The sequence below is a fragment of the Adiantum capillus-veneris genome, unplaced genomic scaffold (assembly GCF_014529385.1).
Source record: "Adiantum capillus-veneris isolate H3 unplaced genomic scaffold, ASM1452938v2 Hic_scaffold_364, whole genome shotgun sequence".
Classification (NCBI taxonomy): Eukaryota; Viridiplantae; Streptophyta; class Polypodiopsida; order Polypodiales; family Pteridaceae; genus Adiantum; species Adiantum capillus-veneris.
This window is the reverse complement of record NW_028221467.1, coordinates 53,194-121,617: the sequence shown is the minus strand read 5'-3', so window position 1 is coordinate 121,617 and position 68,424 is coordinate 53,194. Positions and strand designations below refer to the sequence as shown.

Sequence of the window (68,424 nt, the reverse complement as noted above, 5' to 3'; positions counted from 1 at the left end):
CGATGAACTCTCTGATTTTGTTCTTGGAAATTGTGTTTGTCCGCCTCAGCCCTGTTGATACGGATAATGATAACGTGCTTATCATTGAAGGACCTATATTTGAAGATAGAAAATGTTGCCTATATGGATTGGCAACGACGTGATAAAGCACTCGTCGATATATTCTTTCTGCTCTTACTGATTCCCTTTGCTTGATATGTATGAACTGCCTACTTCCTTCCCACGACGTATGGAAGTACCCTTATTGCAAACTTTCAGAAGAAATCTGTTACAGAAATACTTTATTTGAGAGGTTTGCTTAACAAGTTACAATATGAAGTTGGTAATTGCCATGACGGGACATATTGAATCTTTCAAATCTATTATTAATCAACTTGCTTCTGCCGGTGATCCTGATCCACAAAAGAAACAAACTACAGCTCTCTTGCTACGGTGACGGTGAAGGACTCTTCTTATGATAACTTTGTTACTATTCTCTCTAATAAAGATGGTCTTGATTTCGACCAAGCCTGCATGTCTTTAATTGAATACTCTCAATGTCAAGAACGGCGTAATGCTGGTCACGATACAGCTATGATTTCACAAGAGGAGACTGAGTCACAACAGATGGAACGTGCTTTTTATGCTCAAAGGCGTCCATTTCAACGAGGAAATCGCAGAGGTGGCTGTCACGGTAATATTTTCTCTCGTCTCAAATTTCCTAATAAGCAATGTTCTTACTGCAACAGAAATGTCCATACTGAAGATGATTGTTGGGCACGTCAATATGATGAAGAACACAATATTACCACAAAACAACCACGTTTATCTAGAGACTCTTCTTCTTCTTCTTGTGAAATTGTGGACGACCTGATCATCCCACTCATATGTGCTATAAGCGTTGATTAGACACAGATCGTAATAGAGCATATGCTACTGAACATTGAAACAACATTGTACCAAAAACAAGTTGCGTCCTATGTTCAGTTGCTCCAGACAGAATACTTCATGTACGTGATGGATCACTTTTTATTGTCGATTCTGGTGCTACACAAAAATATGACATATCAGTCTAAGTGGCTCCATAACTATCATCCACTACGAGTTCAACGTGTTGTTTATCTTGCTGATGATACTACTTGTCATGTAAAGGGTATTGGAGACTTATATCTTGGTACCTTATCTTCTTCCACTCGAATTTTGCGAAAAGTATTACATGTACCAGATCTTCAACGTAATCTTCTTTGAGTTGCTAGACTTGTTGATCTTGGTCTGTTTGTTGGATTTGATAATACCAAATGCCGAATTGAGAAAGATGGACAGACTATAGCCACTGCTCCTCAAAACGGTAATTTGTTTGAACTCTCTCTCAACGATGCTATAGCAAATGTTGTCACTGCTCCAGGTGATCATGATTGCAAAGTATGGCATCACCGTTTTGTTCATGCTGATTTCTCAAAACTCCTTGATCTTCAACGTCGTGATCTTGTTCATGGCATGGATCTTAAAGCCCATCCACATATGGGAATTTGTGAATTTTGTGCTCTTGGGAAACACAATCGTAAACCCTTTCCTCTTTCAAATACAACTCATTCTCATGACATATTGGATCTTGTTCATACTGATATATGTGGACCTCTACCTTCTTCAAGATCACAATATCGCTACTTCATTACTTTCATTGATGATTTCTCAAGGTATACGACTCTATTTCTACTTAGACAAAAATCTGAAGCCTTATCTGTTTTCAAACAATTCCACAAGGCTTCGGAACTTCAAACTGGTCGTCGCCTTAAGAAGCTTCGTAGTGACAATGGAGACAAATATGTTTCTCGAGAGTTTGTGAGTTACTGTGTTGACAGTGGAATTCATCATGAACACACTATTCCATATTCGCCTCAACAGAACGGCGTTGCTGAACGAAAGAATCGCACTATTCTCAATGTGTAAGATGTATGCTGATTCATTCTGGCTTATCTCGTGTTTTGGGCTGAAGCTACTTTGACAGCAGTATTTATTCAGAATCATCTTCCTACTACTGCACCCTCTCGTAAGATACCCATCACAGCATGGACAGGTGACATTCCTTCTGTATCTCATTTTCGAACCTTTGGATGTATTGCTTATATTCATGTTCCCACTGAGAAACACGAACAAAGCTTGATGCTCCTAGTCTTAAAGTTATTTTTATTGGATATTTTGACACTTCCAAAGGCTACAAATTCTATGACCCTTCCTCCAAGAAAGTAATTGTGAATCGTGATGCTACCTTTAACGAACAGCTTATGGGAGGCTCATGGTCCATGGATGATTCTGATGATACTAAATCATTGCTTCAGTCTTTTCCATTTCTTTCAGATGATGAAACTCTTCCTATAGAGAAACTTTCATCTTCACAACCATCCATTCCGAATGTTGCCAATGATGATCTTGATATTTTTGTTGATCTGCCTATTGATTTTGAACATGGCTCATCTCATGTTTATGATGACGATATTGCTGATAATGCTTGTTCTACTTCTAAAGATCCCGTTACTTATGATGAAGCTATCTCTTCACCACAAAAGGATCAATGGCAAGAGTCTATGGAAGCAGAGTATGATTCTCTTATCTCTAAAGGTACATGGATACTAACTGAATTACCTCCTGGTCGTACAGCTATTAAATGTAAGTGGGTGTATAAGACAAAAGTAAAAGCAAATGGATCTTTTGACAAGTTCAAGGTGCGTTTAGTTGCAAAAGGTTACTCCCAAGTAGCTGGTGTTGATTATCAAGAGACTTTTTCACCAGTTGTTCGCATTACAAGTGTTCGAGTTTTATTGGCATTTGCTGTTCAATTTGATTTATAAGCTCATCAAATGGATGTGCGAACTGCTTTTCTTAATGGTGACTTGGAAGAGGAAATTTATATGGAACAACCAGAAGGGTTTGTTATTCCAGGTAAAGAAGACCTTGTTGCTCAACTCCATAAGGCACTATATGGTCTCAAACAAGCTTCGCGCGCCTGGTATACAAAATTTGATCTTTTTCTCATCTCTAAAAGATTCATCTCTTGCTCTTCAGACCCCAACTTATACATAAAACGCCAAGGTAGCAGTTTTGTGATTCTTGCTCTTTATGTGGATGATACCATCCTTGTTTCCAATGATTTGGGATTTCTTCAGCAAGTGAAAAAGTTATTGTCTTCTGCATTTGATATGGTGGATCTTAGAGAGATTCACTCGTGTCTTGGCATTCAAATCCAACAAAACCGTACAAAAGGTATATTATTCCTTCGACAGTCAAATTTATTGCAGATACTATTCAAAAATTTGGTATGGAATCTGCATATTCAGCCAACACACCTTGTCTTGCGAGCTCTACGAAGAACACTTCTGACAATGGCGGTCAACTTGTCACAAATCAACCTTATTCTAACTTGATTGGATGTCTTCAGTTTGTTGGCATGAACACTCGTCCTGATATTCTGTTTGCTGCTAATTATCTTGGACAACATCTTGCACGTCCTTCTCTTAAGCATTGGTCTGTTGCAAAGTGTGTATTGAAATACTTGAAAGGCACTACAGATTTTGGTTTAGTCTATCGACGACAACTCACATCGGATTCTATGCAATCTCTTTCTCTTTTGGGTTACACAGATGCAGACTGGGCAAGCTCACATTTATCTATGCAATCTACTAGTGGAAATTGCTTCTTTATAAATGGTTGTCTTGTTTCTTGGACCAGCAAGAAACAATGTTGTGTTGCAGTTTCTACGAGTGAGTCAGAATATGTTGCGGCATCACTTGCAGCTCGTGAGTTGATTTGGCTTCGACAAATGCTGGTTGATATTGGTCACTCTCCTCTTTCTAGCACACCCTTGCGGTGTGAAAACCAAAGTGCTATTAGTCTTGCAAAAGACTATGTTCAACATAATAAGTCAAAGCACATTGCTGTCCATTATCATTATGTCAGGTATGAAGTACGCAAAGGAACCATTATGGTTGAACATTGTCCAAGTGACCAGATGATTGCAGACATTTTGACTAAAGGCCTCAACGAGTCACGTTTCATCCTCTTGCGCTCGGAGCTTGGAGTTGCTTCGGCCTCACTCTTTCTAGATTAGCTTCTTTGCTATTGTAATAGCTTTGTACATATGACATTGTAATCTTTTAGGTATCATGCATTATGCACACTCCACATTTGCACATTGTGATTTCTGAGTCACTTGAATATTTGTACATAGATGCACAATTCACTTTCACATCATCATCGCTGGTTCATATTTTCACATTGTATAAGGGCTTCGATTTTTCCCTTGAACTCCCCAAGGGTTTTTTCATCCAAAGCTAGAGACCTTTGTTTGAGTGGGGTTGTTGGAGCTATATATGGCTTACTCTACTCAACTTGCTCTCACCTATATATTAGTATCTTGTCGTCAATATGAATAAGTCTTTGGGAGTGTATATGGTATGTCTCTTGTCTCGTCTCTCTCTCTCTCTCTTTCTCTCTACATCTCAACAAGGCAAATCTTCGAAATATAGAGTGGTGTGTGTGTGGTCGTGCCAAGCCAATGCTGCATAGGAGGGACTGCATTGCGGCTCCGTGTGCACTATGTGCGTGAGTCAAGCCAAGGCTTAAGCATGTGGGCACTCATGTGTGTATGTGAGGATGCGCCAAAATCGGCGTGGGGTGTGGACTGTAGGGATAAAGTGTGCAGCTACTCAATCCAGTGGGCCAACTGTTAACGCATAAATAGGTCCATGCTTCTTATGGCATATCCGCCATGACAGGCAGGCCGCAACACCCATTAAGGCTCGGGTGTGTGTGTGCAAGGATGTAAGGTGATTTTGAAGTTATGCAAGGCAAAGCATGGGTGGCTCCAGTGATTGCAAGGGAGTGTGTGTGTGTGTTCTTTTAGCTTGAAAACAACAAGTCTTGGTTGGTAGTGAAGGTGAGGTCGAGAGCCAATTATTAGGAAAAGTAAATGACAATTCTCTCAATCCCTCTCAACACATTGATGCCCCATGCTCATGATCCTTTGAGGAATAACACATTCCCCTATTCTCGAATTTTAACTCTCAATGTCACTCGAAAATCAATTCGGGTAAAAAAATCATCCCATCCATGCCATTCTTGATTTTTTTCAATCAATTAAGTCCCAATGCATTAACTTACATCAATTGAACTCAAAACTCTAAACTTATCGCCCAATCCCTCAATTAATCATGCAAAATCACCTATATTTTGGTCTCAATTTCATTCCAATGCACAATGCCCAAACGAATCATTTACGAACCTTAATTATGTTGCCAATTATACATGATTCCACCAATGATGCAAGCTAAAAATTAATTCAATGGTGATTCTGGACCAAGCTTTACACAATGTAGCTCCAATTTTCAATCATTGCAATTTGGTTGCTCATATCGGATATCCTCACTCAAACCAAATTGGCACACAACATGGTCGATTGAAACCGGATTCTTTTTTCTCTTTTTTTAAAATCGCAAAATTAATTGCTCATATCTCATTTCTCTAATCATCCAACCCGAATTTGTCTTTTGGAATTACGAATCTTCATGCTTGTGCTTATGGAAACTCATGAATGCACAACTTAATGACCATATCAAATTGGCATACACATCAATGGTAATAAAATCACCCTCAATTGTATACAATTGAGGCATACCAAGTCATTTGATCATACACACCAATCTTTTAGGTCTTTCAATCATCATGATTAGTGGTGGCACCAATCATTCACTTTCTCACTGGATAGATCATGCTATTGCATAGGTACACACATTAGTGCATATTTTCCATGTTCATCAAATTGATTCATCATTAGCATGAAAATACACTAAAAATCTACACAATTAACTACCAATTGAGTGATTTATCTCAATTAACCAAGCCAATTGCGACACACATATCAACTATTTGGCCAAATTAATCATCATAATTGGTAAAATAAATACCAATGATTCATTCAAGGACCGGATTGCACATGCCATTGAGTAGGCACACACACCCAAATTTAGGCCAAAAATTTATGAAAAAATTACATCAATTCCACAATGCAATGCTCAAATTTCAAACTCAATCAAGCATAAGTAAATTCATGCATGCTTAATTTCTAAAAATTAGCACTATTTTATCCCAATCAAGCAATGCACACACTAAAAAATTAAGCACAAATGATCAAATTTGGCTCAATTGGCAATGCATTTAGGCTTACACCTAATGATTGCACACACTTTTTATGAACATTTCACAATTAAAAATTATTTAGGTGCCCTCTTGGATAGGCACACACACTCAATTTTTGCCCAATTTTTTGGCAATTACGCTTATCCAATGATTGAATTAACCTAGCATACACATCAATTACATGGTCGCATACTCATAAATCATCAATTCCATCAAATTTTATGTATGGACACATCAAAGATTAGGTGCACACACACTTGAAATTTTTGACATTTTATTTCCCTCTTTGGTGCATGCACACACACAATGATTCTTATGCACACACATGAATTGTTGATGAGAGTTAAGTATTATTTTGATACACACAAAGTTCATTAGTCAAAATTTGACTATCAATCTCATTCCAAGTGCATCAAATTAGGTGCAAAGTGTAGGTCAATTTGTGTTACACACCTAATTTTAGCAAATAATTAGCACATTTAACCTCATTAATCAATCAAGAATTGACATAACAAGCGAGTGCCCTTACATTTTAATTACAATCCAAGATATTCCTTTGCTCCATGCAAAGACGCATTATTGCACACACAAGTGTGTGCACCATCAAATCGGCTCCAAAATTGACCATTTGTAGGTCAAAATTCAAACACTCAAATCATCAAATTAGGCATAAATTAGCACAATTAACTTGATTAGAGTGATGATTCCACCTCTTACAAGGGGATTTAACATACTTTACACTTCAAATGTTAGTGGTTAGGTTAGGAAGGTTAGTCAAAATTAGTAAAAATTAGCATGAAAGTAGTACAATTACTCTATTCTAAACATCATAAAGCCCGGCAACGGCGCCAAATGTAGGGAGGTGTTGTAGCACGACCTAACGCAACCCTGCTAGGGTGTGGAAGCACGAGCATCGGATGAATAGAAATAGGGGATTCAAGAGATCACCTCTCCATTGCAAGTAGAGATTAGCCATGGCAAGACTAACTCTAAATCTACTCTAATCACTAATCTATCAATCTCCTACACACATCAAGTCCACCGAGTCCGACTTACCATAGACTAGAAACCGCAAGCACACTAATGATAAGCACATGCTAATTAAGCCTCCTTGCATAAAGGCTTCCTTTTAAGGGCTTTCCCCACAATCCCTTCTACTATGGGTTTAAACTTGAGCCTCTATGCTAGCATATACAACTTTGGAACTTCAAAAGAGCCCAACACGTATACAAAGTGAGTGGGAAGTATTGAGTCACATCCATAGCATATCTCTTGTTTGATGCATATTTGGTGTAGCTTGTGTTAGCCAGTGCTAACACCCCTTTATGTAGCCCTTGGTTCATAACCCCTAGCTTCTCTACGACATTCTTCCCAATTAATTGGTCATGCAGAGGTGTAATGGTCATGTCTGTAATGGTCATGTCTGTTGCTCAATCATGGATCTATCCCTTTTTGTAGCCCTTGGTGCACAACCCCTATGTTCCCTACGACATTCTTTCCAATAAGTCGGTCATGCAATTAACTTATGAATGAGGAGTAATTAACAAAGAGGAGAGGTGTTGTTGTAGCTTGTGTTGCCTACTGCTAGCCATGGCAGCCTCCTTTGCCCCATCCACATATACCACATTTTGCCCTTGTCCTTCCTCTTTCTTGCATTGGTGCTTTTCATTGTGGGTCTTGAATCACATGTAGACTTCCTCTCTCGAGATGTCCATGCCCTCTTAGCATTTATCCAGGTAATGCAGAACCCCACTTGAATCAGCTTCCAAGCAGTTCTTGAGAAAATTCATTTTTCCAAACATACAAAATTTCTTCCCAAGAGAAAATTTTAGAAAATTAGGTTTATATTTTGGGTATTTACACTATTTTAAGGAAACATTTCTCCTTTTCCCCTTGCCCTGAACCAGCATTTTTGAACGACACGATATGAAGTTGAGATTTATTTTTTCTGAACACTACTTCCAAGGGTTCCCTTTCATGACACACCATATGCCCATTATGACCTTTTCCAAATGCTAGCAAGGTAAGGACCACCACGCATACTATCACAATCAATGCAATATACCCTACACTCAACCCAATGTTGCTACTACTTTCACTATCACTATTGTCTGGGTCAAATTTTGCATACAGGTAAAATCATGACATCAAAAACTCATTGAGGTGAGGAAGTCACACACACACACACACACACACACACACACACACACATATATATATATATATATATATATATATATATATATATATATATATATAGAGAGAGAGAGAGAGAGATAGAGAGCCTTGCCTCTTGTCACATACACTGTACACGTCGCCAATCCATACCCTATGGGTAATACATACACGTTTATTGTTGTTGTGTAACCCGGCTTGTTGATCTCCAGCAACGGACTAAACGACCCGATGTCCACCCACGTGTTGTTCATGCTCACGTCAGAGCCTGCAGATTCCTCTTGTTGGCCATTTCTCCATGAGTTCTGTAGAAAGAACCACAAAGAGCATTGAGTTTTTCGACTGCGAGTTACTTGATTCAGAGGCACTTCGACGTAGACGAAAACCTTCGAGTAAGAGTTGTTGAGGGAGACTTCCTCTCTCCAGATGGCCATGCCCTCTTAGCATTTATCCACATAATGGAGAACCCCCACCTGAATCAGCTTCCAAGCACTGCTTGAGAAAAATTATTTTTCCAAACATACGAAATTTCTTCCCAAGAGAAAATTTTAGAGAATCAAGTTTAGTTTTTTTATTTTTACACTCTCTTTTGGAGCGGAATTTCTCCTTTTCCCCTTGCCCTTAACCGACATTTTTGAAATTGAAAACGACACAATATTAAGTTGAGACATATTTTTCATGAACAATACTTCCAAGGGTTCCCTTTCATGACACACCATGTGCCCATTATGACCTTTCACAGATGCTAGCAAGGCAAGGACCTGTTGAGAGAGAAAGAGAGAGCACAGAAATAGAACCCCAAAGTGTGTAGAATACACACATGAGATGATGTATATATAAAGGGGACCTGAGTGCCATATATACAGAAGCCATATATTGAGTAGCTTCACATATATGATCTATATACACCCACCGTTATATTATAAAAATCATTGAATATACAAATGTTCACGATGAGCTACATCCCTCCTTTTACAATGAATATTTTATGAGGAGCTACATCACTCCTTTTACAATGAATGTTTTATGAGGAGTTACATTACTCCTATCCTATCAAATACAATAATGAATACAAAGGTTCAGTAAAGAGGTGTAAAGGCTATCGATTAGCTCGTAATCAGAAGTGTCTCCATGAATCTGCTATGTAGCTTGTCATCACTATCGCATCACCAAACATATCTTCATGTTGTCATCAATATGGCATCACTAAACATGTCTTCATAAATCTTTTATTGTCACCAAGTTTGTCTTCATGAAATCAATTCTTTGATCAATCCTACATAGATCATAGACTCAAAAAACATAGTCATCAAAATTATTAGCATCGCTAGTGAAATAATTACGTTCACAATGCCATAAGAGATGGTTTGCAATGCCACTCTTTTGACGACATATATACGCACGATAACATATGTGGACATAAAGTATGAACATAAAAAGTACAAGATGCATGATACGTGATGCAAATGACATGTGTATATACTACATAAAACGACATTTATCAACGTAGTGGTATCAATGAGTATCATCAAAGTATTTATAAAATATCATCATCGTATCAATAAAAATGAATAAATCATCATCATATCAATGAAAAGCATCATAGAATAATCATTGTATCAACGAAACAACATCATGGTATCACCGAGAATAACCATGATATCAACGAAACAATATCATGATATCACCAAGAATAATCATTGTGTCAACGAAACAACACCATGGCATCACCTAGAATAACCATGGTATCAACGAAACAACATCATGGTATGACCGAGAATAACCATGGTATCAACGAAACATCATCATGGTATCAACGAAAATCACCATGGAATCAACGAAATATCATCATGGCATCACCGAGAATAACCATGGTATCAACGAAATATCATCATGGCATCACCAAGAATAACCATGGTATCAACGAAAATCACCATGACCAAAGAACTAACAAAACATCATCATGGTACCATCAAAATCACTATGGTATCAACTAGAAATTATCAATAAAACGACGTAAACTATATCTCTAGAAGAATAATTATACGAGAATCAATGAACGAGTATATCATATAACAAAAGATCATGTACCAACAATAGCTCGATAGAATTTGGACGATCATCAACGGCTCGATTGAATCGAAACGATATGTAACTGGCTTCTTCAGCAAAGTTACGTCAGTAACAAATGTATAATTGACGAAGAGAAAATATAATTGAGAAGTTTTCTAGTATGACAAAAAATCAAAAGCAAAAACTAAAGTTTGCTTTTCAAACATATTCGCAGTACGAGAACGATAACCCAAAATCGGTGCAGAATTTAGAGAAAGTTTCTTTTGCAAAGTTGTACATCGCATCAATTCCGATGGCTCAAGCAAATAGTTTCTGCAACATTGTTTTCAATTAGGAGAAAAAACAAAAAACAAAAAAAAACGAAAGTTGCTTTCCAGGTATGTACGCAGTCTGCCAACGATAACTCAAAATCACTGCAGAATTTGAAAAAAAAAACTTTCTTCTTTAAAGTTATAGACCACATCAATTCCAATGCCTCGTGCGGGTAGTTTCTACAAAATCATTTTTAATCAGGAAAAATCAAAATAAAAAAGCGAAGTTGCTTTTTAGGCATGTACGCACTCCGAGAACAATAACTCCAAATCGGTGCAGAATTTGAAAAAACTTTCTTCTGCAAAGTTGTAGAGTACATCGATTCCAATGCCTTTGGTGGGTAGTTTCTACAAAATCATTTTTAATCAGGAAAAAAAAAAAGCAAAATTGCTTTTTAGACATGTACGCAGTCCGCGAATGATAACTCAAAATCAGTGCTGAATTTCAAAAAACTTTCTCCTGCATAGTTGTAGCCCGCATTAAGAGAGAGAGAGAGAGAGAGAGAGAGAGAGAGAGAGAGAGAGAGAGAGAGAGAGAGAGAGAGAGAGAGAGAGAAAGAGTGATATCCTTGCCTCTTTTCATATATATTGTATACGTCGCCAATCCATACCCTATGGCCAATACATACACCTTTTTAGTCCTTGTGTACACTAGCTTGTTGAGCTCCAGCAATGGACTAAACAACCGATGTGCATACACGTGCGGTTCATGCTCACATCAGAACCTGCAGATTCCTGCTATTCTGTCATTTTTATAGAAAGGACCACAAAGACCATTGAGTTTTCTGACTAGGAGTTACCTGATCCGGTGGCACTTGGACAAAGACAAAAACCTCCGAGTAGGAGTTGTTGAGGGAGACTCCCTCTCTCCAGATGGCCATGCCCTCTTAGCATTTCTCCACATAATGCAGAACCCCCACGTGAATCAGCTTCCAAGCAGTGCTTGAGAAAAATCATTTTTCCAAACATACAAAATTTCTTCCCAAGAGGAAATTTTAGAAAATTAGGTTTAGTTTTTGGGTTTTTACACTCTGTTTTGGGGCAGAATTTCTCCTTTTACCCTTGCCCTTAACCAACATTTTTGAAATTGAAAACGACACGATATTAAGCTGAGACATATTTTTCCCGAACAATAGTTCCAACGGTTCCCTTTCATGACACACCATGTGCCCATTATGACCTTTTGCAAATGCTAGCAAGGTGAGGACCACCATGCACAGTATCACAATCAACGCAATATACCTTGCACCCATCGATGCTACTACTTTCACTATCACCGTTGTCTGTGTCAAATTCTACACACTCCAAGTACAATCATGACATCAGAAATTCCTTAGGGTGAGAAAGACACACACACGCAGATATATATATATATATATATATATGTATATATATATATATATATATATATATATATATGTATATATATATATGTATATATATATATGTATATATATATATATATATATATATATATATATATATATGTATATATATATATAGAGAGAGAGAGAGAGAGAAAGAGAGATCCTTGCCTCTTTTCACATACACTGTATATGTCCCCAATCCATACCCTATGGCCAATACATACACCTTTACTGTCGTTGTGTACCCTAGCTTGTTGAGCTCCAACAATGGACTAAACGACCCGATGTCCACCCACATGCGGTGCATGCTCATGTCATAACCTGCAGATTCCTACTATTGGCCAGTTCTCTGTCAGTTCTATACAAAGAACCACAAAGAGCATTGAGTTTTCCGACTGCGAGTTACCTGATCTACTGGGACTTGGATGTAGACAAAAATTTCCGAGTAGGAGTTGTTGAGGGAGACTCCCTCGCTCCAGATGGCCATGCCCTCTTATCATTTCTCCACATAATGCAGAACCCCCACCTGAATCATCTTCCAAGCAGTGCTTGTGAAAAATCATTTTTCCAAACATACAAAATTTCTTTCCAAGAGGAAATTTTAGAAAATTAGGTTTAGTTTTTGGGTTTTTTCACTCTATTTTGGGGAGGAATTTCTCCTTTTACCCTTGCCCTCAACGGGCATTTTTGAAATTGAAAACGACAGGATATGCCGAGACATATTTTTCCCAAACACTACTACTAAGGGTTCCCTTTCATGGCACACCATGTGCCCATTATGACCTTTTTCAGATGCTAGCAGGGCGAGGACCACCATGCACAATATCACAATCAATGCAATATACCCTGCACTCAACCCAATGCCACTACTACTTTCACTATCACCGTCGTCTCTGTCAAATATTGCACACATGTACAATCATGACATAAGAAATTCTTGGGTTGAGTGCAAGGTATATTGTAGTGATTGTGATAGTGTGCATGGTGGTCCTCGCCCTGCTAGCATCTATAAAAGGTCAGTTATGTAGAAAGAACCACAAAGAGCATTGAGTTTTCCAACTGCGAGTTTCCTGATCCGGTTGCACTTCGACGTAGACGAAAAGCTCAAGTAGGAGTTGTTGAGGGAGATAGTAGAAGACAATGGGGTCGAAAGCGGGAATGAGGGTTCCAGCAGATAGGGACAGATCCGACAAAACAGCCGTTGTGGCAGACACCCACTACAAGAGGCTATTCATATTAGCGACGCTCAAAAAAAATTTCCCGGCGTCGCTATGAGCGTCGCAAATTTACAAGTAAATTTGCGACGCTCATAGCGACGCCGGCTGGGTAAAAAAAATAACAGAGAGCGCCCAAAAACTCAGATCTCAGATCTGAGTTTTTCGGGGCCCTCAAGCAAGGAGCAGGTAACGCTCTCCCTCTCTCTCTATCTCTCTCTCTTTCTTCTCCACACACACACACACACACACACGAGGAGAGGAAGGAGAGCCAGGTATGCTCCTTCCCTCTCCTCACTCTCATGTTCCCTTCCCCTCTTTCTCTCTCCCTCTCTCTCTCTTTCTCTCTCTCTCTCACACACACACACATAGTGTTTTTGAGAGAGAGAGAGAGAGAGAGAAAGAGTACAAACATAAACAAAAACGCACACACACATACATAAACAAAGAATGCACACACACATTGAGAGAGGAAAAGAGAGAGAGAGCATGCATAAACAAAAAACGCACACATTGAGAGAGGAAAAGAGAGAGAGAACATGCATAAACAAAAAACGCACACATTGAGAGAAAAAAAGAGAGAGAAAACATGCATAAACAAAAAAAACGCACACACATTGAGAGAGAAAGAGAGAGAAACTAATTTAACGTCGTAGGAAACTAATTCAAATTAAAAGACCTAAATATCTAGCCGTCGAGGAGTTGAACTCAAGACCTATTATTCAAGAGGGAAATGGCATAACCCATCTATCATACTTGGCATGGGTGATAGAAAGGTTATACCATTTATCTCTTTTTCTTGGCACACACATCCACACACGTGCACACACACAAGAAGAAGAGAGTTATAACGTCGTAGGAAACTATCCTAAAAGACGTTAAAGATTAGGTTAGATGTAGACTTACGTTAAATTAGATTTAGGTTTATTTAAGTTAAATTAGATTAGATTTACGTTTATTTACGCTAGATTTAGATTTACGTTATATTAGATTAGATTTAGGTCTCCATAGACTGCGATGCCTGCATGAAGCGGGTGAAGAAAGCCCTTAATGGAATATAGGGTATTGCTGCCTTCACTCATGGTGGGCTCCGTCGATCCAAAAGTACTGGTGAAATGTCCTCAGAAGATATGGAAGAAGGTGGATCTTCAAGGCGGCAAGAGTCACTACATCCCCGAAAATGACCATCTAGACAACCTCTAGTCATTCAACAGCAACTTCACAGTTAGTAACAAGAGCAAGAACGGTCCAAAGGGCCAATTGCTGTTGTCAGATGTGGATGGAGATGAGGCAGCGTCACCGCCGAAAGTTAACTCTCACATCTTTAGTGATGAGAATGCCAACTCTTGCCGAGTTATGTGAAAAATTATGTGTTAAATCAGTTTTAAGGTTCTTATAATCCCTGTTAGTTTAGAGAGAGAGAGAGAGAGATAAGACGAAGAATGCCAATAGAATATTAAATTTGTTGTCCAGGTTATAAGATTTTTATCCTCATTATGAGTAGTGACGAGGATGTGGGATCGTCCAACCGAAACACCTATCTCTCAACGAGGGTCTTATGTCCTTATAATCAATGCAAGCATGCTGTGCGACGGACAAGACGTGTTTCTTTGCAGCACGTTCGCGAATTTGGCGAGTTCGATCCATCTATTATAGATCGAGTTGTTGCCAATTATAACTCGTCGGACTCTGACGCTGGCCAACAAGCAGCGATCTTGCAACCCAATAGACGTGTTCGCAGGCCCTTTGGTCAAGCAGCATATGTGAGTCCACAAGATGTAGCCTCTGACAGCTCGGGGGATGATCATGTAGAGCACATTCCCAACGAGGCAATGTTTGAGCCCGAGATTGATGAAATGATCGAGACGATCATGGATTCAGAAAGGCTTATCTATGATGATATGAAAAGTGAAGCCGATACGCCATTATATAATGGAGCACGTATGTCTAGATTGAAAGCACTCCTGGTTTTTCTCAACATGCAGGCAAAGTTTGGATGGAGTGACACTAGCGTCACAGTGATTTTCAGGTGATCTATTACAATTAGTTTACTTTAATAAAAATCTAAATGTATAATGATCTGATAGATTTTTACACGACTGTATCGTATCTTTATGTTGTGTAGATTGCTTAAAGAGCACATACTACCAGCTGACAATGTGATGCCAGATTCCCGAGATGAAGCAAGAAAGATTTTGCGAAACTTGGGGATGGATTACAATTCTATCCACGCTTTTCCTAATGACTGCATTCTTTTCAGAGGGGAATACATAGACATGGAGAAGTGTCCGAAATGTGATTCCGAAAGATATCGAGTAGATCTCCACGGGACAAAAATTCCACAAAAGGTTTTGCGACATTTTCCTCAGCTTCCTCGTATCAAGCATTTCTTCGAATGTAAGTCCATGGCCGCCCTAGCATCATGGCATGAGGATAATAAATCTTCGGATGGTGTGCTACGAATTCCTGCAAATTGCGCAGCCTGGAAACATATAGATGGAACATGGTCGGATTTTGCCAGGGAAGCTCGAAATTTGCGCTTAGGCCTGGCTATGGATGGCGTAAATCCATTTGGTCAAATATCAACATCTTACAGTGTATGGCCCGTTGTCATCGTCAACTACAACATTCCCCCGTGGTTGACTACGAAGAAGGGGCACCTATGGCTAAGCTTGATTGTGCCAGGGCGATATAAAGTGGAGAATATGGATGTGTATCTTCGTCCACTATTGGAAGAGCTACAACAATTGTGGATTGGCATAGAGGTGGTGGATATGAGCCGACACACAGGACGACGGAATGCTTTGATCAGAGGCATTCTAATGTGGACCATGCATGACTATCCCTGGCTAACAGAATGCTCAAGTGATCTATTGACACTCCTCACTCATACATTGTAAATCTTGTTTTTTCCCATAGTTGATCTATTATCATGTGTATACATGCACGGCTTCAAACAAGCGGATATAGAGCATGTGTCACATGTGGACCTAGACTGAATGCACGTAGGGCGCCCTCACTGAAGAAGCAAATCTACGAAGGTCATCAAGCGTATCTTCCAGAGAATCATGTGTTACGCAACGGCTTTTTGGGAAGAGAGCCACCAAGGATGTCTGCACAAGCATGGTTTGAGCAGAAGGAGATGTGCGATGACGGATTGCCTCCAGGGATGAAGAGACTATCTCTATGGTACGAGTTACCATACTGGCCCCGACTCATGATCAATCACTTGCTCGATCCAATGCACATATTCAAGAATGTGGGTAATCTACTATGGGACCATCTGACCGGCAAGAAAGATACTTTGGGAGCCAGAGTTGACCTTAGAAATGTGGATCGTATGGAGCAATATTGGCCGCAAACAGCGTCTGATGGATTGATAAAACTCCCTAAAGCACCATGGATTTTCACAGGAGCCCAAGAACGCAAAGTAAAAGAGACCATTTGATCTTTGCGGACCCCCACTGGCGTAATGCACTCGCTCCGAACGTGTTTTACTAAAGAAGGAAAGCTTACCAGTTTGAAGTCACACGATTGGCATTAAATGTGTCAGGTAAGTTCATAGTGGACTTTAATATCATTGCATAAAATGTGGACTTTAATATCATTGCTGCACATACTTTACAGTTTATTTTATCGGTTGCCATTGAGGGATGTTCGTCTCTCGACATCCGTAACACAATCTACAAACTTGCAAAGCTGGTGCAATGGATCTCACAAAAGGAGATCAACGTAGACTCCATACCATTCGCCAAACTAAATGCTGTGGAGCTTGTGTGCATGTTTGAGAAACATTTTCCTACTACCATGCTAACCATTCAGGTGCATCTTCTTGTTCACATAGTTGATGACGTGGAAATAGCTGGCACAGTTCATTCCAGATGAATGTTCTTCTTAGAACGTTTCATGAAAACTCTTAAGGAATATGTGCGTCAAAAGGCACGTCCGGAGGGTAGCATGGCAGAAGGTTGGTTGGTATCAAAGTCCCTAGTGTACATTGTAGAGTGGCTAGACGGATTTGATAAAGCCCGGGACACGCGATGGCGAACCATAGATGATGAGCGCATATCTGGGATTGTCATGTGCAATCTCGGTGTTGAGAAGAAGATGACGGAAGATCTAGAGGCTAAAATCAACCGATTTTGCATGCTTCACAATCCAGTGATGCAAAAGTGGATTTCACAATATGAGGATGCAAAGCAAGAGCGACAAAGTGCACGAATCGAGTGGAGACGGGGAAGACGACCACCGATGCACTATCCGACGGTTCTGGAGAGCCTACCAACATTCATGAGCTTAAGATGGTTGCATAGCCAATTGAAAAGCGCACAACAATGCGGTGACGAAGTGACTGAGGAAGAGTGGGAGTACTCTCCGGGTTGCGCGACCAAGGTAAGTTTGCAATGTACGACTAGCTAGTGACTTTATTTCTAAACGTTTGAACGGCTACTCATAATCTTTGTTCGTTGTAGTATAAGTCATACACAGCAGCATGGTGTAAAGGTCAACATTTTAGGGTGGAACGGATCGACAAAAAGCGTTTTACTCAAGATTGTGGAATCATGGCAAAATTTGAACAGTCTAGTCGACGACGTTCCTCTGATGCATATCCTGTGGTGGCGGAACTCACTTACTTCGGCACGCTACAAGAGATTTTGAGGATCGATTACAGAGGATTTTTTGTCGACTTGTTCGACATGCAATGGTTCAAGATAATCATGGAGGGTCTCAACGCTACTGTGCGTAGAGGAGAGTCTGGTTTTCTTGAGGTGGATTCTACTAAGAAATGGACTGACCTAAGAGACACTTTCGTACTACCCGAGCATTGTGAACAAGTAAGTATGTAAATAGTTAACATCCCCCTTTTACAAGTTATGTGCTTGAAAGCTCTCATGTAAGTTATGTGGCTCTGGCAAGTAATATTTCATCCTACAAAGTCTACATCAAACTGGTGGTACGTCATAGAGGTAGCCCCTCGTAGTGCAAGGACGTATGAAGGCTACCATGTGCCAATCACAACGGCATCAATGGAGGAGATCAGAGAAGATGCTCAATCAGAAGCTGCTGCGGTGGTGCCAGACGAGCATCAAGATGCTACTACTCTATATGGGGTGCATGTAGAGGAGCTACAAATTGAAACAGAGGATATGTGTTTAAACAGAGAGCTCTATATAGATATAGGAAGTTATGCTGAGTTATGCGAATATGAGAGAGAGATCTCTTAAAGCCACAAATATTGTATTTGAACAATTTTGCTCCGTGTTGTAAAAGCTCTGGCTCTCTAAGTACCTTCCATGGTATATAACGCTCTTTTCTACTCGCGCTCACATCTTTTGATTGAAAATTCTGAGTTTTCGACTTGCCTCTTCTATCACTCAATTCATAGCGTCATTGTATTTATATGCGTCATTACGTCATTGTATTTAATGGTCTTTACGTCATTGTCTGCTCTATTCATTCAATATTAAGTTTTAATATTCGTGTATTTAATGCAGGTATGGATGATGAGGAGTTTCTTTCTTCTTTGTCACCGCAGCAGAGACAGTGGTACGTAGAGCGTCATCGCTCTGGCGCATCATCGCGCGTTCCTACTCCATCCGCATCTCCCTCTCTTTCGGAGCATTCGGCGCGCTCCGAAGATTCGGTGTCGACGAGACGATCTTCACACTCGTCTAGACACCGGCGCTCTAGTGGTGGCGGTGCGGTTGTTGTGGAGATTCCGCCGCCGATGCCTCCACACCGCCTCATGTTCGACGAGGCTCTTTACCCTCCCCTTCTTTGCCCACCCCCACACCAGCCACAGCATCGCCATCTACGCCAGGTTTTGCGCGGCTGACTGTTCCTAGCAGCTACACACCTCTACCTACTCCGCTAGGAGCCACCCCACTCGACACTCCTCGCTTCGGGGCCCAAACGCCGGTGGAGACACCTGACGTTCGTACCCCCATCGACACGCCGCTAGAGACCCCTGCCGGGACACCCAGGTTCACGCGTCACCGGCCAGAGGGCTTGCCTTACTCCATCGACTTCAGCGGCGGCATCATCATGGATGATGACGGCAAGAAGGTGATCTCGCGCATGCGTGGTCTTTGCTCTCAGCTGTTTAGACACTATATACTAAACAAATGGAGTGAAGTACCAAGTGATTTAAAAGCCAGAGTCATCAGTATACTTCATGATGAGTTTCCCGTTCCAACACGGGATCAGCGCTTCAATGAACACCTCATGAAGATTCGAATGCGCGAATACTGCAAACACAAGCGTTCCGAAGTGCAAAAATCAATCAAGCATGGGTGGAACAGGCCAGATTGGCTGGCCAAAGAAGATTGGAAGAATGCAAAGAAAACAGTGCGCGAGAATCCCGACAAGTGGAAGCAACAAAAGGATGCAACCAGAGCGCGAGTAGAGGCAGGGAGCTCGCACCACTTGGGGAGCGGTGGATGGGCATCATTTGAGGCTGATTTTGTAAGTGTTTTCGCATTGCTCTTTATGTTCGATAGTTTAGGGTTTATGAGTTTTTTAATTCTAACATAATGAAATCTTTGTATGTTTTGACAGTGGTCGATGACAGGACGTGATCCCACACCGTACGAGCATGAGTACGCAGGCAGGAAGGGCTTAAACGCCCTAATGGACATTCTCAGTTCTCGCGGCGGCATGGTTAGTATTAGGGTTTACTCTTTTCTATTTTTTGTATTGTTTTATAAATGTCGTTATATGTTTATACTTATTGAAAGCTGTCTTATTGTCTTTTTTTGCAGAATCCGACAGATACGCCGCTTGGACGCGATGAGACGTCTGACTAGACGACGTCAATTTATCCGTACCTATATAGCATTAGTTTAGGGTTTCTCATAGCTTATGTATCATGAGACGGATTTTATACGTCTTTTTGAACCATGTATATTATTACATTTGTCACCGCAGTTCATTTTGCCAATCAATTCTTTATGCCTATGATGTACAATTGTCATTATTACATTTGCCAATCAATTCATTTTGCCTATGATGTGTACAATTGTCAATTTTACGCTTGAAAATTTTGCAAACAATGCGTCTTGTCGGTGACTATTTTGGGTCTATTATCTACCCTTGCACTTTTTTTAAAAAGTGAATCAAGTACAATATGGTTGATGGGTGGCAGGGCATTCAATGCCCTGTCACCAAAAAAAATTTCTCTTGGGCGTCGCTATAACCGTAGCTATTTATGGCTCTGTAGCGTCGCTATGAGCGTCGCTATAGACTTCTGTGTAAACGTCGCTATAACCGTCGCTATGAGCGTCTCTATATAGCGACGCATATAGCGACGCCTATAGCGACGCATATAGCGACACTCTCGTAGCGACGCTATTAGCGACGGTTTTAGCGACGCCGGGGGTTATAAAAACCCAGTGTATTTCCGTCGCTAACAGCGTCACAAGAGCACACAACCTCTTGTAGTGACCTTGCCATTGCTAGCTGATGGCACCGTCCGTGTGTCGTCGACTGCTGTTGCTGCCACCAATAGAAGCTGTAGGAAAATGCAAGAAAGAGAAGGCCAAGGGCAAAATGTGGAGCCCCCTTCCTCCTCTTAATTCCAGTTCGGAGTTGCACATTGATGAGCCTTTTAATTTGAATGTGTACCTCCATGGCTCCCTTGCACCAAAGCTTGTGGATCTCTCATCCCCAGCCTCAGCTACATGACACCAATATTTTGTGGTAGCTTGAAAATTTGTCGTCTCTCTCTCTCTCTCTCTCTCTCTCTCTCTCTCTCTCTCTCTCTCTCTCTCTCTCTCTCTCTCTCTCTCTCTCTCTCTCTCTCTCTCTCTCTCACGCGCACACACACACACACACACATACACACACACACACACATAATCACACACACACACACACACACACACACACACACACACACACACACACACACACAGTGCCAATGCCCCATGAGGCCCAATCCCATTAGAGCTTGGAGCATTGTCACACACACATAGTACATTTCTTCTATTCTGTAATCACAACTTGGGAGCAAAGAGAAAAAGAGAGCAATTACCTTTCTACACATCCCAGGAAATAGGGAAGGTAGCATCGAATGCACATGTAGCCCTTGCTGGAGAGAGAGAGAGAGGATTGTCAAGAGAGAAGTGAGAGAACACACGACAGAGTGATGGCGGTGGTGGCCTAGGTGAATTGAGACGTAGCAAATGCAGGCTCCCATCCGTAGTAGGCAAAGGAGAAGAAGCTAGAGCATGTTCCCATGAATAGGAGATCAATCATGTAGACATTAAGTGGGTGTAGTGTTCGGAAAAAATGTGTTTCAATTTAATATCGTGCCATTTTCAATTTCAAAAATTATTGTTGAGAGCAAGGGGAAAAGGAGAAATTCCGTCTCAAAATAGAGAAAAATAGTGTAAAAACTTGAAAAACAAATCTAATTTCCTGAAAATTTTCCTCCTGCCAAATTCAAGAGAAGGAATTTTGTACGTCTGGTTATGCACAGCAAAAAGGCATAGATTATGAAGAGACTTTTTCTCCCACATGTCGTATGACTACTATGCATTTTCTATGTGCATTGGCAGCTCATTTTGGTTGGGATGTACATCAATCAGACATTGTTACTACTTTCTTGAATGGTGACATATTTGAGGAAGTTTATGTAACGCAGCCTTGCGGTTTTGTCATAAAAGTACAAGAGGACAAAGTGTGCAAATGTAACAAGGCTTTGTATGGGTTGAAGCAATCTCCTCGTGCTTGGTATGAGAAAGCTGACACTCATTTGGTCAAACAAGGCTTTCATAACAGTCCAACAGAAAGAACATTGTATGTGAAGCGTGAGGGTGATGTACTTCTCATTGTGGTTCTTTATGTTGATGATTTGTTGATCACTGGACCAAATGAGAGACACATTGCTGAATTTAAGTCTGATTTGAATGCTACTTTCAAGATGAAAGATTTGGGGCTGTTGCATCATTATTTGGGTATACAGTTTAAGTAGTGTGATGGTGGTATTGCCTTGTGTCAGAAAAGTTACATAGAGACATTGCTATGTAAGTTTGGACTTGAGGATTGCAAACCTATTGCCACTCCCATGGAAACAGGTTTGAAGTTGAGTCTACATGATGCTGGTGATCCTGCTGATGTCACTCTTCACCAAACTGTTGTTGGCTGCCTCATTTATGTATGCAAAACGAGGCCGGATATTCATTTTGCAATCTCACAGGCAGCAGATTTATGCATAGCCTTGGGTCTAAGCATTGGCAGGCTGTCAAGAGGATTTTCCGCTACCTTAGTGGAACTTTACACCTTGGCTTGTTTTATTCCAAGCTGGGATCATTGCCACCAGACTTACATGCTTTTTCGGAATCATATTGGGCTGGTTGTTTTGACATGCGAGTGTCCACAAGTGGTTTTTGTTTCATGCTTGGCAGCTCATGTATATCATGGTTGAGCAAGAAGCAACCTACTGTGGCCATTTTGAGTTGTGAGGCTGAGTACAGGGAAGTCTTCACAGCTACGGTTGAGTGTGTATGGCTCAGACGCCTTATGGCTGATTTGGGTGTTGGACAGGACATTGCCAACACTATCTACACTGACAGTCAGAGCGCATTGGTAGTTGCGAGGAACCCAGTTTTTCATGCTAGCACAAAGCACATTGAGGTGAATTACCACTATGTCAGGGAGAGGCTCTCAGCAGGAGAGATCAGCTTGGCTTATGTGCCAACACAGGACAACCTTGCAGATCTTTTCACAAAGGCATTGTCTCGTGAGAAGCTTGAAGCTTTCCGCAAAGCTTTGGGCTTACTCCCCTTTGTGGACTGATCATGTCCTCAGGGCATGGCACTTCCCTTTACTCATGTGCCAGCTCTCGTTCACCACATCACTTCAGGGGGGATTTAATTTGTTACCATATACATGTGGTAGTGATGTGTGTGAACACACTAGGACCTCCGGGGTATTTTTTCCCTCTTTAGGAGGTTTTTTCCCCCGTGCATTGTATATACGCCCATCACTCTAGGGCTATCTATCTTTCCATTGCACACTAAGTAACACACTCTCTATTGTGTGCCTTGAGCTTCCTTTGTCTTCTCCAAGCTGTGTGTGTTTCTCTACAACCCTAATTCCAACAAACAAAACCACAACATCAAAAGCTTAATCATGACAAGTTCTCAAAAGCATAACCATAACATCAACTCCAAACCATAGGCACAATTGCATAACCATAACCATAACCATAATCTAATTGCCAAACCATAACTATCACATGATTGCCATACGATCACTGAAAACCATAACCATAACTTGATTGTCAAACCCTAACCATACCATGATTACCATACCATCATTGCAAAACCATAACCATAACTTTATTACCAAACCATGACCAAAATCTCCTATACAGGTTCAGAACAAAATCAGGGTACTGAATGGAAATTGAAGACAGAATACACAGAGAAACACAAAATCTTCATAGCCATAGTCTTGCAATCATCATCTTCACATGTACGGAAATTATTCTGAATCTGTAATGAGATGATGCATTGCCTTAATGGTTGATTTAGTTGTTATTCCCACTCCCCTATGCCTCAATAACATGAATCAAGCACTAAAATCATGCTTAATCAAAACCTCAAACTTTTATAATGACTTTATGCAAATTTTGCAATCGATGCATACACAATCATAGCCCATATCGGTGCTCTTTAAGTAGCAAATATGGCATTTTTAGCAAATGATGGAAAGGACTATTTAGCTCTCACGGTAATAAATACCCAATGAAGCTCATCCACTAGTGCATGACAACATTTGACAGTCAAAGTAAGCCTCAAAACAGACCATGACCATTCACAAACCAAACATTTTTAAGTTATTCCATGGCCATTCACCCAAAATCTATGTAAAATTTAGGATATTTAGCATACATATCAAAAAAGAAAGAGATTTTACCATGAAGTGCACACAATTCTCTTTTTCGATAATCAAATGTTGGCTCTAAAAGTGCAACTCAAAATGCGTCTAAGCCTTGATTAAATAGAATGGCTCTTTATTTCAAGAATTTTTATGGTTTTTGAAAGTTAACTTCAATCATGAGCATTCATTCAAATTTTAATGCATCTGAAATGAACATTTGTTACACCAACCAACATATATAACTGTCAAGTCTTGTGCTGCAGTCCATAGGGAGGTGGGAATCATCTCTTGATGAGAGTAATTTTTTTATTTTTTTTAAAAAAATATTTTATCTTTTAATTATTTCTGTTTCTGCTCTCTGCATAGCCTTAGTGGCGTCAGTCCATCTGTGGCGAATTAAGGGACACACACACACACACACACACAGGGACAGAGAGAGAGAGAGAGGGAGAGAGAGAGAGAGAGAGAGAGAGAGAGAGAGAGAGAGAGAGCGAAATCGGCTCTTTAAAAAAACCCTAGAAGCTAGCGATGGCGTAGCATCTTCACCCCTGCGCTCGCCCATTTCCCAATGAGATGACCTCGCCGCTCGTCTCACCCACCCTCAACCCCGACTCGAGAACCCCCAACATTTGGACGTCAAGTGGACTTCCACACCACACTCTAGTGCACCTTAACTCCACGGCCGACCACGCAAGTGGAGTTAATGAGATTCACCTACTGGGTAATCCTCACTTCAACCACTTGGGGCCTTTTCACTACGACGACGACCAACTGTTGCATGAAACTATAAGCAAGCTTCAAGTAGCGAGGCAGGCGAGGCAAGATGCCGTGTTCTACACATAGTCACCCACTGCCAACACACCAACATGGTTACATATTGGGGTTGGTGAAGGCAGTGCCACTGCATCCGCCTTTACTGTTGCCGCTGAGTCTCAACCAGGAGGAAGCATAGACCATCATGCAGGAGGCACTGGCAAGACTCCAAATGGTAAGACTCTGGTCATTTTACCTGCTATTCAAGTTTGCAAAACCTAGAACAATATAGAGAGCAGATCCCTCATAGGCCCCTAGCCGGACCTCGTCCACCTACCGAAGTGCTAAGAGGTTGGATTAGGAATCAATGGGGGGAAATAGAGGCGCAAGTAGATACCATTCAGGCCCTACCCAAAAACCAGTGCGTCTTCATTTTCAAGAACGCAGACATGGCCTTTAGGGTATTAAGCTCGGGACAATGGCTTCTACGCTCCTCCCTCCTCTGCATGTTCAAATGGCACAAGGAATACAACACTGAGAGAGACGCACTATAACACTTCCCGGTTTGGGCGGAGTTCCCTAACCTGCCCCTGCACTTTCATAATCACCCGAAGGCGATAGGTACACAACTTGTAAAGGTCCTAGGAGGCTGCCCACATGGAGAATACATCCCCTCTTGGCACCCACAAGCCCTGATAGAGATTGACATCTCTGAGGAACTCCCTCAAGCAATGATGATCGCCCTAGATGATGGTGAAGTCTTTGAACAACCCTTGATCTACAAGTACTTACCAAATGCATGTTCTCACTGTGGAATGAAAGGGCACTTCATTCGAGACTCCTCGATCAAAAACCCTTAACCAAAAATGACCTGAAAGGTCAATGAAAAAAGGGAGAGTCGGAAACAAGAGCGACCGCCAGCAGTCTCCTAGTAGAACAATACAACCCCACGGCCAACTGCAGAAAATCCTTCAAATGATAGAGCTAAACCTAGACAGGCCAACAGGTATGCGCTCCTTGCCTCACTTCCCGAATGGGAAGATTCAGAGGTAGCAGATTCCAGTGGGCAGGACTCAGAGGAGGAGCAAGACACAGAATCACAGCTTGGAGAGCAAGTCAACAAATCAGACAGAGGCTCTGCCATTGAACTCAACAAAGAATCTAGTAGATAGAGCCCAACAAGGAGAATGTGGGCCCCTAGACATGCAAGATGTATAGAAGCAGACCCCTCCCCAATCGAAGTGCAAAAGATAATAAGAAGAGTCATAACTCAGTAACCCAGCCCTCACCAAGGGCCCAGATAAATATCATGAAAGACAAAAGAAGTAATAAATGAAGCTAATGTTGTGGAATATGAAGGGGTTGACCGACCCCAAGAAAGCAAAGAAGATCAAAGCTTGGACTCAGAATTACCCTGTAGATGTGATTGGGCTACAGGAAGTCAAAATTACAAGGCAAGATCTAGAGCAGAGGCTTCAATTGATCCAAGGAGCTTCAGTGGTTCCACTGTTCGTACAACAGAGGGTCAAGAGGAACAGCCTTGGACATTCCTCTGAACTGGAAAATTAATTAAACATTGTCGTCAAGAGGAGAGTATTGGGTTGCACTCTACATTGAGGCTCCCATGAGCTTCTCTTGGTTTCAATTTATGCAGGGGGCTCGGTTAAAGACAGGACCAAGCTGTGGAGACAAATCGCTCAGATCAAGGAACAGACCATTCTAATGGGGGACTTTAATACGGTAGAGTCTATGGAGGATAGGTACCTTATGAAGGGGAAAATAGTGGGGAATACCGAGAAACAAGGATGGGTAAACCTTAAGGATCAGCTAGACCTATGGGACATAGGAACACAAGGAGAATTCACCTGGCAAAATTACTCGAGAGGGAGCCTTGCTCGAAAGGCTAGACTTGACAGATGTTACGTTAGTACTCCTCTGGCTAGACAATTTAACAGGGTCAAAGTGTCTAATAGAACCACCTCCTGTGCGTCAGACCACTACCTATTAGTCATCACTCTGGACAACAAATGCAACAAGATAAGGAACCACTGGTTCCACACAGACCCATCGTTGTTTCGGTTAGGGGAGGTCCAGAAAACCATAAAAGCTATTTGGGTGCAAGCTTTCTCTAAGGGAACCACACCAACAAAAGCTTGGAAGATGGCGGTCGCCAACACTCAACACTCCCTGATCTCTTTTAGGAGAAAGGTGACAGAGATTCAAAGAAAAAGGAAGGACTCTATCTATAATGAACTTATATAACTAGAAGCCTGTAGTAAGGAGGGGCTGGAAGTGCAGAACAAAATAACCACCCTTCGACATCAACTCAAGACTGAAGAAGAAATAACACTGCAGCACACCAAAGCATTTATTCGAGAATGGCGGATAGGGAAAGTAGAAGTCTCAGAACGAAACATCAAATAGAACTGATCCCGATGCTAGTAGGGGCTAGAGGGAATGCCACATCTGAGGAGGAAAACCTAGAAGTGGCCAGAGATCACTACGCTCAGTTATTTACCCCTCCAGAAGTTCATGATGAGTCAGTCATGCTGGCAAGAAGTATTATTAGGAACTGTAGGAAACGAGTGACTCCTCCTCATCTGAGTACCCAGCTAGACTGAGAGCTGTCTTTAGGAGAAATTAAAAGGGCCTTATATGCTCTTAAACTAAAGAAAACATCTGACATTGATGGCCTCCCTGTTGAGTTCTACCAAATGTTTAGGATGTCTTAGCACCTATCCTCCTCATAGTTTGGCAAGAAGTTGTTAAGCATGGAGCCCTACCGATTCAATTCAACACTCTGATAATCAAGCTGCTTCATAAAAAAGTCCCTAAGGAAATACTATCAAGCTTGAGACCGTTGACAATGCTAAATGCCTCATACAAAATTTTTGCCAAAGCCATAGCTCTCAGAATTTCCCTGGCTCTTGTTGAATGGTTGAGCTCCACGCAAAAATGATTCATCAAAGGATGTCGGCTCGTGCAAGCTGTGATAGCAATGTGGGAAGGAATAGACTATGCTGAAGAATCATCACAAGACTACATCTTCATCAAAGTCGACTTTGACAAAGCTTATGATAGACAAGAATGGTCGTTTATTTTGGAATGTCTAACTATGATGGGGTTTGGGCCCAGGATTGTAAGGTTTGTGAAAACTCTGCTAGGTAATGCCCAAGCCCAAGTAGCTATTAACAATGGATTGTCAGAAGTGTTCCTCCTTAGTAGATCGGTCAGGCAGAGACGTCCTCTCGCTCCTCTGTTATTTTCCACTTCAACTGACTCCCTGAATTGGTTGGTAAAAGAACGAATGCAACAAGGTAGCCTCATAGGAATCAAGATGCTAACGGGAACCAGCAATGTCTATCTCAATTTGTCGACGACACTAATGGACTGATGCAAAATGACGATACCTCTCTGAAATCCTTTTGGGAATGTCTCAATACCTTCTGCACAGCCTCAGGGTCCAAAATCATCCACGCCAAAATAGGGGTTAGAGCCTCAACGTTCCCGCTGCCTAGGTGGGTGGAAGAGCAAGGATGCGCAATCATCCAGGATAGAGTCATTTTCAGACAGCTAGGGATACCCTTTGGATTCAAGATTTCAATGGCTCAAAGGTGGCAGTGGGTCATGGACATTTTCCACAACTAGCTCAACAGATGGTTGGGTTTTCAAGCTAACTTGGTTGGTAGGATAGTAGTTATAAAGCACTACATCTCTGGGTATGTTCTCTTCTTTCTATCATGTTGGAGACTCCCTAACTGTCAATTAAAAGACCTAACCAAAATTTGTAGGAACTTTCTATCGTCTGGGGATCCCCATAAAAAAGGGCTAGCTAAGGTTACCTGGGAAGTTTGTTGTCTTCCTAAAGAACAAGGGGTACTTGGCCTCACCAGATTTAAATTATGGGTAGACAAACTAGTTGTAAAGCTCATCCTCAAATCAATGGAGAATCCTGATGAGGAATGGGCCGTGTTATTATTTTGGGAAAATCCATAAATTCCATTTTAGAGGGAATAAGGGAACCACTAACATACCTTGGTTTACGGTATTCTTTGGACCCCTAGAAGTTGTATCTAAGGGGTCGGACCCTGTGGAATGCTTGGAACAGATACAGAAGCCTAATTAGAACCAACTGGGAATCGACATACATCAGACAGATTAGGTCTTTTGAATCAATGTGGTGGTCCCTCCCCCCTATCCCCCAGCTGAAACAGAGATAGCTAAGGTCAGCAAAAAGACTACACAATAAAGGTATTATCACCTGGAAAGATGTAAGGAATACAACTGAGCACAAGTGGAAGAATGAAATCAAACTCCTAGGAAGGTACCACCGGCAACCATGGGAGCTCACCCTTATCCAGTCTAGGACTGCCACATTCCCAAAATAGAAGGAGTGGGCACTCTCTGAACAACCTATCCAGTCATCCAAAGCACTATACTGGGTAGGATGGGGGGCCCTCGCCAACCCTCCCAACTGCCCACCAACCCTAAAAGAACCTATCCATGTCACTCTCGATAGAAAATGGCACCTATCCCTTGACAAAAGATAGTGGAACTTCAAATTTAAAACCCTTTGGCATCAAGATACACCAGCCAAACAATCGCTACTACTATGGCTCATCATGCACAAAGCAGTATGGACAGGCTACATAATGATCCATGCAGGCATGGGGGATGGGCACTGGAGGAGATGTAACGGAAATGATAAAGACATCCCCCACCTCTTCATTAATTGTCCTGCTATAACGCAGCACCCATTGAGTCTTGGGTGTGTGTGTGCAAGGATGTAAGGTGATTTTGGGGTTATGCAAGGCAAAGCACGGGTGGGTCTAGTGATTGCAAGCGAGCGCGTGTGTGCGTTCTTTCAGCTTGAAAACAGCAAGTCTTGGCGGGTAGTGAAGGTGAGGCCGAGAGCCAATTGTTAGGAAAAGTAAATGACAATTCTCTCAATCCCTCTCAACACATTGATGCCCCATGCTCATGATCCTTTGAGGAATAACACATTCCCCTATTCTCGAGTTTTAACTCCCAACGTCACTCAAAAATCAATTCAGGTAAAAAAATCATCCCATCCATGGCACTCTTGATTTTTTTCAGTCAATTAAGGCCCAATGCATTATCAATTGACCTCAAAAATCCAAACTTATCGCCCAATCCCTCACTTAATTATGCAAAATCACCTATATTTTGGTCTCAATTTCATTCCAATGCACAATGCCAAAATGAATTATTTACGAACCTTAATTATGCTGCCAATTATACATGACTCCACTAATGATGCAAGCTAAAAATTAATTCAATGGTGATTTTGGACCAAGCTTTACACAATGTAGCTCCAATTTTCAATCATTGCAATTCGGTTCCTCATATCGCATATCCTCACTCAAAACAAATTAACACACAACATGGTCAATTCAAACCCGATTTCTTTTTCTTTTTTTTTTAAATAGCAAAATTAATTGCTCATATCTCATTTCTCTAATCATCCAACCCAAATTTGTCTTTTGGATTTACGAAGATTCATGCTTGTGTTTATGGAAACTCATGAATGCACAACTTAATGAAATTTTCTACCATATCAAATTGGCATACATATCAATGGTAACAAAATCATCCTCAATTGTATACAATTGAGTTATACCAAGTCATTTGATCATACACACCAATCTTTTAGGTCTTCCAATCATCATGATTAGTGGTGACACCAATCATTCATTTTCTCATTGGATAGATCATGCTATTGCATAGGTACACACATTAGTGCATTTTTTTCATGTTCATCAAATTGATTCATCATTAGCATGGAAATAAACTAAAAATATACACAAGTGAGTACCAATTGAGTGATTTATCTCAATTTCCCAAGCCAATTGTGACACACATATCAACTATTTGGCCAAATTAATCATCATAACTGGTTTTAAAAATACCAATTATTCATTCAAGGATTGGATTGCACATGCCATTGAGTAGGCACACACACCCAAATTTAGGCCAAAAATTTATGAAAAAATTACATCAATTCCACATTGCAATGCTCAAATTGCAAACTCAATCAAGCATAAGTGAATGCATGCATGCTTAATTTCTAAAAATTAGCACTATTTTACCCCAATCAAGCAATGCACACACTCAAAAGTTTACCACAAATGATCAAATTTGGCTCAATTGGGAATGCATTTAGGCTTACACCTAATGATTGCACACACTTTTTATGAACATTTCACAATCAAAAATTATTTAGGTGCCCAATTGACCATCAATCATAGAAAATCAAGTGGTCTTGGAACATTTCACAATCAAAAATAATTTAGGTGCCCTAATTGACCATCAATCATAGAAAATCAAGTGGTCTTGGATAGGCACACACACTCAATTTTTGCCCAAATTTTTGGCAATTAGGCTTATCCAATGATTGAATTAGCCTAGCATACACATCAATTACATGTTCGCATACTCATAAATCATCAGTTCCATCAAATTTCATGTATGCACACATTCAAGATTAGGTGCACACGAACTTGAAATTTTTCACAGTTTTTTTCCCTCTTTGGTGCATGCATACACACAATGATTTTTATGCACACACATGAATTCTTGATGAGAGTTAAGCATTATTTTGATACACACAAAGTTCATTAGTCAAAATTTGACTATCAATCTCATTCCAAGTGCATCAAATTAGGTGCAAAGTGTAGGTCAATTTATGTTACACACCTAATTTTAGCAAATAATTAGCACATTAAACCTCATTAATCAATCAAGAATTGACATAATTAACAAGTGAGTGCACTTACATTGTAATTAAACTCTAAACTATTCCTTTGCTCCATGCAAAGATTCATTATTGCACACACAAGTGTGTGCACCATCAAATCGGCTCCAAACTTGACCATTTGTAGGTCAAAATTCAAACACTCAAATCATCAAAGTAGGCATAAATTAGCACAATTAACTTGATTATAGTGATGATTCCACCTCTTATAAGGGGATTTAACATACTTTACACTTCAAATGTTAGTGGTTAGGTTAGGAAGGTTAGTCAAAATTAGTAAAAATTAGCATGAAAGTCCAATTAGCATGGAAACGAAGCGAAATTAGCAAGGGTTAGTATGAAGTTAGTAAAATTGGGGTTGTAATTGGGGGTTTGGGGTATTCATAACTCAACATTAGCATCAATTTATTGCACAAAAATCATCAAATCACACCAAAAATTGAGTTACACAAAAAATTAGTAATGAAGTTACTCTATTCTAAACATCCTAAACTCACTAGCTTAGGTTATCGATCCCATGAAAGGGCGCCAAATGTAGGGAGGCGTTGTAGCACGACCTAATCGCAACCCACACAAAATTATCAAATACGTGGATCGGCAACCCGGCTAGGGCATGGAAGCACGAGCATCGGATGAATGGAAATAGAGAATTCAAGAGATCACCTCTCCATTGCAAGTAGAGATTAGCCATGGCAAGAATAACTCGAAACCTACTCTAATCACTAATCTATCAATCTCCTACACACATCAAGTCCACCGAAGTCTGACTTACCATAGACTAGAAACCCCAAGCACACTAATGATATGCACATGTCAATCACGACACTTCATCAATAGCTATACACACGAGGTGCATAGTGCTAAATCTTCATAAAACCTATCTACAAACAAGCAAACAATAGGGCACACACACTAATTACAAAGATTAAGACCCAAATTAATCAACCTAATTAGTGATGCTAAATATCACAAATCGAATGCTTATGGAAGACTAGGAGTGGTTAACAGCAAGAAGTGCATACATCTCTCAAATCTAGAATCATGAAAGTGTAATATTACTTCATGACAAGATGAAATGTAGAGAAGAAGTAGAAAAATGAGAAAATAAGGATTAGATTTATCGAGAAGAGCTTACTCTAATTACAGTGGTTAGCACTAGCCTCTCAAGCATAGATATTAAGCTCAAGGCTAGGCCATAGAGTGAACACTCCAGAGAGACGGAGCTCTCAAAAGTGGATACTCAAGAGTGGAACCTCGAGAATCAAGCCTCCTTGCATAACGGCTTCCTTTTAAGGGCTTCCCCCACATCCCTTCTAATATGGGTTTAAGCTTGAGCCTCTAGGCTAGCATATACAACTTTGGAACTCCAAAAGAGCCCGAGACTTATACAAAGTGAGTGGGAAGTATTGAGTCACATCCATAGCATATCTCCTGATTGATGCATATTCGGTGTAGCCTCTGTTAGCCGCTGCTAACACCCCTTTTTGTAGACCTTGGTTCACAACCCCTATGTTCCCTACGACATTCTTCCCCATTAGTTGGTCATGCGGTTAACTTATGCATGAGGAGTAATTAACAAAGAGCAGAGGTGTAATAATGATGTATGTTGCTCCATCGTGGATCTGTCCCTTTTTGTAGCCCTTAGTTCACAACCCCTACGTTCCGTACAACATTCTTCCCAATTAGTTGGTTATGCAGTTAACTTATGAATGAGGAGTAATTAACAAAGAGCAGAGGTGTTGTTGTAGCTTGCATTCCCTACTGCTAGCCATGGAAGCCTCCTTTGCCCCATCCACATATACCACATTTTGCCCTTGGTCTTCCTCTTTCTTGCATTGGTGCTTTTGATTGTGGGTCTTGAATCACATGTAGACTCCCTCTCTCCAGATGGCCATGCCCTCTTAGCATTTATCCACATAATGCAAAACCCCCACTTGAATCAGCTTCCAAGCAGTGCTTGAGAAAATTCATTTTTCCAAACATACAAAATTTCTTCCCAAGAGAAAATTTTAGAAAATATAGTTTAGTTTTTGGGTTTTTACGCTCTATCTTGGGGAAAATTTTCTCATTTTCCCCTTGCCCTCAACCAGCATTTTTGAAATTGAAAACGACACGATATTAAGCTGAGATTTATGTTTTTCGAACACTACTTCCAAGGGTTCCCTTTCATGACAGACCATGTGCCCATTATAACCTTTTACAGATGTAGCAAGGTGAGGACCACCACGCATACTATCAGAATCACGCAATATACCCTACACTCAACCCAATGGTGCTACTACTTTCACTGTCACTGTTGTCTGTGTCAAATTCTGCATACAGGTAAAATCATGACATCAAAAATTCCTTGGGGTGAGGAAGACACACACACACACACACACACACACACACACACACACACACATATATATATATATATATATATATATATATATATATATATATATATATATATATATATATATATATATATATATATATATATATATATATATAGAGAGAGAGAGAGAGAGAGAGAGACAGAGAGAGAGACCCTTGCCTCTTGTCACATACAGTGTATACGTGCCAATCCATACCCTATGGCTAATACATACACGTTTACTGTTGTTGTGTACCCTGGCTTGTTGAGTTCTAGTAACGGACTAAACGACCCGATGTTCACCCACGTGTTGTTCATGCTCACATCGAAACGTGCGCATTCATGTTGTTGACCATTTCTCCGTGAGTTTTGTAGAATGAACCACAAAGAGCATTGAGTTTTTCGACTGCGAGTTACCTGATTTAGTGGCACTTTGACGTAGACAAAAACCTCCAAGTAAGAGTTGTTGAGGGAGACTCCCTCTCTCGAGATGGCGATGCCCTCTTAGCATTTCTCCACATAATGCAGAAGCCCCACCTGAATCGGCTTCCAAGTAGTGCTTGAGAAAAATTGTTTTTTCAAACATACAAAATTTCTTTCCAAGAGGAAGTTTTACAAAATTAGGTTTAGTTTTTTGGTTTTTACACTCTATTTTGGGGCGGAATTTTTCCTTTTCCCCTTGCCCTTAACGGACATTTTTGAAATTGAAAAGGACAGGATATTAAGATGAGACATATTTTTCCGGAACACTACTTCCAAGGGTTCCCTTTCATGACACACCATGTGCCCATTATGACCTTTTGCAGATGCTAGCAAGGCGAGGACCACCATGCACACTATCACAATCAACGTGATATACCCTGCACCCATCACTATCACCGTCGTCTGTATCTGCACATAAGTACAATCATGACATCAGAAATTCCTTGGGGTGAGGAAGACACATATCAAGAGAGAGAGAGAGAGAGAGAGAGAGAGAGAGAGATCCTTGCCTCTGTCACATACACTGTATACGTCACCAATCCATACCCTATGGCCAATACATACACCTTTTCTGTCATTGTGTACCCTAGCTTGTTGAGCTCCAGCAATAGACTAAATGACCCAATGTCCACCCATGTGCAGTTCATGCTCACGTCAGATGCTGCAAATTCGTGCTATTGGCCAGTTCTCTCTCAGTTCTGTAGAAAGAACCACAAAGAGCATTGAGTTTTTTGATTACGAGTTACCTGATCCGGTGGCACTTGGACGTAGACAAAAACCTCCGAGTAGGAGTTGTTGAGGGAGACTCCCTCTCTCTAGATGGCCATGCCCTCTTAGCATTTCTCCACATAATGTGAAACCCCCACCTGAATCAGCTTCCAAGCAGTGCTTGAGAAAAATCATTTTTCCAAACATACAAAATTTCTTCCCAAAAGGAAATTTTAGAAAATTAGGTTTAGTTTTTCAGTTTTTACACTCTCTTTTGGGGTGGAATTTCTCCTTTTTCCCTTGCCCTTAACTAGCATTTTTGAAATTGAAAACGACACAATATTAAGCTGAGACATATTTTTCCCGAACACTACTTCCAACGGTTCCCTTTCATGACACACCATGTGCCTATGACCTAAGTTAGAGATGCTAGCAAGGCAAGGACCACCATGCACACTATCATAATCAGTGCAATATACCCTGCACCCATCGTTGCTACTACTTTCACTATCACCGTTGTCTGTGTCAAATTCTGCACACAAGTACAGTCATGACATCAGAAATTCCTTGGGGTGAGGGAGACACATATCAAGAGAAAGAGAGAGAGAGAGAGAGAGAGAGAGAGAGAGAGAGAGAGAGAGAGAGGCAGAGAGAGAGAGAGAGGGAGATCCTTGCCTCTTGTCACATACACTGTATACGTCGCCAATCCATACCCCATGGCCAATACATACACCTTTACTCTCGTTGTGTACCCTAGCTTGTTGAGCTCCAACAATGGACTAAACGGCCCGATGTGCACCAACGTGCGGTTCATGTCACGTCAGAACCTGCAGATTCCTGCTATTGGTCAGTTCTCTATCAGTTCTATAGAAAGAACCACAAAGAGCATTGAGTTTTCCGACTGTGAGTTACTTGATCCGGTGGCACTTGGATGTAGACAAAAAGTTCCGAGTAGGAGTTGTTTAGGGAGACTCCCTCGCTCCACATGGCCATGCCCTCTTAGCATTTCTCCACATAATGCAGAACCCCTACATGAATCAGCTTTTAAGTAGTACTTGAGAAAAATCATTTTTCCAAACATACAAAATTTCTTCCCAAGAGGAAATTTTGGAAAATTAGGTTTAGTTTTTGGGTTTTTATACTCTACTTTGGGGCGAAATTTCTCCTTTTCCCCTTGCCCTCAACTGGCATTTTTGAAATTGAAAACGACAACATATTAAGCTGAGACACTACTTCCAAGGGTTCCCTTTCATGACACACCATGTGCTCATTATGATCGTTTGCAGATGCTAACAAGGCGAGGACCACCATCCACACTATCACAATCAATGCACTATAACCTACACTCAACCCACTCCTCCTTCTACTTTCACTATCACCGTCGTCTCTGTCAAACTTTACACACATGTACAATCATGACATAAGAAATTCCTTGGGTTGAGTGCAGGGTATAGTGCATTGATTGTGATAGTGTGCATGGTGGTCCTCACCCTGCTAGCATCTGCAAAAGGTCATTTCTATAGACAGAACCATAGAGAGCATTAAGTTTTCCAATTGCGAGTTACCTGATCCAGTGGCACTTCGACGTAGACAAAAACCTCGAGTAGGAGTTGTTAAGGGAGATGGTGTAGTAGAAGACAATGGGGTCGAAAGCAGGAACGAGGGTTCCAGCAGATAGAGACAGATCCGACCAAATAGCCATTGTGGCAGACACCTTGCCATTGCTAGCTGATGGCACTATCCGCGCATTGTCGACTACTGTTGCTGCCGCCAACAAAAGCTGCAGGAAAATGCAAAGGAAGGCCAAGGGCAAAATGTGGAGCCCCCCTTCTCCTCTTAAATCCAGTCCAGACCTACACATTGATGAGACTTGTAATTTGATGTGTACCTCCATGGCTCCCTTGCACCAAAGCTTGTGGATCTCTCATCCTCGGCCTCAGCTACATGACACCAATATTTTGTGGTAGCTTGCAAATGTATCGTCTCTCTCTCTCTCTCTCTCTCTCTCTCTCTCTCTCTCTCTCTCTCTCTCTCTCTCTCACACACACACACACACACACACACACACACACACACACACACACACACAGTGCCAATGCCCTGTGAGGCCTGATCTCGTTAGAGCTTGGAGCTTTGTCACACACACATAGTACAATTCTTGTATTCTCTAATCACAACTTGGGAGCAAGCAATTACCTCTCTACACATCGTAGGAAATAGGGAAGGTAGAATGGAATGCACTTGTAGCCCCAGCTGGAGAGAGAGAGAGAGAGAGAGAGAGAGAGGGAGAGAATTGTCAAGAGAGAAGTGGGAGAGCATAGGAAAGAGTGATGGCGGTGGTGGCCTAGGTGAATTGAGACGTAGCAAATGCAGGCTCCCATTGGTAGTAGGCAAAAGAGAAGAAGCTAGAGCATGCTCCCATGAATAGGAGATCAATCATGTAGAGCTTAGGTGGGTGTAGTGTTTGGAAAAAATGTGTTTCAATTTAATATCATGCCATTTTCAATTTCAAAAATGCATGTTGAGAGCAAGGGGAAAAGGAGAAATTCCGTCTCAAAATAGAGAAAAATAGTGTAAAAACTTGAAAAACAAATCTAATTTCCTGAAAAATTTCCTCCTTCCAAATTCAAGAGAAGGAATTTTGTACGTTTGGAAAATAATTTTTCCCGAACACTGGGTGGGTGTAGTATTCTCTCTCTCTCTCTCTCTCTCTCTCTCTCTCTCTCTCTCTCTCTCTCTCTCTCTCTCACTCACACACACACACACACACACACACACACAATTGTAGTCTTGCAACTGTGAGAATACAGATACTTTTGCGTGCTAATCATCGTAAAGTTGCTGCTTCTGCTCACAAGCACATGCAGAGCACGCATAGACTCCCACTTTCCCACGGACACTACGCGCATGAACACACACACACACACACACACAATGATACTATATTGCTGCACTGTGCAATGTGCATTGGTCAGCTTCAACTCTTCTCACTCTCCAGTTTCACAAACATGCACACTGTACGAGATCATGGACAACAGCCCTTTGCACGCACGAAGACACAGACATGCTATATTGTTTGTAGATCGTGACTCCTCTCTCTCTCTCTCTCTCTCTCTCTCTCTCTCTCTCTCTCTCTCTCTCTAGTTTTGCACACATGCACTCCATGATGGACAACAGGTCTTTTCACATGATAGACAACAGGTCTTTTCACATGCACAGACATGGACACTAGGCGCAGTCTCTTCCCATGCAAATCGTCGAGGTCTCGGGACTCGTTAAATGGGAGCAGATCGTGATTGTTGTTATATAGTGCTCCATGGGGCAGAAAGGAGATATTGACACATGGAGGGCCTCTTTGAGCTTGAATATTTTAAGCTCAATTATATATATTAGAGATGGTAGAAGAATGAGCGAGCCAAAATTAATGTGAAAGAGAAAAATGCAATAAACTTAATTAACACTAGTTCTGTACTAAAGTGTCCTGTTTTTCTAGCAACTTATCATAATTATTTGGTGAATCTAGAAAAACAACTCATAGGTCACCTTCATATCTTACGTCAGCTATGAGGTGAAGAGCATAGCCAAATTTTACTTTTTCCAAAATTAAAACTACATTAAGATTATGATAATAAGTTTTAAGATGAAAAAATCATAGAAGTTTAGTGTAGATTTAATAAAATTTTCATAAATTGAATATAGCTTCTCATCAAAATAAGATTTTGCATAGATTTCAAGGTGTATGGATAGGAAAAAGCTTATTATAACAAGAAATTGAGCTTCATAACCTAGTTATGGGACTAGATTTTTGTTATTATCAAAAGACCAAAATCTCAAAAATGCTAACAAAGAAAAAAAAAATGGTCTTTCAAAGCCTCTTTCATTAACATGATGAGATTATGGGATAAAACCTAAGGTGTATAATGTATCTATAGGTCAATACCCATCAACTAAGAAATTTTAAAGGATTCAAACTCATAGGCATCTTGTAACTTAAGCTCATATAAAAAAAAACTCTAGTGCATAATGACTTTCTATATTTATTTTTAGTCACAAATAATTTTTTTCTCACATGACTTTTGCAAAAATATCAAACACATATATAAGTAGTTACTATGGATTATTGCATGCACCGTCCTCATTTTTTCTTAGACTAGAGTACGAGTTTTAATGAGACATTGAGTGTTGTTTTGTGTAGCTTCTTTTCATGAGTGTAGTTGCTATTGAGATTATGATAAAAAATGAGGGATTATAATTTCTATGAGTACTTTGAATAACATTTTATAAGTTTGCAAAAGGTTTTCTTGAGATGTGATCTAGATTTAATCTACCATTTTATTTAAATTCACGAAAAAAGGCCACTTTAGTGTCCTTTTTGGTACCAAACTAGCTAGTGTTAACGTAAGGCACCAGTGAGCAATAAGCCAAATCAAGACCACAAAGAAAATCAAGTTATGATGATGAGATTTGCGATGGGGATCCCACACTGTGGTAAGAAGAGGAAAGTTTGTAGGGTAAAACACCCGATATAGAGCCCATTTAAGAGAGGCGATGAATTGCGGCTATTGTGCTACATTGTTTTCAATTTTGGATGGTGCATTCATGAGCTGAGCAGAAGGGCTATGGGGGATAGAAGCAGCGTCGCGAATGGTGAGGCACTGCACACAACGCACGATGCTAAAGAAAATTCTATGTAACGAAAATGGTCGTGAATAGGTAGACAACAAGGGGTGTAGGTTAAGTCGGTGGGCCAACGATGCTTGAACGAACTCGGGATCCAATGACTAGTATTCAATCTCTCTCGCACTAGCGAGTCTACCACTTGTTGGAACATGTCCCAAATCTGGAGCAAAATGGCTTTAGTTTAAGGGGTCGATGGGTTGGAGGACAGGGACCGGTGTTTTATTGGCCCTTTTACCCTAGAGGATTGATGTAAATCATGAGGCTAGATGTAAATCATGGAGAGAGAGAGAGAGAGAGAGAGAGAGAGAGAGCACAATGGAGCCTGCATTGTGGCTAGGAAAGGAAAGTGTGTAGGTCTAAGGGTAGGTTTAGACGACCCGACGACAACAAGAGAGCAAGCTGGTGAGTGCAGCTTAGCTGGCACGAAGGGATTGGAGAGAAAGAAGCACAACGTCTTTCAGACCCACCTCTTTTTAGGTGACACACCCCTCCGCTCGAGTCCCTCGGAAAGAACTCGAGGTAAAGAGCTTTGCAGTGCCAAACGTGGACTGCTGTCTTGCTGATTGACGTTTGCTCTCAATTTGTGATGTAGCTACCTTTCGCATCTTCTGAACACAGAGAGCAGAGGCAAAAACACAACATTTTAGCTGTCGTTGGGTTCTTGTGAGCCCTGCCTAGGTCATGTGGAGAGAGAGAGAGAGAGAGAGAGAGAGAGAGAGATTTTGCTATTTATTAACTCACGCATGAGCCCAGAGATCATTGCACGTTTCATATTGCCACCATGTTGGAAAAACGCCCAAAATTTAAATAGTCATTCAAAAAAGTAACAAAATAAATCAGATAAGCGCACGTTTCATATTGCCGCGATGGCCCAAAATGTAAAGATTAAAATTACAAAGTAATGTCATTGAGAGTAAGAGTGATTAGTGAAGTACAAAATAATCAGAAAGAGTATTGAGGTGTGCAGGTGGGTGGGAGTTGGAACTTGGAAGCTGGCCGGATAGGCTCGGCAGCCAATCATTAATGCTTGCTGTGGTGAGCGCCATGCTGCTGCTTCTTGGCGGCCTCCTTGGCGTGCTTGCGCTCGTGCTTCTCGTGGACCGCGAGAGTGCCTGCACCGATGGCGATGGCGGCAGCCACGTGCTCGCGCACCTTGTGAGCATGGCGCTGCTCCGGGTGCTTCTTGGCCTCGTGCTTCTCGTGCTGCAGCAAACAATATATATACAACGACGTCAGGCGATGCTGCTAGCATATATAACTCTTACCATATTCTATAGAGCACGCTAAAAACTCATGATCAATAGAAGCTTACCAAAGCGAAGGCACCAGCGGCGAGAGCGCAGGCGTCGGCCGCATGCTGGCGCTGCTTGTGCTTCTTCTCCTCCGCCTTGTGGTCCACGGTGCCGGCCTTGGAGGCGTGCACAAGATTGTGTTGGCCGGTCATGATTTCTGCTAAAGAAGTGTAATTAAGCTGGTGGAGGCAGCTGTATAAATTGATGATATTGTTCGATGAGCAGCAGCAGGATATTTAAATGTAAGAGCAATGTCCTGATGAGTAGCGGTAGCATGCAGGTGCGTATTTATAAGAAGAAGGACGCAGTAGCCGGGGGATTCGTGAGTCGACGTAGAGCGCTTGCAGACACGGCTTTCGAGTTTCGACGCGACGCGCTCACGACAGCTTCCTGCCCAGGGCGGTCACCACACGAAAAGTCGTCCTCGGCTGAGTGGGGAAATTACCCCCGAAATTCCTTCACATGTACATTTCAACCAATCATTCTTGGCTTGGTCCATGGGTCTTCTAAAACAAATAAAGTTTTCGCATCTTATCTTTCTATTCTAGTTGTTCACTTCCATATGTTCCTACATTTACAGATTAATATCCCTAATTTCCATGTCCCTCAACACTAGCACTGTGGATGCAAATCTCACCAATATCTACAACTATGGCATTATGCACGTACATATTGATAACAATGACTGTTGCTTGTAAACTATATTTTTTTGCGGCAAATCATGGAGATGCTAGTGATCAAAAGTATTGAAGAATGCAAGCCTCACTATAGGGAGACCAATCCCTGATGATGAATTGTATAGATGAGTGCATAACTTCTTTCAATTTGTGTCCACTTGTTCTTGAGCCGTGTGTCACTTCCACTTAAGCTATACATGGTGATGAGACTAGGTGGATATGAGAGCGTTGCATTCATGCTGATTACACGCTAATGAGTGCAGACGTGAAATAGATTAGATTGCATTGAAAATTCAGTACAAAAGAGGTGCTTATAGTAAGGCATCTCCCGTGTACTAAGGATAACAAGCCTTCCCTTGAACCAAAGAAGGTATATAAGTCTTCATAAAACATTTGTCACATAAGCACCATAGTACTCTCCTTCGCCATGAACAAGGTTTTTGTCTCCTTTTTCTTCTTCTTCTTTTGCCACATGTGCCGCTCCTCTCATTGGTTTCTTGGATTTGCTATTGCTGCTTCCACTGCTATTGCTTTGATCCTTTGAATAGCATTTGGAAGGAGAATGGACCTTCTTCCCACACTTGTTGCAAAATTTGTTGATGTAGTAATTCTTTGGTACATGTCCCATTCTCCCACAATCGTAGTATTTCCTGACATTGGATGATGATGCAAAATTTAAAGATGGTGATGTTGAGTCACCTCCCCTTGAGGATGATGTGCCATAAGCTCCGGCTCTTCATGATGTTGATGAGCCCTTTCGTTTCTTCTCCTTGGCTTGAAGTAAGTAGATGATGTATTGAAGTGTTGGGGCTGGTTCTTTGTCGTCAAGGATGGTGACTTACTGATCATATGAGGGTGGAAGTGCACTTAGAATGATAGCCACTTTGTCATCTTTAAGGACTTCACACTTGATGTAGGTAAGTTGTGTACTGATGCTGTTAAGCACGTTAACTAGGCTAGCTACGTCCTCCCCTACACCCATGGTGAGTTTTTAAAATTTTTGTTTAAGGTTAGCTTTGCTCTTTTTAGCTCTAACCCCAAACTTTTTCTCAAGCACAACCCATGCTTCATATACACTTTTGCACTCATCAATGAAAAGAACATATGTAGTTGTCGTGAAGTGAAGTGATGATGATGCTTAGTCACTTGCTCATAGTTTTTTAGGTTTATTGCAGTCATTGCCCTAGATTATGTGCCTTCTTGATTACTTGGTGATGGTTTTACTACTCCCCAAAAGGTCTTCTTCATTAGGTATCCCTTGAGCTTTTTTTGCCAGATATATATAAAAAGCCTCTCCATTAAACCGAGTAGTTCCCTCCTCCTCCATAGCTTAGGAGACTCTCCAAGTCAGTGTCTACAAGCACACGTAGCAAATCAGCCACGGGGATCCACCTTAAAATATGTAAGTGTAGCACATGAGTCCCGAGGCTTCCACAATGAAATATTTAAGATAGCACATGTGAAAAAAATAAGGGATTTTAATCAGGTACATTTACAGAAAAAATGTACTTACATAAAGGGTTTTTTAATTGATAAAGTGAAAACTTTCATACATAAGGGCTAGTATTTTTTACAAAAATGCATACATAAGGGATAGATATAATACTTGAAAACGTACAGGTAAGAGATTATTTAAATACCTCTTGTTTGCACGTGCTATATGCAAATTCTACATACACTACAACATGTCGCGTAAAAATCAACGCACATATCGGCGAGACAAGCTTTCTTTTAGAAGTAAAATACGATTAAATAAGCATCATAATAAACGTCGGGATCGTAGCATCGATATAAATATCGGTAATCACAGTCAAAATATACCAAGTTATAACAGTCAAAATACACGCAGTTATATACGCCTGTATAAACCGATAGTTCTTCTAAGGCCTGTACCGGTGCATATACCGAACTCAGTTCCGACGACCAAACCTGCAAATTTTTTTGGGCACAGGGGGCTGGGAACTGATGCTGCATATACTACAGCAACAGAAAACATCCCTCTCAACCCAAAGGAAGAGTGTACAAGCAACCGCACTCCACCTACAAGCTGACGCTAAAGAGCGAAAGTATATAGTTTAGCAAAACGCTAAAAAGAACAAAACCACAAAATCAAAAGCTTAATCATGACAAGTTCTCAAAAGCATAACCATAACGTCGCCTCCCAAATCATAGGCACAACTGCATAACCATAACCATAACCATAATCTAATTGCCAAACCATAACTATCACATGGTGATGTTGAGTCACCTCCCCTTGAGGATGATGTGCCATAAGCTCCGGCTCTTCATGATGTTGATGAGCCCTTTTGTTTCTTCTCCTTGGCTTGAAGTAAGTAGATGATGTATTGAAGTGTTGGGGCTGGTTCTTTGTCGTCCAGGATGGTGACTTACTGATTATATGAGGGTGGAAGTGCACTTAGAATGATAGCCACTTTGTCATCTTTAAGGACTTCACACTTGATGTAGGTAAGTTGTGTACTGATGCTGTTAAGCACGTTAACTAGGCTAGCTACGTCCTCCCCTACACCCATGGTGAGTTTTTAAAATTTTTGTTTAAGGTTAGCTTTGCTCTTTTTAGCTCTAACCCCAAACTTTTTCTCAAGCACAACCCATGCTTCATATACACTTTTGCACTCATCAATGAAAAGAACATAGGTAGTTGTCGTGAAGTGAAGTGATGATGATGCTTAGTCACTTGCTCATAGTTTTTTAGGTTTATTGCAGTCATTGCCCTAGATTATGTGCCTTCTTGATTACTTGGTGATGGTTTTACTACTCCCCAAAAGGTCTTCTTCATTAGGTATCCCTTGAGATTTTTTTGCCAGATATATATAAAAAGCCTCTTCATTAAACCGAGTAGTTCCCTTCTCCTCCATAGCTTAGGAGACTCTCCAAGTCAGTGTCTACAAGCACACGTAGCAAATCAGCCACGGGGATCCACCTTAAAATATGTAAGTTTAGCACGTGAGTCCCGGGGCATCCACTATCAAATACCTAAGATAGCACGTGCGAAAAAAATAAGGGATTTTAATCAGGTACATTTACAGAAAAAAAGTACTTACATAAAGGGTTTTTTAATTGATAAAGTGAAAACTTTCATACATAAGCGCTAGTATTTTTTACAAAAATGCATACATAAGGGGTAGATATAATACTTGAAAACGTACAGGTAAGAGATTATTTAAATACCTCTTGTTTGCACGTGCTATATGCAATTTCTACATACACTACAACATGTCGCGTAAAAATCGACGCACACATCGGTGAGACAAGCTTTCTTTTAGAAGTAAAATACGTTGAAATAAGCATCATAATAAACGCCGGTATCGTAGCATCAATATAAATATCAATAATCACCGTCAAAATATACCAAGTTATAACCGTCAAAATACACGCATGTATGAACGCAATTATAGGCGCCGAAAATTTTATTGATACTAACCGTTCGTCTGAGGCCTGTACCGGTGCATATACCGAACTCTGTTCCGAAAACCAAACCTGCAAATTCTTTTTGGGCAGAGAGGGTTGGAAACTGATGTTGCATATACTATAGTAACAGAAAACAGTCCTCTCAACCCAAAGGAAGAGAGCACAAGCAACCGCACTCCACCTACAAGTTGACGCTAAAGAGCGGGAGTATACAGATTAGCAAAACTGTAAAAAGAACAATGTTACCATATACATGTGGTAGTGATGTGTGTGAACACACTAGGACCGCCGGGGCATTTTTTCCCTCTTTAGGAGGTTTTTTCCCCCGTGCATTGTATATACGCCCATCACTCTAGGGCTATCTATCTTTCCATTGCACACTAAGTAACACACTCTCTATTGTGTTCCTTGAGCTTCCTTCATCTTCTCCAAGCTGTGTGTGTTTCTCTGCAACCCTAATTCCAACAATTGGTATCAGAGCAAGTCACGTCCTCCCGGGCTTAGTCGCCAGCTGCTCCAGCACACGCCTGTTCACTTTCTCCGATTTCAGTGAGCTTTGGCGAGCGTTCGTAGGTCGACAAAAATTTTGGGTAAGCTCGAAGAGCTTGGTCTTCTCAGAATTTTGATTTGGGCTCATTTTGGCCTCCGTTTCTACTAGAAGCAGTACTGCACAGGCTATTTCGTCATTTTGTGCAAAATTTCTATCAGTGTCGTTTTCTGCATAACAGGTGCCTTATAGTCTTCTACGGTTTGTGCTATATAGCACAGGTTGTTCCCGCTCCATTTCTCCTATTTTCGGGCAGTTTTCACATCAGGTGCACCATTTACCATGGCTGACAACAACAACACAGATGTGTTCAAGATGTTTGCTGCTGAGGACAGGTTGGATGGGGACAACTACCCTATGTGGGCTTATATGATGCAACATGTTCTTGTGTCAAAGGATGTCTGGAACATTCTGCAGGGCATTGATGTACGTCCTGGTCCTGAGGATGTAGGCGATGTTGAGGATGTTGCAGGTCTTGCTGCAAGGATTGCAGCTGTTAGAGTTGTTTTGCCTACGGCAGAACAAGCTCGTTGGGATGTTAAGGATGCGCAGGCTCATGCATTGATTGCGTTGTCTGTGAAGCGCACCATTGTTCCTCACATCTGTTCAGCAAAATCTGCAAAACAGGCTTGGGATATTTTAGCAGGTCTTTATGCAAGCCGCAATGAGGCTAAAATTGCTTTGCTGCGTAAAGAGCTGGAGTCGAAGATTATGCATGAGGAAGATGATATGGACACTTTCCTTGCTAGTGTCAAGGATATCAATGAGCAGCTTATTTCTGCAGGTGAAGTCATTTCAGACAGTTCCCTTGTGCAGATTGTTCTTGATGCCTTACCAGATTCCTACCAGACTTTTGCTAGTACTTGGAGACTTATGACCCAAGGAAATCCAGAAGTTGTCAAGTTTGATGCATTATGCACATTGTTGTTGCAAAAGTCACTTTCCAAAAAAAACAGGACTAGGCAGCGTGCAGTTGAACAGGCTTTTATTGCTTCTCAAAGAAAGGGTGGTAACAGCAATGCAGCCACTTCTTATGGTTCTGCTGCGAGTGGCAAAAATTCTGTTCCTAATGCTTCTGCTGGCAAAAATTTGTCTGGAAATTCTGGTGATAAGGGAAAAAGAAGATGCGTTGCCATTATTGTAAATCCAATGATCACTTAATCAAGTCGTGTCCTAAGTTGAAGGCCAAAGAGGCTAAGAAGAAAGAGGGTGGTTCCACTGCTAATGCTGGTTCCACTACAAATGCAGCCATTGTTGAGTCTTCTATGAAAGGAGACTGTAATTCTGATGTTGATGTAGAATGGGCTTTTAGCACAGACTGCACTTACAATCCGGCTGTCCATGATGCATGCTTGTCAGTTGCTGCAGATTCACATGGGTGGTATTTCGACAGTGGTGCTACAAAGCACATTACCTCACATCGTAAATTGTTTACCTCTCTTGAGTCTATCCCTCATGGGAATTCAGTCACTTGTGCCAACAACGCCTCTTATCCAGTTCAAGGAGTTGGAAAGATTGTGCTCACTGCTGCTAATGGCAGTTCCTTCACACTTGTTGATGCACTTTATCTACCTGGGATCAAGAAGAATCTCTTGTCTGTATCCGCACTTGCTAGACTTGGACTTGTAGTCAAATTTGTGGATGACAGATGTACAGTTCATGATCTCAGTTTTGGTGATGAAATTGTTGCATCTGGCCTTTTGTGCCGTGGGCTGTATAAGCTCACTTTGTATGACAAGTGTGGACAAAATTTTGCAAATGCTGTTGCAATTTCAAGGGCTATTTCAGATGCAAAACTTTGGCATGCACGTTTTGGTCATATGAATTTTGCCAGTTTGCTGCGTTTGCAGAAATCTGATATGGTTGCTTCTTTGCCGCCTCTTGAAGCACCTGTCAAACATGTTTGTGAAGGCTGTATTTTGGGTAAGATGCAACGTTCTAAATTTCCAAAGGATGGTTCAGTTCGGGCCACATGTAGGTTGCAGCTTGTGCATAGTGATGTTTATGGGCCCATGCAAACTCCGTCCTTGGGCAATTACCTGTACTTCGTGACTTTCATTGATGATTACTCCAGGCATGCATGGGTATTCCCGCTTAAAGCGAAGTCCAAAGTTTTTATGTGCTTCAAACAATTTCTGGCTATGGCTGAAAATGTCTCGAAATGTACTATGGGCACCCTCCGTTCCGATCGAGGGGGGGAGTATATGTCTCATGAATTTAATGCATTTCTGGCTAGTCGTGGGATAAAACACCAATGTACAGTGCCTTATACACCTCAGCAAAATGGTGTTGCTGAGAGGAAAAACAGGTCACTGACGGAAATGGCACGATGTATGGTCAAAAGTCAAGCTTTGCCGCATTCTTTTTGGCTTGAGGCCATTATGTGTGCCACTTATGTACTTAATAGGTGTCCTACGAAAGCTTTGCAATCTATTACTCCATATGAAGCATGGCATCATAGAAAGCCTTCTATTGAGCACATGCGTGTTTTTGGTTGTTTGGCATATGCTTTGGTGCCACAAGTGCAGCACAGAAAATTGGATGATAAGGCTGTCAAATGTATTTTTGTTGGTTATAGTGCTAAAAGCAAAGGTTACAGGTTGTATCATCCGCAAACAAAACGTATTCTAGTTTCACGGGATGTAGTGTTTGTGGAAGATTCTGTTCAACCCTTGCTGTCATGTACTAGAGACAGTAATGTAAGCTCACAGGACATTTATGTCACTTTGTTGCCTCTTTTCAGTGGTGGAAATACGAATGTAAGTTCCAATGAGGAAAATGTACAGCCTATGGGGGTTTCTCAAAATGTTTTAGATCAGCCTATTACTGATGCAGATGTACATGATGTACTTGATGAGGAAAGGGCTGAAAATGAGCAGGCTAGAGGTATGCCAAAATGGCTGGTGCACACTTTGCGCGACAGTAAATTGGATGCACCTTTGTCTAGTCGTACTCGTTCAAGCTCTCGCCATGCATCTTATGCATCAGATTGTTATGCTTTTGCTGTGTCTAGTTTACATGATGTTGAGGAGCCTCTGTCTTTTGATGAAGCACAGAATTCAGAAAATTGTATGGCTGCCATGCAATCAGAATATGATGCACTTATAGAAAATGACACATGGACTTTATGTGATTTGCCTCCTGGCAAAAAGGCCATTGTGGGTTTACAAGTTGAAACGCAAGCCGGATGGTGAGATCGATTGCCATGAGGCTCGACTTGTTGCAAAGGGTTATGCACAGCAAAAAGGCATAGATTATGAAGAGACTTTTTCTCCCACATGTCGTATGACTACTATGCATCTTCTATGTGTATTGGCAGCTCATTTTGGTTGGGATGTACATCAATCAGACATTGTTACTACTTTCTTGAATGGTGACATATTTGAGGAAGTTTATGTAACGCAGCCTCGCGGTTTTGTCATAAAAGTACAAGAGGACAAAGTGTGCAAATGTAACAAGGCTTTGTATGGGTTGAAGCAATCTCCTCGTGCTTGGTATGAGAAAGCTGACACTCATTTGGTCAAACAAGGCTTTCGTAACAGTCCAACAGAAAGAACATTGTATGTGAAGCGTGAGGGTGATGTACTTCTCATTGTGGTTCTTTATGTTGATGATTTGTTGATCACTGGACCAAATGAGAGACACATTGCTGAATTTAAGTCTGATTTGAATGCTACTTTCAAGATGAAAGATTTGAGGCTGTTGCATCATTATTTGGGTATACAGTTTAAGTAGTGTGATGGTGGTATTGCCTTGTGTCAGAAAAGTTACATAGAGACATTGCTATGTAAGTTTGGACTAGAGGATTGCAAACCTATTGCCACTCCCATGGAAACAGGTTTGAAGTTGAGTCTACATGATGCTGGTGATCCTGCTGATGTCACTCTTCACCAAACTGCTGTTGGCTGCCTCATTTATGTATGCAAAACGAGGCCGGATATTCATTTTGCAGTCTCACAGGCAGCAGATTTATGCATAGCCTTGGGTCTAAGCATTGGCAGGCTGTCAAGAGGATTTTCCGCTACCTTAGTGGAACTTTACACCTTGGCTTGTTTTATCCCAAGCTGGGATCATTGCCGCCAGACTTACATGCTTTTTCGCACTCAGATTGGGCTGGTTGTTTTGACACGCGAGTGTCCACAAGTGGTTTTTGTTTCATGCTTGGCAGCTCATGTATATCATGGTTGAGCAAGAAGCAACCTACTGTGGCCATTTCGAGTTGTGAGGCTGAGTACAGGGAAGTCTTCACAACTACGGTTGAGTGTGTATGGCTCAGACGCCTTATGGCTGATTTGGGTGTTGGACAGGACATTGCCAACACTATCTACACTGACAGTCAGAGCGCATTGGTAGTTGCGAGGAACCCAGTTTTTCATGCTAGCACAAAGCACATTGAGGTGAATTACCACTATGTCAGGGAGAGGCTCTCAGCAGGAGAGATCAGCTTGGCTTATGTGCCAACACAGGACAACCTTGCAGATCTTTTCACAAAGGCATTGTCTCGTGAGAAGCTTGAAGCTTTCCGCAAAGCTTTGGGCTTACTCCCCTTTGTGGACTGATCATGTCCTCAGGGCATGGCACTTCCCTTTACTCATGTGCCAGTTCTCGTTCACCACATCACTTCAGGGGGGATTTAATTTGTTACCATATACATGTGGTAGTGATGTGTGTGAACATACTAGGACCGCCGGGGCATTTTTTCCCTCTTTAGGAGGTTTTTTCCCCCGTGCATTGTATATACGCCCATCACTCTAGGGCTATCTATCTTTCCATTGCACACTAAGTAACACACTCTCTATTGTGTGCCTTGAGCTTCCTTTGTCTTCTCCAAGCTGTGTGTGTTTCTCTGCAACCCTAATTCCAACAAACAAAACCACAACATCAAAAGCTTAATCATGACAAGTTCTCAAAAGCATAACCATAACATCAACTCCAAACCATAGGCACAATTGCATAACCATAACCATAACCATAATCTAATTGCCAAACCATAACTATCACATGATTGCCATACGATCACTGAAAACCATAACCCTAACTTGATTGTCAAACCCTAACCATGCCATGTGTACCCTAGCTTGTTGAGCTCCAGCAATAGACTAAATGACCCAATGTCCACCCATGTGCGGTTCATGCTCACGTCAGATGCTGCAAATTCGTGCTATTGGCCAGTTATCTCTCAGTTCTGTAGAAAGAACCACAAAGAGCATTGAGTTTTTTGATTGCGAGTTACCTGATCCGGTGGCACTTGGACGTAGACAAAAACCTCCGAGTAGGAGTTGTTGAGGGAGACTCCCTCTCTCTAGATGGCCATGCCCTCTTAGCATTTCTCCACATAATGTGAAACCCCCACCTGAATCAGCTTCCAAGCAGTGCTTGAGAAAAATCATTTTTCCAAACATAGAAAATTCCTTCCCAAAAGGAAATTTTAGAAAATTAGGTTTAGTTTTTCAGTTTTTACACTCTCTTTTGGGGTGGAATTTCTCCTTTTTCCCTTGCCCTTAACTAGCATTTTTGAAATTGAAAACGACACAATATTAAGCTGAGACATATTTTTCCCGAACACTACTTCCAACGGTTCCCTTTCATGACACACCATGTGCCTATGACCTAAGTTAGAGATGCTAGCAAGGCAAGGACCACCATGCACACTATCACAATCAGTGCAATATACCCTGCACCCATCGTTGCTACTACTTTCACTATCACCGTTGTCTGTGTCAAATTCTGCACACAAGTACAGTCATGACATGAGAAATTCCTTGGGGTGAGGAAGACACATATCAAGAGAAACAGAGAGAGAGAGAGAGAGAGAGAGAGAGAGAGAGAGAGAGAGAGAGGCAGAGAAAGAGAGAGAGAGGGAGATCCTTGCCTCTTGTCACATACACTGTATACGTCGCCAATCCATACCCTATGGCCAATACATACACCTTTACTGTCGTTGTGTACCCTAGCTTGTTGAGCTCCAACAATGGACTAAACGGCCCGATGTGCACCAACGTGCGGTTCATGTCACGTCAGAACCTGCAGATTCCTGCTATTGGCCAGTTCTCTATCAGTTCTATAGAAAGAACCACAAAGAGCATTGAGTTTTCCGACTGTGAGTTACTTGATCCGGTGGCACTTGGATGTAGACAAAAAGTTCCGAGTAGGAGTTGTTTAGGGAGACTCCCTCGCTCCACATGGCCATGCCCTCTTAGCATTTCTCCACATAATGCAGAACCCCCACATGAATCAGCTTTTAAGTAGTACTTGAGAAAAATCATTTTTCCAAACATACAAAATTTCTTCCCAAGAGGAAATTTTGGAAAATTAGGTTTAGTTTTTGGGTTTTTACACTCTACTTTGGGGCGAAATTTCTCCTTTTCCCCTTGCCCTCAACTGGCATTTTTGAAATTGAAAACGACAACATATTAAGCTGAGACACTACTTCCAAGGGTTCCCTTTCATGACACACCATGTGCCCATTATGATCGTTTGCAGATGCTAACAAGGCGAGGACCACCATCCACACTATCACAATCAATGCACTATAACCTACACTCAACCCACTCCTCCTTCTACTTTCACTATCACCGTCGTCTCTGTCAAACTTTACACACATGTACAATCATGACATAAGAAATTCCTTGGGTTGAGTGCAGGGTATAGTGCATTGATTGTGATAGTGTGCATGGTGGTCCTCACCCTGCTAGCATCTGCAAAAGGTCATTTCTATAGACAGAACCATAGAGAGCATTGAGTTTTCCAATTGCGAGTTACCTGATCCGGTGGCACTTCGACGTAGACAAAAACCTCGAGTAGGAGTTGTTAAGGGAGATGGTGTAGTAGAAGACAATGGGGTTGAAAGCAGGAACGAGGGTTCCAGCAGATAGAGACAGATCCGACCAAATAGCCGTTGTGGCAGACACCTTGCCATTGCTAGCTGATGGCACTATCCGCGCGTTGTCGACTACTGTTGCTGCCGCCAACAAAAGCTGCAGGAAAATGCAAAGGAAGGCCAAGGGCAAAATGTGGAGCCCCCCTTCTCCTCTTAAATCCAGTCCAGACCTACACATTGATGAGCCTTGTAATTTGATGTGTACCTCCATGGCTCCCTTGCACCAAAGCTTGTGGATCTCTCATCCTCGGCCTCAGCTACATGACACCAATATTTTGTGGTAGCTTGCAAATGTATCGTCTCTCTCTCTCTCTCTCTCTCTCTCTCTCTCTCTCTCTCTCTCTCTCTCTCTCTCTCTCTCTCTCTCTCTCTCTCTCTCTCTCTCTCACACACACACACACACACACACACACACACACACACACACACACACACACACACACAGTGCCAATGCCCTGTAAGGCCTGATCTCGTTAGAGCTTGGAGCTTTGTCACACACACATAGTACAATTCTTGTATTCTCTAATCACAACTTGGGAGCAAGCAATTACCTCTCTACACGTCGCAGGAAATAGGGAAGGTAGAATGGAATGCACTTGTAGCCCCAGCTGGAGAGAGAGAGAGAGAGAGAGAGAGAGAGAGAGAGAGAGAGAGAGAGAGAGAGAGAGAGAGAGAGAGAGAGAGAGAGAGAGAGAGAGAGAGAGAGAGAGAGAGAGAGAGAGGGAGAGAATTGTCAAGAGAGAAGTGGGAGAGCATAGGAAAGAGTGATGGCGGTGGTGGCCTAGGTGAATTGAGACGTAGCAAATGCAGGCTCCCATTGGTAGTAGGCAAAAGAGAAGAAGCTAGAGCATGCTCCCATGAATAGGAGATCAATCATGTAGAGCTTAGGTGGGTGTAGTGTTTGGAAAAAATGTGTTTCAATTTAATATCATGCCATTTTCAATTTCAAAAATGCATGTTGAGAGCAAGGGGAAAAGGAGAAATTCCGTCTCAAAATAGAGAAAAATAGTGTAAAAACTTGAAAAACAAATCTAATTTCCTGAAAAATTTCCTCCTTCCAAATTCAAGAGAAGGAATTTTGTACGTTTGGAAAATAATTTTTCCCGAACACTGGGTGGGTGTAGTATTCTCTCTCTCTCTCTCTCTCTCTCTCTCTCTCTCTCTCTCTCTCTCTCTCTCTCTCTCTCTCTCTCTCTCTCTCTCACACACACACACACACACACACACACACACACACACACACACACAATTGTAGTCTTGCAACTGTGAGAATACAGATACTTTTGCGTGCTAATCATCGTAAAGTTGCTGCTTCTGCTCACAAGCACATGCAGAGCACGCATAGACTCCCACTTTCCCACGGACACTACGCGCATGAACACACACACACACACACACACAATGATACTATATTGCTGCACTGTGCAATGTGCATTGGTCAGCTTCAACTCTTCTCACTCTCCAGTTTCACAAACATGCACACTGTACGAGATCATGGACAACAGCCCTTTGCACGCACGAAGACACAGACATGCTATATTGTTTGTAGATCGTGACTCTCTCTCTCTCTCTCTCTCTCTCTCTCTCTCTCTCTCTCTCTCTCTCTCTCTCTCTCTCTCTAGTTTTGCACACATGCACTCCATGATGGACAACAGGTCTTTTCGCATGATGGACAACAGGTCTTTTCACATGCACAGACATGGACACTAGGCGCAGTCTCTTCCCATGCAAATCGTCGAGGTCTCGGGACTCGTTAAATGGGAGCAGATCGTGATTGTTGTTATATAGTGCTCCATGGGGCAGAAAGGAGATATTGACACATGGAGGGCCTCTTTGAGCTTGAATATTTTAAGCTCAATTATATATATTAGAGATGGTAGAAGAATGAGCGAGCCAAAATTAATGTGAAAGAGAAAAATGCAATAAACTTAATTAACACTAGTTCTGTACTAAAGTGTCCTGTTTTTCTAGCAACTTATCATAATTATTTGGTGAATCTAGAAAAACAACTCATAGGTCACCTTCATATCTTACGTCAGCTATGAGGTGAAGAGCATAGCCAAATTTTACTTTTTCCAAAATTAAAACTACATTAAGATTATGATAATAAGTTTTAAGATGAAAAAATCATAGAAGTTTAGTGTAGATTTAATAAAATTTTCATAAATTGAATATAGCTTCTCATCAAAATAAGATTTTGCATAGATTTCAAGGTGTATGGATAGGAAAAAGCTTATTATAACAAGAAATTGAGCTTCATAACCTAGTTATGGGACTAGATTTTTGTTATTATCAAAAGACCAAAATCTCAAAAATGCTAACAAAGAAAAAAAAAATGGTCTTTCAAAGCCTCTTTCATTAACATGATGAGATTATGGGATAAAACCTAAGGTGTATAATGTATCTATAGGTCAATACCCATCAACTAAGAAATTTTAAAGGATTCAAACTCATAGGCATCTTGTAACTTAAGCTCATATAAAAAAAAACTCTAGTGCATAATGACTTTCTATATTTAATTTTAGTCACAAATAATTTTTTTCTCACATGACTTTTGCAAAAATATCAAACACATATATAAGTAGTTACTATGGATTATTGCATGCACCGTCCTCATTTTTTCTTAGACTAGAGTACGAGTTTTAATGAGACATTGAGTGTTGTTTTGTGTAGCTTCTTTTCATGAGTGTAGTTGCTATTGAGATTATGATAAAAAATGAGGGATTATAATTTCTATGAGTACTTTGAATAACATTTTATAAGTTTGCAAAAGGTTTTCTTGAGATGTGATCTAGATTTAATCTACCATTTTATTTAAATTCACGAAAAAAGGCCACTTTAGTGTCCTTTTTGGTACCAAACTAGCTAGTGTTAACGTAAGGCACCAGTGAGCAATAAGCCAAATCAAGACCACAAAGAAAATCAAGTTATGATGATGAGATTTGCGATGGGGATCCCACACTGTGGTAAGAAGAGGAAAGTTTGTAGGGTAAAACACCCGATATAGAGCCCATTTAAGAGAGGCGATGAATTGCGGCTATTGTGCTACATTGTTTTCAATTTTGGATGGTGCATTCATGAGCTGAGCAGAAGGGCTATGGGGGATAGAAGCAGCGTCGCGAATGGTGAGGCACTGCACACAACGCACGATGCTAAAGAAAATTCTATGTAACGAAAATGGTCGTGAATAGGTAGACAACAAGGGGTGTAGGTTAAGTCGGTGGGCCAACGATGCTTGAACGAACTCGGGATCCAATGACTAGTATTCAATCTCTCTCGCACTAGCGAGTCTACCACTTGTTGGAACATGTCCCAAATCTGGAGCAAAATGGCTTTAGTTTAAGGGGTCGATGGGTTGGAGGACAGGGACCGGTGTTTTATTGGCCCTTTTACCCTAGAGGATTGATGTAAATCATGAGGCTAGATGTAAATCATGGAGAGAGAGAGAGAGAGAGAGAGAGAGAGAGAGCACAATGGAGCCTGCATTGTGGCTAGGAAAGGAAAGTGTGTAGGTCTAAGGGTAGGTTTAGACGACCCGACGACAACAAGAGAGCAAGCTGGTGAGTGCAGCTTAGCTGGCACGAAGGGATTGGAGAGAAAGAAGCACAACGTCTTTCAGACCCACCTCTTTTTAGGTGACACACCCCTCCGCTCGAGTCCCTCGGAAAGAACTCGAGGTAAAGAGCTTTGCAGTGCCAAACGTGGACTGCTGTCTTGCTGATTGACGTTTGCTCTCAATTTGTGATGTAGCTACCTTTCGCATCTTCTGAACACAGAGAGCAGAGGCAAAAACACAACATTTTAGCTGTCGTTGGGTTCTTGTGAGCCCTGCCTAGGTCATGTGGAGAGAGAGAGAGAGAGAGAGAGAGAGAGAGATTTTGCTATTTATTAACTCACGCATGAGCCCAGAGATCATTGCACGTTTCATATTGCCACCATGTTGGAAAAACGCCCAAAATTTAAATAGTCATTCAAAAAAGTAACAAAATAAATCAGATAAGCGCACGTTTCATATTGCCGCGATGGCCCAAAATGTAAAGATTAAAATTACAAAGTAATGTCATTGAGAGTAAGAGTGATTAGTGAAGTACAAAATAATCAGAAAGAGTATTGAGGTGTGCAGGTGGGTGGGAGTTGGAACTTGGAAGCTGGCCGGATAGGCTCGGCAGCCAATCATTAATGCTTGCTGTGGTGAGCGCCATGCTGCTGCTTCTTGGCGGCCTCCTTGGCGTGCTTGCGCTCGTGCTTCTCGTGGACCGCGAGAGTGCCTGCACCGATGGCGATGGCGGCAGCCACGTGCTCGCGCACCTTGTGAGCATGGCGCTGCTCCGGGTGCTTCTTGGCCTCGTGCTTCTCGTGCTGCAGCAAACAATATATATACAACGACGTCAGGCGATGCTGCTAGCATATATAACTCTTACCATATTCTATAGAGCACGCTAAAAACTCATGATCAATAGAAGCTTACCAAAGCGAAGGCACCAGCGGCGAGAGCGCAGGCGTCGGCCGCATGCTGGCGCTGCTTGTGCTTCTTCTCCTCCGCCTTGTGGTCCACGGTGCCGGCCTTGGAGGCGTGCACAAGATTGTGTTGGCCGGTCATGATTTCTGCTAAAGAAGTGTAATTAAGCTGGTGGAGGCAGCTGTATAAATTGATGATATTGTTCGATGAGCAGCAGCAGGATATTTAAATGTAAGAGCAATGTCCTGATGAGTAGCGGTAGCATGCAGGTGCGTATTTATAAGAAGAAGGACGCAGTAGCCGGGGGATTCGTGAGTCGACGTAGAGCGCTTGCAGACACGGCTTTCGAGTTTCGACGCGACGCGCTCACGACAGCTTCCTGCCCAGGGCGGTCACCACACGAAAAGTCGTCCTCGGCTGAGTGGGGAAATTACCCCCGAAATTCCTTCACATGTACATTTCAACCAATCATTCTTGGCTTGGTCCATGGGTCTTCTAAAACAAATAAAGTTTTCGCATCTTATCTTTCTATTCTAGTTGTTCACTTCCATATGTTCCTACATTTACAGATTAATATCCCTAATTTCCATGTCCCTCAACACTAGCACTGTGGATGCAAATCTCACCAATATCTACAACTATGGCATTATGCACGTACATATTGATAACAATGACTGTTGCTTGTAAACTATATTTTTTTGCGGCAAATCATGGAGATGCTAGTGATCAAAAGTATTGAAGAATGCAAGCCTCACTATAGGGAGACCAATCCCTGATGATGAATTGTATAGATGAGTGCATAACTTCTTTCAATTTGTGTCCACTTGTTCTTGAGCCGTGTGTCACTTCCACTTAAGCTATACATGGTGATGAGACTAGGTGGATATGAGAGCGTTGCATTCATGCTGATTACACGCTAATGAGTGCAGACGTGAAATAGATTAGATTGCATTGAAAATTCAGTACAAAAGAGGTGCTTATAGTAAGGCATCTCCCGTGTACTAAGGATAACAAGCCTTCCCTTGAACCAAAGAAGGTATATAAGTCTTCATAAAACATTTGTCACATAAGCACCATAGTACTCTCCTTCGCCATGAACAAGGTTTTTGTCTCCTTTTTCTTCTTCTTCTTTTGCCACATGTGCCGCTCCTCTCATTGGTTTCTTGGATTTGCTATTGCTGCTTCCACTGCTATTGCTTTGATCCTTTGAATAGCATTTGGAAGGAGAATGGACCTTCTTCCCACACTTGTTGCAAAATTTGTTGATGTAGTAATTCTTTGGTACATGTCCCATTCTCCCACAATCGTAGTATTTCCTGACATTGGATGATGATGCAAAATTTAAAGATGGTGATGTTGAGTCACCTCCCCTTGAGGATGATGTGCCATAAGCTCCGGCTCTTCATGATGTTGATGAGCCCTTTCGTTTCTTCTCCTTGGCTTGAAGTAAGTAGATGATGTATTGAAGTGTTGGGGCTGGTTCTTTGTCGTCAAGGATGGTGACTTACTGATCATATGAGGGTGGAAGTGCACTTAGAATGATAGCCACTTTGTCATCTTTAAGGACTTCACACTTGATGTAGGTAAGTTGTGTACTGATGCTGTTAAGCACGTTAACTAGGCTAGCTACGTCCTCCCCTACACCCATGGTGAGTTTTTAAAATTTTTGTTTAAGGTTAGCTTTGCTCTTTTTAGCTCTAACCCCAAACTTTTTCTCAAGCACAACCCATGCTTCATATACACTTTTGCACTCATCAATGAAAAGAACATATGTAGTTGTCGTGAAGTGAAGTGATGATGATGCTTAGTCACTTGCTCATAGTTTTTTAGGTTTATTGCAGTCATTGCCCTAGATTATGTGCCTTCTTGATTACTTGGTGATGGTTTTACTACTCCCCAAAAGGTCTTCTTCATTAGGTATCCCTTGAGCTTTTTTTGCCAGATATATATAAAAAGCCTCTCCATTAAACCGAGTAGTTCCCTCCTCCTCCATAGCTTAGGAGACTCTCCAAGTCAGTGTCTACAAGCACACGTAGCAAATCAGCCACGGGGATCCACCTTAAAATATGTAAGTGTAGCACATGAGTCCCGAGGCTTCCACAATGAAATATTTAAGATAGCACATGTGAAAAAAATAAGGGATTTTAATCAGGTACATTTACAGAAAAAATGTACTTACATAAAGGGTTTTTTAATTGATAAAGTGAAAACTTTCATACATAAGGGCTAGTATTTTTTACAAAAATGCATACATAAGGGATAGATATAATACTTGAAAACGTACAGGTAAGAGATTATTTAAATACCTCTTGTTTGCACGTGCTATATGCAAATTCTACATACACTACAACATGTCGCGTAAAAATCAACGCACATATCGGCGAGACAAGCTTTCTTTTAGAAGTAAAATACGATTAAATAAGCATCATAATAAACGTCGGGATCGTAGCATCGATATAAATATCGGTAATCACAGTCAAAATATACCAAGTTATAACAGTCAAAATACACGCAGTTATATACGCCTGTATAAACCGATAGTTCTTCTAAGGCCTGTACCGGTGCATATACCGAACTCAGTTCCGACGACCAAACCTGCAAATTTTTTTGGGCACAGGGGGCTGGGAACTGATGCTGCATATACTACAGCAACAGAAAACATCCCTCTCAACCCAAAGGAAGAGTGTACAAGCAACCGCACTCCACCTACAAGCTGACGCTAAAGAGCGAAAGTATATAGTTTAGCAAAACGCTAAAAAGAACAAAACCACAAAATCAAAAGCTTAATCATGACAAGTTCTCAAAAGCATAACCATAACGTCGCCTCCCAAATCATAGGCACAACTGCATAACCATAACCATAACCATAATCTAATTGCCAAACCATAACTATCACATGGTGATGTTGAGTCACCTCCCCTTGAGGATGATGTGCCATAAGCTCCGGCTCTTCATGATGTTGATGAGCCCTTTTGTTTCTTCTCCTTGGCTTGAAGTAAGTAGATGATGTATTGAAGTGTTGGGGCTGGTTCTTTGTCGTCAAGGATGGTGACTTACTGATTATATGAGGGTGGAAGTGCACTTAGAATGATAGCCACTTTGTCATCTTTAAGGACTTCACACTTGATGTAGGTAAGTTGTGTACTGATGCTGTTAAGCACGTTAACTAGGCTAGCTACGTCCTCCCCTACACCCATGGTGAGTTTTTAAAATTTTTGTTTAAGGTTAGCTTTGCTCTTTTTAGCTCTAACCCCAAACTTTTTCTCAAGCACAACCCATGCTTCATATACACTTTTGCACTCATCAATGAAAAGAACATATGTAGTTGTCGTGAAGTGAAGTGATGATGATGCTTAGTCACTTGCTCATAGTTTTTTAGGTTTATTGCAGTCATTGCCCTAGATTATGTGCCTTCTTGATTACTTGGTGATGGTTTTACTACTCCCCAAAAGGTCTTCTTCATTAGGTATCCCTTGAGATTTTTTTGCCAGATATATATAAAAAGCCTCTTCATTAAACCGAGTAGTTCCCTTCTCCTCCATAGCTTAGGAGACTCTCCAAGTCAGTGTCTACAAGCACACGTAGCAAATCAGCCACGGGGATCCACCTTAAAATATGTAAGTTTAGCACGTGAGTCCCGGGGCATCCACTATCAAATACCTAAGATAGCACGTGCGAAAAAAATAAGGGATTTTAATCAGGTACATTTACAGAAAAAAAGTACTTACATAAAGGGTTTTTTAATTGATAAAGTGAAAACTTTCATACATAAGCGCTAGTATTTTTTACAAAAATGCATACATAAGGGGTAGATATAATACTTGAAAACGTACAGGTAAGAGATTATTTAAATACCTCTTGTTTGCACGTGCTATATGCAATTTCTACATACACTACAACATGTCGCGTAAAAATCGACGCACACATCGGTGAGACAAGCTTTCTTTTAGAAGTAAAATACGTTGAAATAAGCATCATAATAAACGCCGGTATCGTAGCATCAATATAAATATCAATAATCACCGTCAAAATATACCAAGTTATAACCGTCAAAATACACGCATGTATGAACGCAATTATAGGCGCCGAAAATTTTATTGATACTAACAGTTCGTCTGAGGCCTGTACCGGTGCATATACCGAACTCTGTTCCGAAAACCAAACCTGCAAATTCTTTTTGGGCAGAGAGGGTTGGAAACTGATGTTGCATATACTATAGTAACAGAAAACAGTCCTCTCAACCCAAAGGAAGAGAGCACAAGCAACCGCACTCCACCTACAAGTTGACGCTAAAGAGCGGGAGTATACAGATTAGCAAAACTGTAAAAAGAACAATGTTACCATATACATGTGGTAGTGATGTGTGTGAACACACTAGGACCGCCGGGGCATTTTTTCCCTCTTTAGGAGGTTTTTTCCCCCGTGCATTGTATATACGCCCATCACTCTAGGGCTATCTATCTTTCCATTGCACACTAAGTAACACACTCTCTATTGTGTTCCTTGAGCTTCCTTCATCTTCTCCAAGCTGTGTGTGTTTCTCTGCAACCCTAATTCCAACAATTGGTATCAGAGCAAGTCACGTCCTCCCGGGCTTAGTCGCCAGCTGCTCCAGCACACGCCTGTTCACTTTCTCCGATTTCAGTGAGCTTTGGCGAGCGTTCGTAGGTCGACAAAAATTTTGGGTAAGCTCGAAGAGCTTGGTCTTCTCAGAATTTTGATTTGGGCTCATTTTGGCCTCCGTTTCTACTAGAAGCAGTACTGCACAGGCTATTTCGTCATTTTGTGCAAAATTTCTATCAGTGTCGTTTTCTGCATAACAGGTGCCTTATAGTCTTCTACGGTTTGTGCTATATAGCACAGGTTGTTCCCGCTCCATTTCTCCTATTTTCGGGCAGTTTTCACATCAGGTGCACCATTTACCATGGCTGACAACAACAACACAGATGTGTTCAAGATGTTTGCTGCTGAGGACAGGTTGGATGGGGACAACTACCCTATGTGGGCTTATATGATGCAACATGTTCTTGTGTCAAAGGATGTCTGGAACATTCTGCAGGGCATTGATGTACGTCCTGGTTCTGAGGATGTAGGCGATGTTGAGGATGTTGCAGGTCTTGCTGCAAGGATTGCAGCTGTTAGAGTTGTTTTGCCTACGGCAGAACAAGCTCGTTGGGATGTTAAGGATGCGCAGGCTCATGCATTGATTGCGTTGTCTGTGAAGCGCACCATTGTTCCTCACATCTGTTCAGCAAAATCTGCAAAACAGGCTTGGGATATTTTAGCAGGTCTTTATGCAAGCCGCAATGAGGCTAAAATTGCTTTGCTGCGTAAAGAGCTGGAGTCGAAGATTATGCATGAGGAAGATGATATGGACACTTTCCTTGCTAGTGTCAAGGATATCAATGAGCAGCTTATTTCTGCAGGTGAAGTCATTTCAGACAGTTCCCTTGTGCAGATTGTTCTTGATGCCTTACCAGATTCCTACCAGACTTTTGCTAGTACTTGGAGACTTATGACCCAAGGAAATCCAGAAGTTGTCAAGTTTGATGCATTATGCACATTGTTGTTGCAAAAGTCACTTTCCAAAAAAAACAGGACTAGGCAGCGTGCAGTTGAACAGGCTTTTATTGCTTCTCAAAGAAAGGGTGGTAACAGCAATGCAGCCACTTCTTATGGTTCTGCTGCGAGTGGCAAAAATTCTGTTCCTAATGCTTCTGCTGGCAAAAATTTGTCTGGAAATTCTGGTGATAAGGGAAAAAGAAGATGCGTTGCCATTATTGTAAATCCAATGATCACTTAATCAAGTCGTGTCCTAAGTTGAAGGCCAAAGAGGCTAAGAAGAAAGAGGGTGGTTCCACTGCTAATGCTGGTTCCACTACAAATGCAGCCATTGTTGAGTCTTCTATGAAAGGAGACTGTAATTCTGATGTTGATGTAGAATGGGCTTTTAGCACAGACTGCACTTACAATCCGGCTGTCCATGATGCATGCTTGTCAGTTGCTGCAGATTCACATGGGTGGTATTTCGACAGTGGTGCTACAAAGCACATTACCTCACATCGTAAATTGTTTACCTCTCTTGAGTCTATCCCTCATGGGAATTCAGTCACTTGTGCCAACAACGCCTCTTATCCAGTTCAAGGAGTTGGAAAGATTGTGCTCACTGCTGCTAATGGCAGTTCCTTCACACTTGTTGATGCACTTTATCTACCTGGGATCAAGAAGAATCTCTTGTCTGTATCCGCACTTGCTAGACTTGGACTTGTAGTCAAATTTGTGGATGACAGATGTACAGTTCATGATCTCAGTTTTGGTGATGAAATTGTTGCATCTGGCCTTTTGTGCCGTGGGCTGTATAAGCTCACTTTGTATGACAAGTGTGGACAAAATTTTTCAAATGCTGTTGCAATTTCAAGGGCTATTTCAGATGCAAAACTTTGGCATGCACGTTTTGGTCATATGAATTTTGCCAGTTTGCTGCGTTTGCAGAAATCTGATATGGTTGCTTCTTTGCCGCCTCTTGAAGCACCTGTCAAACATGTTTGTGAAGGCTGTATTTTGGGTAAGATGCAACGTTCTAAATTTCCAAAGGATGGTTCAGTTCGGGCCACATGTAGGTTGCAGCTTGTGCATAGTGATGTTTATGGGCCCATGCAAACTCCGTCCTTGGGCAATTACCTGTACTTCGTGACTTTCATTGATGATTACTCCAAGCATGCATGGGTATTCCCGCTTAAAGCGAAGTCCAAAGTTTTTATGTGCTTCAAACAATTTCTGGCTATGGCTGAAAATGTCTCGAAATGTACTATGGGCACCCTCCGTTCCGATCGAGGGGGGGAGTATATGTCTCATGAATTTAATGCATTTCTGGCTAGTCGTGGGATAAAACACCAATGTACAGTGCCTTATACACCTCAGCAAAATGGTGTTGCTGAGAGGAAAAACAGGTCACTGACGGAAATGGCACGATGTATGGTCAAAAGTCAAGCTTTGCCGCATTCTTTTTGGCTTGAGGCCATTATGTGTGCCACTTATGTACTTAATAGGTGTCCTACGAAAGCTTTGCAATCTATTACTCCATATGAAGCATGGCATCATAGAAAGCCTTCTATTGAGCACATGCGTGTTTTTGGTTGTTTGGCATATGCTTTGGTGCCACAAGTGCAGCACAGAAAATTGGATGATAAGGCTGTCAAATGTATTTTTGTTGGTTATAGTGCTAAAAGCAAAGGTTACAGGTTGTATCATCCGCAAACAAAACGTATTCTAGTTTCACGGGATGTAGTGTTTGTGGAAGATTCTGTTCAGCCCTTGCTGTCATGTACTAGAGACAGTAATGTAAGCTCACAGGACATTTATGTCACTTTGTTGCCTCTTTTCAGTGGTGGAAATACGAATGTAAGTTCCAATGAGGAAAATGTACAGCCTATGGGGGTTTCTCAAAATGTTTTAGATCAGCCTATTACTGATGCAGATGTACATGATGTACTTGATGAGGAAAGGGCTGAAAATGAGCAGGCTAGAGGTATGCCAAAATGGTTGGTGCACACTTTGCGTGACAGTAAATTGGATGCACCTTTGTCTAGTCGTACTCGTTCAAGCTCTCGCCATGCATCTTATGCATCAGATTGTTATGCTTTTGCTGTGTCTAGTTTACATGATGTTGAGGAGCCTCTGTCTTTTGATGAAGCACAGAATTCAGAAAATTGTATGGCTGCCATGCAATCAGAATATGATGCACTTATAGAAAATGACACATGGACTTTATGTGATTTGCCTCCTGGCAAAAAGGCCATTGTGGGTTTACAAGTTGAAACGCAAGCCGGATGGTGAGATCGATTGCCATGAGGCTCGACTTGTTGCAAAGGGTTATGCACAGCAAAAAGGCATAGATTATGAAGAGACTTTTTCTCCCACATGTCGTATGACTACTATGCATCTTCTATGTGTATTGGCAGCTCATTTTGGTTGGGATGTACATCAATCAGACATTGTTACTACTTTCTTGAATGGTGACATATTTGAGGAAGTTTATGTAACGCAGCCTCGCGGTTTTGTCATAAAAGTACAAGAGGACAAAGTGTGCAAATGTAACAAGGCTTTGTATGGGTTGAAGCAATCTCCTCGTGCTTGGTATGAGAAAGCTGACACTCATTTGGTCAAACAAGGCTTTCGTAACAGTCCAACAGAAAGAACATTGTATGTGAAGCGTGAGGGTGATGTACTTCTCATTGTGGTTCTTTATGTTGATGATTTGTTGATCACTGGACCAAATGAGAGACACATTGCTGAATTTAAGTCTGATTTGAATGCTACTTTCAAGATGAAAGATTTGGGGCTGTTGCATCATTATTTGGGTATACAGTTTAAGTAGTGTGATGGTGGTATTGCCTTGTGTCAGAAAAGTTACATAGAGACATTGCTATGTAAGTTTGGACTAGAGGATTGCAAACCTATTGCCACTCCCATGGAAACAGGTTTGAAGTTGAGTCTACATGATGCTGGTGATCCTGCTGATGTCACTCTTCACCAAACTGCTGTTGGCTGCCTCATTTATGTATGCAAAACGAGGCCGGATATTCATTTTGCAGTCTCACAGGCAGCAGATTTATGCATAGCCTTGGGTCTAAGCATTGGCAGGCTGTCAAGAGGATTTTCCGCTACCTTAGTGGAACTTTACACCTTGGCTTGTTTTATCCCAAGCTGGGATCATTGCCGCCAGACTTACATGCTTTTTCGCACTCAGATTGGGCTGGTTGTTTTGACACGCGAGTGTCCACAAGTGGTTTTTGTTTCATGCTTGGCAGCTCATGTATATCATGGTTGAGCAAGAAGCAACCTACTGTGGCCATTTCGAGTTGTGAGGCTGAGTACAGGGAAGTCTTCACAACTACGGTTGAGTGTGTATGGCTCAGACGCCTTATGGCTGATTTGGGTGTTGGACAGGACATTGCCAACACTATCTACACTGACAGTCAGAGCGCATTGGTAGTTGCGAGGAACCCAGTTTTTCATGCTAGCACAAAGCACATTGAGGTGAATTACCACTATGTCAGGGAGAGGCTCTCAGCAGGAGAGATCAGCTTGGCTTATGTGCCAACACAGGACAACCTTGCAGATCTTTTCACAAAGGCATTGTCTCGTGAGAAGCTTGAAGCTTTCCGCAAAGCTTTGGGCTTACTCCCCTTTGTGGACTGATCATGTCCTCAGGGCATGGCACTTCCCTTTACTCATGTGCCAGCTCTCGTTCACCACATCACTTCAGGGGGGATTTAATTTGTTACCATATACATGTGGTAGTGATGTGTGTGAACATACTAGGACCGCCGGGGCATTTTTTCCCTCTTTAGGAGGTTTTTTCCCCCGTGCATTGTATATACGCCCATCACTCTAGGGCTATCTATCTTTCCATTGCACACTAAGTAACACACTCTCTATTGTGTGCCTTGAGCTTCCTTTGTCTTCTCCAAGCTGTGTGTGTTTCTCTGCAACCCTAATTCCAACAAACAAAACCACAACATCAAAAGCTTAATCATGACAAGTTCTCAAAAGCATAACCATAACATCAACTCCAAACCATAGGCACAATTGCATAACCATAACCATAACCATAATCTAATTGCCAAACCATAACTATCACATGATTGCCATACGATCACTGAAAACCATAACCCTAACTTGATTGTCAAACCCTAACCATGCCATGTGTACCCTAGCTTGTTGAGCTCCAGCAATAGACTAAATGACCCAATGTCCACCCATGTGCGGTTCATGCTCACGTCAGATGCTGCAAATTCGTGCTATTGGCCAGTTATCTCTCAGTTCTGTAGAAAGAACCACAAAGAGCATTGAGTTTTTTGATTGCGAGTTACCTGATCCGGTGGCACTTGGACGTAGACAAAAACCTCCGAGTAGGAGTTGTTGAGGGAGACTCCCTCTCTCTAGATGGCCATGCCCTCTTAGCATTTCTCCACATAATGTGAAACCCCCACCTGAATCAGCTTCCAAGCAGTGCTTGAGAAAAATCATTTTTCCAAACATAGAAAATTCCTTCCCAAAAGGAAATTTTAGAAAATTAGGTTTAGTTTTTCAGTTTTTACACTCTCTTTTGGGGTGGAATTTCTCCTTTTTCCCTTGCCCTTAACTAGCATTTTTGAAATTGAAAACGACACAATATTAAGCTGAGACATATTTTTCCCGAACACTACTTCCAACGGTTCCCTTTCATGACACACCATGTGCCTATGACCTAAGTTAGAGATGCTAGCAAGGCAAGGACCACCATGCACACTATCACAATCAGTGCAATATACCCTGCACCCATCGTTGCTACTACTTTCACTATCACCGTTGTCTGTGTCAAATTCTGCACACAAGTACAGTCATGACATGAGAAATTCCTTGGGGTGAGGAAGACACATATCAAGAGAAAAGAGAGAGAGAGAGAGAGAGAGAGAGAGAGAGAGAGAGAGAGGCAGAGAAAGAGAGAGAGAGGGAGATCCTTGCCTCTTGTCACATACACTGTATACGTCGCCAATCCATACCCTATGGCCAATACATACACCTTTACTGTCGTTGTGTACCCTAGCTTGTTGAGCTCCAACAATGGACTAAACGGCCCGATGTGCACCAACGTGCGGTTCATGTCACGTCAGAACCTGCAGATTCCTGCTATTGGCCAGTTCTCTATCAGTTCTATAGAAAGAACCACAAAGAGCATTGAGTTTTCCGACTGTGAGTTACTTGATCCGGTGGCACTTGGATGTAGACAAAAAGTTCCGAGTAGGAGTTGTTTAGGGAGACTCCCTCGCTCCACATGGCCATGCCCTCTTAGCATTTCTCCACATAATGCAGAACCCCCACATGAATCAGCTTTTAAGTAGTACTTGAGAAAAATCATTTTTCCAAACATACAAAATTTCTTCCCAAGAGGAAATTTTGGAAAATTAGGTTTAGTTTTTGGGTTTTTACACTCTACTTTGGGGCGAAATTTCTCCTTTTCCCCTTGCCCTCAACTGGCATTTTTGAAATTGAAAACGACAACATATTAAGCTGAGACACTACTTCCAAGGGTTCCCTTTCATGACACACCATGTGCCCATTATGATCGTTTGCAGATGCTAACAAGGCGAGGACCACCATCCACACTATCACAATCAATGCACTATAACCTACACTCAA

The 68,424-nt window shown here is 41.5% G+C and overlaps 2 protein-coding genes and 3 pseudogenes across 2 annotated transcripts; all 5 read right to left on the bottom strand.

Annotated features, from left to right (window-relative positions):
- Window positions 1–11,893: 11,893 nt before the first annotated feature.
- Window positions 11,894–35,215, bottom strand: LOC147416921 (uncharacterized; annotated as a pseudogene).
- A 5,577-nt stretch (window positions 35,216–40,792) lies between these two features.
- On the bottom strand, window positions 40,793–41,500 carry LOC147416920 (uncharacterized). The gene is made up of 2 exons (XM_086507956.1): window positions 41,269–41,500; window positions 40,793–41,159 (listed from the first exon to the last, which is right to left on the bottom strand). Exons 1-2 carry the CDS (start codon window positions 41,398–41,400, stop codon window positions 40,977–40,979), a joined length of 315 nt encoding a protein of 104 aa, XP_086364082.1. The 5' UTR covers window positions 41,401–41,500; the 3' UTR covers window positions 40,793–40,976.
- A 10,011-nt stretch (window positions 41,501–51,511) lies between these two features.
- On the bottom strand, window positions 51,512–52,992 carry LOC147416919 (uncharacterized; annotated as a pseudogene).
- Window positions 52,993–56,773: 3,781 nt separating this feature from the next.
- On the bottom strand, window positions 56,774–57,481 carry LOC147416918 (uncharacterized). Its single transcript, XM_086507958.1, has 2 exons — window positions 57,250–57,481; window positions 56,774–57,140 (listed from the first exon to the last, which is right to left on the bottom strand). The coding sequence occupies exons 1-2, from the start codon at window positions 57,379–57,381 to the stop codon at window positions 56,958–56,960; spliced, it is 315 nt and encodes a 104-aa protein (XP_086364084.1). The 5' UTR covers window positions 57,382–57,481; the 3' UTR covers window positions 56,774–56,957.
- A 10,011-nt stretch (window positions 57,482–67,492) lies between these two features.
- Window positions 67,493–68,424, bottom strand: part of LOC147416917 (uncharacterized) — a 1,476-nt pseudogene continuing 544 nt past the window's right edge.

Coding starts and splice junctions, on each gene's coding strand:
- LOC147416920 (XM_086507956.1), bottom strand. CDS start 41,400: ATGACCGGCCAACACAATCTTGTGCACGCCTCCAAGGCCGGCACCGTG. Junction 41,160..41,268: donor CCGCTGGTGCCTTCGCTTTG/GTAAGCTTCTAT, acceptor TGTTTGCTGCAG/CACGAGAAGCACGAGGCCAA.
- LOC147416918 (XM_086507958.1), bottom strand. CDS start 57,381: ATGACCGGCCAACACAATCTTGTGCACGCCTCCAAGGCCGGCACCGTG. Junction 57,141..57,249: donor CCGCTGGTGCCTTCGCTTTG/GTAAGCTTCTAT, acceptor TGTTTGCTGCAG/CACGAGAAGCACGAGGCCAA.